Below are 72089 nucleotides of genomic sequence, written 5' to 3' on the forward strand. Positions count from 1 at the left end.
ATATAGTTTCACGACGCTGAAATGTTTGTTTAGTTTGAAATGATTAAGACAATCGCAGTTTAACTTAGAACACGAATAAACCTACAAATGAGATTGATTGGGTTTGTGTTGCTTAGTCTTTAGTTCTCTATGCTGTGTACTATTATTTGTCTGTTTGTCTGTTTTAGTCTTGGCGTTGTCATTTTGTTTTATATATGAGTTAGATGCCTCTGCTGGTGGACTGTTAGTCCCCGAGGGTATCACCAGACCAGTAGCCAGTACTCCGGTACTGGCATGAAAATTCCGATTTTTTTGTGTTATTAAATTTGCTGTTACAAAATGTTAAAAAAAATATTATAAATTAAGGAATGTATCTCCCTCATGCAAAGCTCTGATTCCTTTCACGGATTTGGCTATACTTTTTGGAACTTTTTGGATTATAGCTCTACATCTTTTATACAAGCTTTGGATTTTACATATTTTGGCCACGAGCATCACTGAAGAGACATTATTTGTCGAAATGCGCATCTGGTGCAGAAAAATGGTACCGTTAATGTTATTAGACTGTCCCTCTGGAACTGTGGAATCTATCGTCCCTCTTTTCAGACACAAAAGAAATAAATGTAACATAAACGTACTTAATACAGTATTACTAATATTTAAGTTTCAAATGAAGGTATAAAATATAGTTTCGTTTAGAACACGAGTTATCATAATCATACAGGATAAACATCAATCGAATGTTTATAAATGTTGTATATATTCAAAGCTGTAATCTTCAAATGAAATTTATGTAAGAATTTTGGAATAATTTAGTAGTTGACAAATAAAAAAAAAGGACACAATGATTCAATGAATATACCCATTTCTACATTAATATTAACCACTTACAAATTCCAGCAGACACATAGAGGTAAATCAACGAATAATTGATAATGAAAAAGTGAAAACTAACAAAGAAATTCCTTTAATAAAAAAAAATTAACATCAACATTAAAATATGAAAAATTTTGGCCAGATTATTTTTTTTCGATTACTTTTTTTTAAGTTGAAATGGTCCAAACTAATAGTCAAATTAAAAAAAATCAATAAAAAAAATCTGTATAGTCTGGTTGCCATGGAAACAACATGACATCATATGTATATATTAGAAGAAATGGCTAATATCGTATTTTATGGTAAAAATGAGATAAAGCATAACATTTTTTGTTACTTTCATGGGTATAAGAGAAGAATTCAATCATTTAAACTGCTAACTGACAAATGTTTCGAATAAAAACAGTTTGTTGGTTCAAAAGGGGGTCCACCTAACACAAAAATCGGCATGATTTTTCACGATTTTTGTCATTTTTTACATCTGATTTTACCGAAAACGCAGAAATCCTCACATAAAGGACTATTAAATATAAAATTATGGATGTTTTGTCAACAAAATGCTGCCAAAAAAAATCTTGGGTAAATGTTGCAGAAAGTGGCCAAAAGAGGAATACTAGTCATTGTAATTTGCCCTGAAATTCCCCTTTTTTACGTCCTATTTTAAAATAAATATTTTTCATATGAATATTTTCATGATAAAATAGTCCTTTCTTATGAAAAACACCATTTTTAGATGTATTGAGGGTAAATATATCATTTAACATATTCCAGCAAATGTCATGCTCAAACTAATTTGGATGTAATTTCGAAAAATGAGTTATTTCCCCTTTTTGAAAATCTTCGTCCGTCATCGTGAACTTTTACAAAAATCTTTTTCTCTGAAACTATTTGGCAAAACTAAACCAAACTTGGCAACAATCAATATTGGGGTATCTAGTTTAAAAAATATGTCCGGTAACCCGGCCAACAAACTAAAATGGCCGCCATGGCGAAAAATAGAACATAGGGGTAAAATGCAGTTTTTGGCTCATAACACAACAACCAAAGCATTTAAAGCAACTCTGACATGGGGTAAAATTGTTTATCAGGTCAAGATCTATTTGCTCTGAAATTTTCAGATGATTCTGAGAACCTGTTGTTGGGTTGATGCCCCTGAATTGGTAATTTTAAGGAAATTTGCTGTTTTTGGTTATTATCTTGAATAGTATTATAGATAGAGATAAACTGTAAACAGCAATAATGTTCAGCAAAGTAAGATTTACAAATAAGTCAACATGACCGAAATGGGCAGTTGACCCTTTAGGAGTTATTGCCCTTTATTGTCAATTTTTAACATATTTTCGTAAATCTTAGTAATCTTTTACAAAAATCTTCTCCTTTGAAATTACTAGCCAAAATTAATCTAAACTTGGCCTTAATCATCTTTGGGGTATTTAGTTTAAACTAGAGGCTCTCAAGAGCCTGTGTCGCTCACCTGTTACTGTATTTACTGATGTCGGCCATCTTGGTTAGTAGGCGAGGTCATTAGACACTTTTTAAAAATAGATACCCTAGTAATGATTGTGGCCAAGTTTGGTTAAATTTGGCCCATAGTTATAGAAAAGAAGATTTTTGCACAAGTTACAAAAGTTACGAAAAGTTGTTCAATATTGACTATAAAGGACAATAACTCCTTAAGGGGTTCTCTGACAATTTTGGTCATGTTGACTTATTTGTAGATCTTACTTTGTTGAACATTATTGTTGTTTACAGTTTATCTCTATCTATAAAAGTATTCAAGATAATAACCAAAAACTGCCAAATTTCCTTAAAACTACCAATTCAGGGGCAGCAACCAACAGGAGCAGATAGATCTTGACCTGATCAACAATTTTACCCTTTGTCAGATTTGCTCTAAATGCTTTGGTTTTAAAGATATAAGCCAAAATATACATTTTACCCCTGTGTTCAATTTTTAGCCATGGCGGCCATCTTGGTTTGATGGCCAGGTCATCGGACACATTTTTTAAACTACATACACCAAGGATGATGATGGCCAAATTTGGTTAAATAAGATTTTTGTAAAAGTTTACGGACGACGGACGCCGGACGAGGGAAGCCAAGTGATGAGAACAGATCACTTGACCTTTCAGGTCAGGTGAGCTAAAAATGTGTCCGGTGACACGGCCTTCTAACTAAGATGACTGCCACGGCTAAAAATTAAACATAAAATGCAGATTTTGGCTTATAACTAAAAAACCAAAGCATTTAGAGCAAATCTGACAGAATAAAATTGTTTATTAGGTTAAGATCTATCTGCCTTGAAATTTTCAGATGAATCAGACAACCCGTTGTTGGGTTGCTGCCCCTGAATTGGTAATTTTAATGTAATTTTGCTGTTTTTGGTTATTATCTTGAATATTATTATAGATAGAGATAAACTGTAAACAGTAATAATGTAGAGCAAAGTAAGATCTAAAACAAGTCAAAATGACCAAAATGGTCAATTGACCTCATAAGGAGTTATTGTCCTTTATAGTCAATTTTTAACAATTTTCATAAAATTTGTAAATTTTTACTAACATTATATTCCACTGAAACTACTAGGCAAAGTTCATTATAGAAAGAAATAATTGTAAGCAGTAAGAATGTTTAGTAAAGAAAGATGTAAAAACACATCATCATCGATTTATATGTATACTTTATTATGTTTTGACCTCTTGAACACGTTTGTGTCTGAGGAAATAAAATATTTTGTCTTGTCTTGCCATCACCAAAACACAATTTTGTCATGAATCAATCTGCTTCCTTTGTTTAATATTCACATAGACCAAGGTGAGCGACACAGGCTCTTTAGAAACTCTAGTTCTGAAACAATACCATAACATCATAACATAAAAAAAGTGATACTTATTAAAATTAGAATCTGCCTAAAGTACACTTCATTCCAAAATTACGGTTTTTCAGCAAAGATGTAGTATTTTGTCCTCCAACCTTTACTTTAAATTGAATCGAAGAAACAAATTACCAAGTTATATGTTCAGTTTTGATTCAAAAGAGTTTTTACTTAATTACTCATAGTGAACCCTGTAAAAATAAATTGATTCTCAAAATCCCCAATTTTTAACATAAAACCCAAATTTTCTTTAAGTATAATGAACCTAGTGATGAACCCATTTTGTTATCTCTGTATTTAAAGAAAATTTATGTCACTACCCCCCCCCCCCCCCCCTCCTCTTTTTTTAAGGTTTGCATTAAATATCATTATTCACTGTATACATATAGCAAACAAAAATTAACCAGCTTATTTTAATGTATTAAATAAATACAATAACGGCTGCAAGGTTAATTTATCATATTGTCATATGACACGACAAGCAAATAGTTTATCGACATTTAGATTTAGAGTATGAAGCCAGGGAGTCTTTAGAGATAGATGGTGGTTTACGAAAGAGAGTGTGTAATACCTACCAATACTTTTTGATAGTACCAGGATTGTGAACTTCATGAACAATACTTTTGAGCCTGACTTATACAGACCAGCATGATAAATGTCGTATGCTATACCTGCAGAAATCAAAACTCAGTTGGCTTTGCAGTATTATGCAACTAATAGGCCAATGAAAATTGATACATTGGGATACCATATATCTGGTTGTCTAAGGCAGTAAACGATGTTTTCAGCCCTGTTTGTCAAATTACTAACAATTACACAAAACTGACTTCTCCTGGCGGGTAGAAATGAAGAATCAAAGAGAGGTTTTCCGAGGTTGCACTTCTTTCAGATGTTATAGGTGCAGTTGATGGCACGCATAGAAAAGTCCAACCATCAACCGGTGAAAATAATTATGTCAATGTCAATAGAAAAACTAAAAGGGGCCATTTCATCAATGTTCAATAAAAGCAACAGTAGTATACCGCTGTTCAAAACTCATCAATCTATGGACAAAAAACAAAATCGGGGTAACAAAATAAAACTGAGGGAAACGCATTAAATAATAGAGGAGAACAACGACACAACATTAAAATGTAACACACACAGCAACGGACTAAGCATTAGACAAAATCCGATGAGAATAACCAATATAACATCAAAACCAAATACATAAATATGGGATAGAAAAGTACCGTGACACGTCTTATAGTAATGTGTATTCACACTCAAATACAGGAGAAAACAAACGACACAACGGAAACACAACGTAAAAATGTTACACACACAGAAATTAACTATGATATAACAATGGCCATTTTCCTGACTTGGTACAGGACATTTTAAAAGAACAAAATGGTGGGTTGAACCTGGTTTTGTGGCATGCCAAACCTCGCACTTTGATGCCATTGTTAAATATAACATTAAAATGACAACATAATAATATAGGACTACAATACAAAATAAATAGGAGAACGTATTACGCAAAGAAACACATGAATAATAGATAATAAAAGGCATCAGGGGTTTAAAATTCAATACGTCAAAAACGCGCCTCGTCAACACAAGACTTACCAGTGACGCCCAGATATACGAAAAAGTACGAAAGTCAAAAAAAGGGTACAAAGCTGTACAGCTCTGAGGATCAAAAGTTGAAAAAGGTTGTGCCAAATACGGCTAGGGTTTTCTGCTTGTGATAAGAACACCCTTACTATGTAGAACAATTTATGCTATTGCAAACAGTAAATTTTATCAAATGAATATAAAAGATTTACATGATAAATCTGACGTCTTAACTAATTACAGAAAACAAAACCCGAATACATAATACATTGAAGACCAACTCAGAAAATAGACACACCCGACTCAGTCAAGGCCTGAACGCAAAAAGTCATAACAATGACGTCACATACGAAGTGTTGAAAAGCTATTTGTGATAAAACTGGTACATTTAATAATGTTTTTTTTTGTATTAACAATTGACAGTTGGTTGGTCCCTATATGTATATCTATATTCATACATTAAAGTTTATGTAAGCGTTTATTCCTTGCAGATGCCATTTGTGTACTTTTATTAATTCATCTTGACTTATTTGGAATTCTGAGAATTGTTTGACTGCACTTTTGTATAGACTATTTTGTTTGATATAACAGACATTTCAATCTCAAGTTACTTCTCCAAAACATTGTCTAGGGCAAATCGGAAAGTCAGATAATTTGCAGTTGTATTTTTTTTGTATTGATTTTATTTCAATGTAATAACAATATTTGCAATTTTTGGTAATGGCTTCAAAAAACAAAAATCCACTACCGTTGTCGATTCAAAATTGCAATAAAATAATAACACAGAGGATATGTGAATTCGTATCTTCCTACCCTTCCGGAGCACATGCGATCATCCCCAGTTTTTGTGGGGTTCCTGTTGCTTAGTCTTCAGTTTTGTATGTTGTGTCTCGGGTACTATTATTTGTCTTTTCCATTTTAAGCAATGACATTGTCAGTTTATTTTCGATCTATGAGCTTTTGCTATAAAACAAAAAGGGAATCGTAGATTTCTTTTATCGCTGAATGCCGTATGTTGACTTATAATAGCTTACTTTTATACTCGGTCTCTGGGAGAGAGCTGTCTCATTGGAAGTATACGATATCTTCGTAATCTATATTGATAAAACGTAGACATTAAATATGAGTTTTATCTACTCTAAAGCATATCATTTTTTTTACATTCGACATTGGAAGCAACCCATGTTCGATTGTAACGTGTGGTCGATACGAACCACGAAATCAAACCTATGAGAGTGGTTTGAATGATATGGAACTTTTCTATATATCAACGGAGTAGTACATTTTTCTTGTTACAGGAGTAGAAAATATATTTGTAAATCAGAGTATATTCCAGATTTCAGTATATTTATTTTCCGTTAAATGATTCAGAGCCAAACCCCTTTCTCTTAATCGAAGAGAAAGTAAACATGAACATAAGCTTTTTGTAGACAGGACCATATATCATGTGTCTTATCAGTAGCGGATACAGGATTTTCAAAAAACATAAGACGACCCCAAGCAAGTCAATATTTGAAGTAATTTTTGTAACAAGTAATGCATTTATCAAATATTTAACTCCATATAAGGGGTCCTGCAACCCTAATCCACATCTGCTTATTAATTTCCAATGTTAAGTTCATTGAAGGCAAACCATCGACTAACAAACCAGATTAAAACGTTTAACTTGGCTGTGATGACAAGTAAATGATGAAAAGAACAATATTATATATTTGATATGGATTTAATATTTCATCACATATTGGAAATATTTCAGTTCTTTTGGTATTTTGGATTGAGAAAGATACTGCTCACATATCACATGTCTTAAACAAATCTGTTGTTGTCGAATAAATCCTTAAAAAACTATAATACCAAAGCACCAATAGAATTCCGTATTGAAGCGTTGTGTGCATACTAACCAAATAAATATAATTATATATCTCAAATAAATCACCTTAGTTAGCAATCGTCTGTTTGGTAGTATTGACAAAATCAATTATAAATGATGTACTGAAATAAAAACAAATAATACGGTTTAATCAAGTTTATTCTTGCCAATTTACCATTTTTACGATGAAAGCAAGCATTTAATTAATTGTTTTTTGGATTGAGAGTTGGCTCATTGACACTCACACCACATCTTCCTATATCTATTTAATAAAATTGAGAATGGAAATGGGGAATGTGTCAAAGAGACAACAACCCGACCATAGAACAGACAACAGCAGAAGGTTACAAACATGTCTTCAATGCAGCGAGAAATTCCCGCACCCGGAGTCGTCCTTCAGCTTGCCCTTAAGCAAATATATATACCAGTTCAGTGATAATGAACGCCATACTAAACTCCAAATTGTACACAAGAAACTAAAATCAAAAATAATACAAGATTAACAAATGTCTTTTTTGCCATGTTTCCACTTAAATTCAGTTTGAGCACAGCGTTAACATTGTTATAAGATTTAAAAAAATCCATAATTCTGAACGTCAAGTGTAAACAAACATTGCTTTATGATGTCATGCATTAATATGTCATTCCTAAAATTAGATATCTTTAGCACAAATGTTTAGATATTCACATTAGAACTCGTAGACTTTAAAAACTTAAAGAAAACTGAGAACAAGATAATTCATTCGAGGGCCTTCTCCTGTAAACTTGATTTGGCATTGTTATTCGGCTGATTCGAGTGTCATATGCGTCTGATTTCCTCAATTATTCATAAATACTTGATAAGAAACATTTTTTTTTACTGAGGTGACAGAGTAAAATTTCTGTTATTTATTCCCATTGTGTAATCTCTGTTCTTTTATCCCAATAAATTTAACAAATGTTACATGTTGTTAGTTGTTAATAAAACAATTATATATTGTGATACGTTTTTACAATTTTACAAACCACTTTATGAATCTTCCAATCATTTTTTTGACATTGTTTGGAACAATACGTGGATATTTTGCAGTTGCTACATTTTTTAAAGTTTTTTTTCTTTGCTGAATAGCAATGAAAACAGAATATGTTGCTCGAGGTATTCATTACAAACCACGTTTTATACAACACAACCAAAGCATGAAGCTTTGCAGCATTGAATTGGAACTGTTTCCGTTTCATTTCCTCTGTTATTATACATAGACATAAATCCAGGGAATTCATGTAGTTCCATGACAATGTTAAAAAATATAATGCTGCTGGAGTTTCAAGAATGGACATATGTATCCAAGCCATCAAGTTAAGAGCTACATCGCGATGCCTGACTTGCTGTCTTGATAACAATAGATTTAACTCGTCATAGATATATGAACACTTTTCGATCCTCCTGCGTTTTTGTTTAATTAAAAATTTGAGAAATAAAAAATAAAAATTGCAGTCAACAACGGCCCTGTAATGCCATTGGCAAAATGTGTGAGCTCTTTCTTCTTTCGTGACAGATATACCGAAATACCTGAACATCTCATATTTCAATGCATCTGGGGTTATTTGGAGTTCCGCCGACAAAAACGACACACATGTAGACACATATTTCTGTGGTGTTATATTCATACTAGTCTCTAGTACATTATCGTTTAAGATTCTACAACCACAAAAAGATGGAGCATTTTTTATATGTCCCTCATCAAGTTGGTCTATGTACCATTCACATTCTTCATATAACCCTAAAGAGTACAGTACGGATATAAATTTCAGTTTTCCAGGTAAATTACCTTTCAAAAAGTATGTAAACGATCCGAGTAACAGAAAATCTCTAACCTTGATATTAGTATTCTGAATAGCTATCGCAGCAATGCTACTAGCTAAACACGTGTAGATGTGGGGTAACAAAGATGACAGCGATTTTTTTGTTTCTTTTGTTGTGTGTTCAGTAATGGGGGGGGGGGGAGTATCGATAATACGCTTTAACATGCTCCACAGGTCCTGAATGAAAATTAAAACGTCATTGTGAGCATGATATATATATCGGTCAAGTATTTTGTGATTGAAAATTTCCAATGATATAACAATGCTATCCCTCCAGCTCTTGTATAGGGCTTTTTTAAAGTCATGCTCACTATTTGACTGTAGCAGTTTAAAATCTTTAAGCGAATCTCGTGTCAAATAATATTCGCATATGTTGCCTGCTTTGATTTTTACCAAACAATTTAATCCGTCTCTTAAAAGTTCCTTTAGTTTGCTTTCTAATTTTAATTTCTGACTTTCAATAAGCGTTCCAACAAATAAATTGTCCTCAGGAATAAAATAATTTGGACAATACTCACTGTTGACCCATGTCAACATTAACAAGATACAAATATTCATACATACAAATAGCTTTTCCTTTTTCCAAATAATGCTGCTATTCTGTTCAATCACATAAAAAAGACATGTCTTCCAATGGTATGAGGTTATACAGTCAGATTTTATAATTTCTCGATTGAACATCTTAAGTACAGTGTAACATTTGTGTTGTACATCTGTAAGACTAAACATGAGTTGTCGTTCTTGCAAAGAAAACGATGCTCTCCATTCTAAATCCTTTTCCGGTGATAGAGGATGACCTTTTTTGACAACGAAAAATCAAAGTAAAGACAGCTGTTGAACCATACTATTCGTCGGCCATCCAAAAAATCTGTTGCGGGAAATCCATTCCTTTGCAAAAGTAGGCCATGTTTTGAATCGACAAGCTATATTATTATCAAAAGATGGACCATAATAGTTTTTCGTCTTTATAGCGGGTTTATTTTCTGTTGAATACATAAACGGGGATTCATCTGGCAAATTGAAAATTTCATGAAGAAAAATTCTTCCACATTTGTCAATTTTACAATTTTTATGAATAAATTTTTTCATATCTGAATTTAACGACAACTTGCCTTGCATATCATCTAGTACGAGCTGCAGTTTGACTTATCCAGCAGGGGTGGTTAATTCTCTAATAATTAAAATAATCGTGTCACTGCCTATTGTATCTCCTCCTATTTTTTCGAAGACAGGATAACTTTTATGATATTGCATTACATCATAGTCATGTTTCTCACCTGTCAATTTAAACATGCTATATTTTAAATATGTTCGACTTAAAACTACAGTCACAACTAATTATGTCAATTAAAGTAAAATCACCTATTGTTCGAAATAAAAAAAAAAATTTAATAGACAATTTCTAGTATGTAAGTTAAGTGTTTAACGAAAGGCAAATATTTTTGATATCGTTGGTAAGGGTAATACAAGAATTTTAAAGAGGGACGAAAGATACCAGAGGGACAGTCAAACTCACAAATCGAAAACAAACTGACAACGCCATGGCTAAAAATGACAAAGAAAAAAACAATAGTACACATGACACAACATAGAAAACTAAAGAATAAGTAACACGAACCCCACAAAAAACTAGGGGTTTCCATGTTCCATGAAGTATCAGTATTCTGCTAGCATACGTTGACAACACCTCGAAATCAAATATCCTCAGTAATATATTTTCTTCAATGCACTATAATAAGCACTCACGTTAACAGATGACTCCACAGTAGTTTTTAATACAACATTTACTAATGAACTTTAAATTCAATTTATACTGCACTCGTTCTATTTGAGCAGTCAAAATCCGTTGACTATATATTTCTATGTCATAAACAGTCACTGACCCGATATCATTTTCCTCATGAATATTTAAATAGAAGTTGCCGAATTAACATTTAATTATTCATACGACCTCTTCAACCTGTTCTTGTTTCCTATGCACATAACGATGCGTGGAACGACTTAACCTTGTTTCTTTTGCAATTATTGGAAAAACATATTTCATATATTAATATTTTTTGTTTGCAGCCTATAAATCATTAATTTTATGCTTATGTTTGATATTTAAGTCGATACTCAAATGATTTCGTTCACCATCAAGTGTGGGTTTTAACATGCAGGTAAATGTACATTTCATGGTGTGGAAAATTTTCCCGTGAGCATGATATGAGGTCTTTTTAAAGGGGATTTCCCCAAATATTTAAATCAAATAAATAACCTTAACGCATTAAACAACAATTGAAAATGTTTTTTTAGATTGCAGTATAAAGACAATATTAGTGCATTGACTTGACATATCAACGATATAAGGATTCGGCCCGAAACGGGGAAATAGCTCAGCACAGCCTCGCATTTCCCCGTTTCTAAGCCTCATCCTTATATCGTTGATATGTCAAGTCAATGCACTATTATTGTCTATGTATATATATTTCGATTGCATGAACACCTTGATATAAATATATAATTTATAGGTTGGGTTGATTAAGATTTCACGTAATGCATATTTTGAAGGTAAACAAAAGCAATATAACTTGGTAAAATATACATCAAAGTATTACAGTTATGATCCAGTAATGAATACACAAATAGAGAAAACATTAACCGTTAGGGAAAAACTTTATTTGAATCCGATAAATTCTGATGAGGTCTCACCTGTTGCAAATGTACCTTCAATTGAGCTTCCAATAAAGTAGTAGGTATTTTTAAGGAGGAAAGTCAACAGAATCTCATGCATTATCCATGCTTGTTGACATGCCTTTCTATGTTCCGCGTTAATGCCAATAATATCAACGACGTCATAAAACCAAATGCCTAATTTCTGGTCGTCTAACAGGTTTGAAACTAATTTTTCTGTTGTTTCTGAAATATGGTTAAATATATCATATACACATACTAGTGGTAAACAGAACTTTGATTGTGTTTCACTCTCTTTAGTTTGTTCATTAAATTGCAGTAAACATGTGGTAAAATTCAAGAATAGTAAAGTAGAAGTGAGAAATGTTTTGTAGTGCTTCATACAATAGATCAATTAACGAATCTTCGATCTTATAAAACAAAGCACAAATAAAAGTATGAATATAACCAGTATGAGTATTATGTCGACTGTAAACAAAATGTTAAGCAAAAGAAAAAGATTTGAAGAATAATTTCTTAATTATCTGGCATTATACAATGTAGGTTTCATTTATTATATACACAGCAGGAGACAACAGAATATTAAAAACAGTATTATAAACGTGTACGTGAATATCTTAAAATTATCTTATGATCAATTTTGGTTAGAAAATGTTTTTGAGAAGTTTAAATTACAAGGTCTTTAAATGATCAACTGCAAATGATAAAGTCAAGTTTATTGTGCTTGATTTAAATTATATTAAATTTTATCTGCATATCAATACGACTCCTGAATACAATGGCGTCTAAACATTCCAGAGATTTATTATTTCTGTTCTTTATAAATTTATGTATTTTTCATTTACAAATTTCAAATACTAAGACATATTAATAGTATCAAATATTCAGTGACATAAATGTTACTGTCATATATGAGTAGGATGTCTTTTATATCATTAGATAAACGAATACAAAGAAAGAATTAAGTTCGTGTTTGTTTTGAAAAGTATACAAGTTTAAAGTAGATAAATTAAACAGATTACGGCAGTTGCCTTAATTAATATGTTCAATCGTTAAAACATATTCGCATATTGAAAAATCTAATTACGTCTTTACCTTCACACTTACAAACTAAAGAATGGAGAGTATATCTTCATTTTCACTTTTTTCAATGTAATTGAGTCGGGATTCTGTTATCGGAGTCGTTTTACAACTAAGGAACACATTATTTTCACATTGTTTACCAAAACGTAACCACACTGGAAAATGACACGAGCTTCTATATTCGTGGATAGAACAAAATCGCCAAAAAAATCCAATTTGAAACGGCACATGCAAAGATCTTGATAAAAGTTTTGAATCCGTCAATATAAACACTGCCAAATATTTCGCATACCTTCTTCAATAAAATCGCTATATTTTACACCCGCTATACGGTACGTGCTCAGGTTAACCAGTGGACAAAGGGTTGGGTGCAAAAGCAACCGTTTCCAATTAAATAATAATTGAACCAACTCGTAAATAATGAGAGCTACCCAACCAATTAGTAATTTATTCAGAACACAATGCCTTGCGGAATGAGCATCACACCTTAACTTAATATAATCACTCTATGTGTACAATTCATATGTTTTATGTATAACCACAACCTGTAAAGTATGTACATACCTTCATCGAAATGTTGTATTAACCATTTGTATAATTGCTGTCCTAAAGGTAAACTTGTACTGTTTCCAGGGGAAAACATTACTTCTGTTATTCTTTCTGATTGAACAGATGACGGTTGGCTGACCTCTGCTTGGGGCATCACACCAAGTCTGCAGTATAAAAAGGTATATGTAGTTTCCGTTAATCTGGGTGCCTTTGTGTGATCAACTGATCCGTGTTGGGTGAGATAGTTTTTATCCTTCTGCCTAATAATTAGCAGAATTTGTTATTAACAAACGGCTCAGTTTATACAGGAAAAATCTATAACCTTGTACATTATCTTGTGTATGTTTTATTTGCAAGTGAATTTCAACTAATTCGATATGCGTTTCAGAGAATGCAGAAATAATTTAGATTTCTTAGTAATCAACACTGCAGTTGAGCATAACTACATGATGGTATAAGCATCTGAATATAACGTTTTTGCTATGAATGTTGAGGCTGTCTTACAAAATGACATTATCCCATGTAGAGTTGGTTTTACGTTCAGACTTCCATATTAAAAAAAACCTGGCAAATAACGATGAGATATTGCGAGTATAAGGCCAATATTGGTCAAATTCCTATAAGACTACATAGTTCTGACACAGTCAGGATTCTACTTTGTCAAAATTATCTCTCCATTACGCCAGTTCATTTTCACAATCGTAGAAATGGAAGCCATTGAAGGGATGACGCGTTGCTAATTTTTCTCTTGAAAACCGATAAATTTATCCACATTGCACCATTACGATCCTTATATGTCAGTTGTATTTTAGAAGACAAATGTATCAATTAGCTAATGAGCATCAGTTAATGATCGTGTCTTCATTGATTCAACTTAAAACTATTGTCTGATCGGTTGTCAGGTGGAATTTTTGAAAAATTTATAAACATCTAAAAAAAATCTAATGAAATATTTCGTGGAAGGGCAGACTAGTTTTGTTTAGTGGTTGATGATTTTAAACCCTAGTTATCACAGACAAAAAAGTTAAAATTTTTCGAAGATATGCATTTTCATCATCCAACTTGAAAAGAATGTCGTCAAGTACCTTTAGTAAAAAAATAGCTATTCGAACACACCTACTCTGTTTTTGTGATTCATTAGATAGGTATTTCACTTGACCCATATATTTCATCTTTTAGTACTTTGATTTTTTTATGTTATAAAGTCAACCTGTAGCTTTGATATATAAATATGATAGAATCTGAAGCGAGACGATGTATGAAATATTCTTTCTTTGTACGATATCAAGACAAAATATACCACTCAAACACGCCCTAACATAAAAAGGGGCACTCGATTTTCTCTTTTCGATACAATTGTTACCCATTTTTTGGAATTTGTTCTTGAGTCACATAATGGAAGGGCAGACACGAAAATTACTCAACTAATAGATTGATATGTCTTCCGTCCGTTGTAAAAAAAAAAAATTAAATCGGAGGTTATGCATTTTCTACATCCAACTTGGAAGATACCCAATGGCATGTCGTCGACTTTATATCTTATTTTTCTGCTTAACTATGTACTAGATCAATTGAAAACTTATGCAAATGGTGTTTTTAAAATAAAACACTTCGTAATTGAGAAAAAAATTGTCATTTTATTTGTTTTTATTACCTTTTAAAATTTGTGTCACTATAGTAAACATTACAGTGAGCATTTATCGCCTTCACTAACAAAGAGCTTCGATTCTTTTGTTCTATTTCAACCTGGTTTCCGACTGGACAGTCGTTGACGATAGTTATATTTAATGTGACAATTTTTGCCGTTGCGTGCAATATTATGAAGATTCCACCATTTAGACGAAACTCTTCGAAAATAAGTGAAGTTCCAAATTTTGTAAAGTTACATAAAATAATCTCAATACTTAGGTAGAGATATTTGTGAGATCTATAGTCATGGGGTACTTCATAAGAAATTTTAATTTGCCTTTTGATTACGGACTTTCCGTTTTGAATTTTCTACGGAATTCAATATTTTTGTGATTTTACTTTTTGCTGTAGTAACTTTAATTTTTTTAAAGGAGTGCATTGTTATATATTTACTCAGTTAAAGGTTAATGAAAATAATTATTCACTTACATTAATAAAACAAGAATAATTAAACGATTCTAAAATATTTCAGGTCAGACAAATTCTGATCATTACTTGAGAATATATTTGCACTTGGGTCCACTACGTATTCAGTCATTTAAACAATTTTCTAGCGATGTATTGTGTCAAAGTCTTTTGATCGTTTTATTAATTTTATGCCTTTGTGTGTAGTTAAATCTAACCAAATAAGACAATTGAGTGTACATATACAATTGAATCAATTCCCAATTAAGTCATAGTAGGTTAACTTAACAATACAAACACGTCAAACGAATTGATAACATTTTATAATGATATGTAAATGATACCAGATATTCATACACACAAAAAGATGTCTATGTGTCGAAGCAAACAACACAGAACACATCCTTTTTTATCTGCATCGTCTCGAAATATACAAACATGACATCAATACCACATGTTATTATGTTTGAGAACTATTTGCAATTATAATTAGGTTAAATGTGCGCAAACGCTTGGGTAAATATATATTTCAAGTTTTTGAAATATCACAGCTATTATAGACTTCCTTCATAATGAATTTTCTGGGTGAAATGAACCAAGCTATTTTTTCATACTCAAAAGAAAGATGTAGTATGTTTTTCACCTTTATGAATTAATAAGCATACAAAAATATTAACAATTAATGTATGTTGCAAAAGATAGAAATAAAGATCAAAACTGCTACAGTACCTTCTTTTGTTTTAAGAGCTTTTTCTTGAGTGACTAATTCTGAATTTTCTAAGTATCACAACTTAATACTACTCCTTATCATAAAACGTTAAAGGATTGTAGATTCTTCATTTTGGCGGTCTATTGAAAATAACAATTATTTTGTAGTTCCTCCAAATGAAAGTTAAGTTATAACACATTTCAACATGAACTCAGTGTACAGGTAACTTGTTGAAAGTCACGTCACAGTCAATTTATATGTGTATTTGTATTACATTGCTTTGGATGGGCTTTAAATTTTTACCCACGTTTAATGGATACATTTTACTAAAGGATATTCGTTTAGGTATACAAACTCTATTCATAAAACATATTGTAAATACACTCAGCATTTATAAGATCTAATCGTTAAGCATTAAATGAATTTTATAAATTAAGATTATCGTCTGCTAAACTAGAGTTATCTTTTCTTTAATTTTGAAGAACTTGAGCGTCTTTCTTTTATCTACATAATTTCGTAAGCGGTTTTCCCGCTTTTATTTGGTATAAAATTGCATGCTTTTCGTGATTTGTTCATTGCGTGATTTGAACTGAAGGAACACAAAAAAGATGGGCTGATTCAGACATAAGATAAGTACATATGTTTTAGTGATAAGTAGATATAGTTGTTGCAGTTGAATTTTCCGAATGATTTTATTTCTGTAATTTATAAAAGAATAATTTTATTTTATTAGAAAGTTGTTCTTGCAAATAGTTTGATTCTTAATTCTTTGTATCGCTTACTTGGATAGCATTTATACTGACTAGACTATTAATCAATAGTTACATTTGTGCACACATTAATTAATCATTGAAAAGCATTAAATTTAAAATGCTTAAACACAGGTGATATATTTGTTTTGATTGTAATGTCTGAGCGATATTCTTTAAAGATGTAATTACATGTTTGTAGTGTAAGCCGTGTTAACATTTACATGCCCGCTAACGTTTAATTTGAATGAATGAATTCTTTATTTGCAAAGCAGTAGTTACATGCTATAGCAACACAAACATATTTACATTGTGACACACAATAAACAACAGAGAACAATATAATAAGATATTCCAATAGAAAAACTATCAACTTATTAGATGTGATCTAATCTGCCAGGCAGATTTCAAATAACTACATAATTTTCCAACTAAAGATCTAGATTTTGTTTGATACAGATACATAAGTTTTGTCACATTTGGCCACGAACAGTAATAATTTGGTAAAAACTGCAGCCGTACATGTCTATACACAGGACACACTAACGTAAAATGGTACTCATCTTCAACACTTTTCATATTACAGCAAGTACATAATCTGTTTTCTCTTAGTATATTTGTATAACGCCCCACCTCAACATTTAACTTCATAGTACCACTACGTAGCTTTGTGAAAAAATGTGAATTATAGTTATAATCTACGTAATCTTCAAAACAAAAATCTAATTTTAAAATTCTGTACATAGCAAGTTTCTCACAATCCTGTATAGATGCAGACCAGCTTTGAATATATTGATCTTTTATCCTAGTTTTTATTACATCTAATGATATATTTATACCAGACTGCTGGTACCGTACAAAATTTAAACCAATACTAAACAATAGGTCACGAACATTAGAAACCCAATTAGTTTTACCAGTATTTGCATCTCTGAGTAACAATATATAAATATCATACACAATAAGTGGCTTATGAGTTACAATTTTTAACCAGTATTTTAAAACTTTTTGTTTTCTAATTACATTCATTGGCAAACGCCCTAGTTCGCCATATAAAAATACATTTGGCGTACTTTTACCCAGTTTCAAAATAGATCGACAAAAACGGTTATGGATAATTTCAACATCATTTCCACGATGGAAACCCCAAATTTCCGAAGCATAATTTATCACAGACGCAACCATACTATCGAACAAATCACATTTCTTTTTCTTCGTCAAGTATAAACCATTTGTAGAATTATTCAGAGCTGCCAAAGATCGTGAACCTTGTAAGGCTAGTCGCTTCTGTGTTTTTAAAAATTTTCCATTACAGTGTATCAACATACCAAGATATATATACGAATCGACAATTTCTAGTTCTTCGTTGTTGTAGAAAAATTTTGCCATTTTTGAATACAACAACTTTCGTTTTGTTAATATTCACTTCTATATTCCATTTATTACAATAAATAAGTAGTTTATCAAGTAGTTTCTGTAGAATTTCAGGAGATTTCCCAAATAATATAGTGTCGTCTGCAAATAGTATTAAGTATATCAGAACTTCATTAATATTAACTATGTCAGCTGAAGGACTAATATTCATGTCTTCAATCAAGTCATTTATAAAAAATAAAAACAGTAGAGGTGATAAGGGCTCCCCTTGTTTTACACCAAGAAAATTTTCGAATGAGTCGGACAGTAAATCGGCAGTTTTGACACGCATTTGTACAGATGAATATACTGATCTAACCATAGTTACAAACTTTGAGCTAACACCACTCCGTAATAGTTTATAAATGAGAATCCTCCTGCTAATTTTTTCGAACGCTTTACGGAAATCCACAAACGAACAATAAAGTTTTTGTTTATTTTGAAGTGTATGCGAAATTATTCCAAATAAAATAAATATAGCGTCTACATTTGACTTGCCTGGTCTAAATCCAAATTGGTTATCGATCAATATGTCTTCTTCTTCGGACCAACTGAGTAAACGATTTGTCAAAATAGTTGTATAAAGCTTCGATAAAACACTGATCAATACAATCGGACGATAATTATTAGGATCGGATAGATCACCACTCTTTGGGAGAGCAACTACTAGACATTCTGACCATGAATCTGGGTATATTCCCGAACTATAAATGTAATTAAATAGAGTCTTTAATATTGGCGCAAATACGTCAGGACAGGCAGAAAACATTTCACTTATTAGTCCATCGTTACCTGAACTTTTACCGGACTTCATTTTTTTATTGATGCCACTACTTCGTCTTCAGTTATATCAGAGTCTAATTGGGTAACATTTATATCGCCAAATACCGTATTGTCTATGAGATTACGAACTTCTTCACATAGATCCTGCGAATTATCTCCTAATATTGACTCAAAATGTTTCATCATGGTTTCGTTATCAATTTTACACTTGTTGTTCACTTTTCGTTTTAACGACGACCAGAACTTTCGCGGTTCGGTACTAGCTAAGTCGCAGAGTTCGATACCTGTTTGACGTTTGTATTTAAATTGTGCTTTTCGTTTCATTTTATTATAGTTGTTTCGTGAAATAACGTATGCCTTTCGGTTGACGTCTGACGGGTGATGTTGGAAAAAGTTTCTAGCCACATGAAAATCTTTACGAGCAATTGCACAATTGTTATCAAACCACTCGTTGTTCGGCCTAACTTTAATTTCATCTTGGTGTATTAACAAGGATCTACCAAAAACTTTATGAGCACTATCAAATAAGATGTTTGTAAATTCCTTAACAGCATGATTTAAGTTATTTGTATTGGTAATGTTATTCACTAAAGACAATAAATTATTTTGTTCTTGTTGTATAATATCTATATATTCATTAGATCTTTTTATATCCCACTTTATGTAATTGCGAATCTTTGGAAACGATAACTCCGGTCTGAAATTTCGGAATTCAAGTTCAAATAATAATGGTGTGTGATCAGAAAAATTTGTTGAAATTCAGCACATCAAAATTCTTAATAAGTTTATAATCGCTAGGTGAAACAAGTAGGTAGTCGTTGACACTCCTGCCATTCATTGTACAGAATGTAAATTTTCCAACACAATTTCCGAGTCTTCCATTAGCAATAGTAAGTTCAGTATTATAACATAACTGTAAAAGTTTTCGACCAAATGCGTTAACGGTTTTGTCTACGGAGTGCCTTTTCGGAACAATCGGGGTTTCCACGTGGTCTACACTTTCTAAATACAGATCTAAGTTATCATTTGATAAAACATCATCAATGTCACCAATACGACTATTTAGGTCGCCACACACTAAAAATGAACTTTTTTTCTTTATACTCTAATCAAACACGTTCTATAATATCATAAAAATCAACATCACATTTGTTATAAAAGTTTGATTTTTCATGTGGAATATAAGAAAAACATATGTAGATATCATTTGCAGTATTAAAAAATTCATGATTTAGTTTAATTATAACAATACCACAGTCTATCTCTCTATTTATAGAAATACCATCTGATAACTTTGTTTTACAAAAAATAGCTAATCCACCTTCACTTCGAGTACCAATTTTAACATTTCTATTTAAATATATAAGTGTCACAAAACCTTTTATTTCTATAATATTTTTCTCTTGTAACCAAGTTTCACATAAAAACTAAATTTCGTAAGTATTTACAAAATTCAAAAAACCATTGTCTTCATAACAAGAATTTAAACCATGTACATTCCAAATTAAACATTTTAAATTATTCAATTGTTCCCTGTGCTGCCCCTATGGGTCATACTCTTTACCACCCACAAAAAGTTTGTCCTTCACAAAATATGCCTTGATATCCCTGGAGCGCAGTTCCTTCAGTAGTGGTAATTTTTCTTTTCTACGTTTTTGTATTTCTAATGGTAATTGTTCAGAAATTCCCAAAGGTGTTACCAGGATTGGTATCTTTTTTCAGCTTTTTTCCCCAATCTGAACGAATCAAGTATTGTTATTTTATCTGTAGGGTTTTCAATTTTTAAGTATTTACCACAAAATTCCAAAACCACATCCGAACACAGGTCTGTTTCATTTTCCGGAATATTGTAAAATATAAGATTATTTCTCATTGAACTCATATGGACATCAGTTAACTCAGTTTGTAACCTGTCATTTTCCTTTTTTACTTGGTCTATTGTTTTGCTCAACTTTTCATCATTCACATGGTTGTTTTTTAACTGCTTTGCTAATTTGTCAACTTCAGTTTTAATATTTGATATAGAGGTTTTTTGCGTTTCAAATTCGTTACTGATATACTGTGTACTGGACTCTATCTGACAAAAACGGTCGTCTAATGCCTTTGTTGTGTTTTCTAATTTTGTCACTTTTGAATTCAAATGGTCTAACTTATTTTCAAATCTATCTATTCTACTAAATAGTTCTCTTACCCATTGTGGTCTTTGTTGCATAGTGGAAAGCATTTGGGGCGAGACGTGTTGCATAGGCATGGGAATCATTCCAGTGTTTGGCGTTGAACACATCTGTTGACTTTGACTATGACTTGGAAACATATTATTTGGATTGGGACAGTAAAAGTTAGTGTCTTGTGAAAAGCTAGACTGATTCATATTGTTCATCATATTTTCTTGCAATAAACTTTTTAAATCGCCGTTATCCAAGTGAGTACTGATTAACTGATTGTTTACATTTGTAATGTCACCTGTTTTGTCGCCTTCCTTAGTACATTTTGATTGAGGTTTACTTTTTTTTTGTTTCGCCTTCTTTTTCTTTGGTTTCATTCCATCGGGATCATTTGTAGCACTATTGTCACTTGTGTTACTTATATTGTTTCTTTTCTTCCCCTTATTGGGCATATTTCACATATAAAATCATATTTTAGTCTCTCGACTAAAAACCTCGACTGTCCATTACATGTAACATGTTACACGTACATCTTTTATAAGTTTTTTAATTTGCGGATAATTAAATGAGCTTGGTAATTTAACTTACCGTTTATAACGACGTTATATTTGGTTTGAAGGAACATTGCACTTGTTTTAATTGTGTTTTGTTACCAACTTCAGTTGTTTAATGCTTTCAAATGTATTAATTTTAACAACGTAGTGAGTTATATGTGGTATTTCATTTATCTAAATCGAATGATTGAATAAGAAGTTGAATTTATATTTTGAAAGATGAATGGGCTTTTAAGACTTGATGTGTGTAGCTAATCTGTTTTTATAATTATAATAGTTTATAACAATGCCAAGAGATAGAGGCAGGCGTCGTCGGCAGGACCCGGTTGGAGACTTCGTCTTAGAATGGCTCCCAGGGAACAACTTCAACCACCATGTAGGAATGAGAGAAGGCGTCCCGAAGATGATATTGATGAAGATGCTCCTGTAGTAAGAAGACGGAGTGCTGATGGACCTCAACTAGTTGCCTTGCAACCAGATGTAGAATTCAAGAGATTGAACCTGAATTAGCTGCCTTAGGTGAGGTTATTGAAGTTTTTGATAAACATCTAATGTTGCCTGGTTTTAATGAGGTTGTTTATTGATAAGTCAAAAGCTTAAGGAAAAAAACTGGAATTTTGAATATATTGATTTGTCCCTTATGCATCACATCAATTTCAACAGTCAAACAAATGAAAACACCATTGGCATTAATGACGGTATGCTGGTTATACAAAACAAAGTTAAAAAAAATATACTGTTAATTCTGTTGAGGATTGGACTGATTGTTTTATTGCTTATGTCCAGGTCCTTATTGAAAGGTATCCTGGAAAAGCAAGTGCACTTTTCTCATATATGTCAATAATAAGGGGTGCAGCGGCTGATCATCCTGTTGAAAAATGGTATTCTTATGACCAACAATTTCGTTTGAGAGAGTATCAAGGGATCATACTAAAAATGATCATCCATAGATGGTTTTTTGTGGTTGCGTATTTTAACTAACAGTACTCAAAAACAACAGCAGGCTAATGTTGGTTATAAATGTTGAGATTTTAATTTTAAAGGTTTTTGCAATAAACGCAATTGCCAATACAGGCATGCATGTCTCAAATGTGGTTTTAATCATCCTGTTTTACGATGTCGTTGCTTTATGGACAATGAAGGTAATACTGGTCCATCTAGGTTTAAGAGAAATAACATTTCACCTTTTGTTAACAACTCTGCTAATAGACAAATCCCAAAAGGAGGTTTTCAGCAAAGATAATTTATAATTATTCAGAACTACATCCAGACCAGTTTAATATTTGGGCCCTTGGAACATCTTCGGTTAATGTAAATGAACTCTCTAAGCTTCTGGAACTATTTCATTATAAGCAAAGCGCTGTTGAACTTTTGAATGGATTTAAATATGGTTTTAAAATTCATTAGGTCCTAGACTTTCATGTGAATATAGAAATTTGTTGTCTGTTTTGAAAAACCCTATTGAAGCTCAAAAGAAGTTGAATAATGAGATATCATTAGGTCGAATGGAAGGCCCATTCAAACATAAACCTATTTCAAATCTTCGGTGCTCTCCTATTGGTTTAGTTCCTAAGAAAACTGGTGGACTTATATTGATAACTTATTTGTCTTACTTCCGAAGGAAAGTATCAATGATTTTATTGATACTCAGTTTACCAAGGTCACTTATTCATCATTTGACAATGCAGTCAAAATTGTTAAACAAATGGGGAATTCGGCTTTAATGGCAAAAATGAATATTAAATCGGCATTTCCTTTACTTAAATGTTATCCTGGTGATTTTGATTTTCTAGGCATCAAACTAAATGGTCTTTACTATATCCAAAAATTAATGCCCATGGGATGTTCTATTAGTTGTGCTACATTAAAAAAATTTCAGATAAATTGGGTATTGGAAAAAAGAAAAGTTACTCTGAAAGAAATGCGTCTTTAACAGGTTCGTTGGCTTTTTGTGCAAGGGCTTTTCACTCCAGAAGGGCATTTAGAGGCGTCTATATGGCTCTTTTAAAAATGTTAAAAAATCTCATCATTTTATAAGATTGACCAAAGGAATACGAGATCATTTGCATATGTGGCAATATTTTTATAAAGAATTTAATGGCTATACATATATCCAAGATTTAGATTGGGTTTCAAATGCTGATTTACATTTGTATACTGACAGTGCAGGTGGTCATTCACTGGTTTGTGCAGCTTATTTAAATAGTCCATGGGCAATTTTACAATGGCCATAATTGGGGCAAGTTTTATTAAGTGACATTACTTATTTGGAAATTATACCTATTGCTTTGGCCATCTATTTATGGAAAGAAAGGTTTACGAATAAGAAAATAATTTTTCATTGGGATAATATGGCTGTTGTTACAATTTAAATTCAAAATCTTAAAAAAAAAAGACAGGGTTATGTTTTTGTTAAGAAAAATAGTTTTGTGGACATTGTTATTTAATTTTCAATTTAAAGCGTTGCATATTTTTTCAAAATACAATTTTATTGCTGATGCTTTATCTCGTGGACAGATGAAGAAGCTCCAGAGAAGTAACGAGCAATGCCGACTAGACGCCACAGACTATTCCACACGAATTCCTAGATCTTTTGTTATAGAAGCTTCAAAATTGGTGAATTATTCAATTTCTCAAAGTACCAGAAATGTTTATGAAAATGCATTGCATTCGTTCAATATGTTCAGGATGGAATATTCTATTCCCCTTAGTTGGCCACCAAGTTACAGACAAATTATTGGTTATATTGGGTTTTTTTTGTCACTAAATCATTATTCATCATTACAATTATATCATATATATCTGGAATAAGTTGCAGATTAAAAATTCAAGGGAATAAGGATTTAACTAAATCTTTTATCATACAGAAACTTTTGGGTGGTTGTGATAGACTTTACAACTCTTAAGATCTTCGGGAACCTTTGACTATTGATATTCTGATTAGATTAAATGTGGCTTTGAGGCACGTGTGCTCTTTTTATTAAGAAACAATATTGTTTCAAACAGCATTTAACTTAGCTTGCTGCATTTTTACGTGTGAGTGAATTTGCCACTACAACGAATGTTATGCAAGAGCATGTTTTACATAGGCGGGATGTTTATATTGTCCCTCTTAAATCAGCTGTTTATTACGATAATTTTTTTTTCAAAAACTGATCAAAAAGGGAGATCCACTACTTTAGTTGTAAAAAATAAATAAAAATGATTCAAATGAGATTTGTCCTCTACAAAGTTTGAAAGCCTTTTTTGCAAATAAGACCTGGAAATGATGGTCCTCATTTTTGCCATATAAATTGGAAATCATTGACAAGAATTCAGTTTCAGACTGTTTTAAACAAAGGGGGGTTAGATCTTACCCACACAACGTTTGGGGCAAGGCTATTAAACATACTGATTTTGATGATATCCATCCAACACTTTTCGCTGATGATGGCGAATCTGTCATATATTGGCAATGACATTTTTATTAATGCTATTCAGTCAGCATTAGAGTTGTTTACTAAGTATCCAAACAGGTTTTTATATCCAGATGAATTTAAACTGTTTAAAGTTACAAGCCATCGTGCATGGACACATGAAGTTGTATGTCAGTTGAATAATTCATTTCAGTTGTTAAACGCATGTATCAAGTTGAACAGCTCTGTTGAATATACAACAGTTTTGTTGTTAGTTGTAAATACATAGTTAAATAAATTTTTGTTGTGCACGTTGTTTATATTTGTACTGTTGTATAGTAAAGTTGATTACTTCGTTTATCCTTTGTATAGTAAAGTTGATTACTTCGTTTATCTGTTGTATAGTAAAGTTGATTACCTCGTTGATCTATTGTATAGTAAAGTTTATTACTTCGTTGATCTGTTGTATAGTTTAAGTGATATTCTTCGTTGAACTGTTGTATAGAATAGTTGATATACTTCGTTGAACTGTTCGTTGAACTGTTGTATAGTATAGTGTATATACTTTGTTGAACTATTGTATAGTATAGTTGATATACTTCGTTGAACTGTTGTATAGTATAGTTGATATACTACGTTGAACTGTTGTATAGTATAGTTAATATACTTCGTTGAACTAATGTCTAGTATAGTTGATATACTTCGTTGAACTAATGTTTAGTTGTTAAACTCCGTTCAATTAATATGTTTGTTCAAAACCTAGGTTTTTTCATTTGTTTTGTGTGTTAAAGTTAATTTTTGTCATGGATTGATAAATTTTGTTTGGCGATGCTTACAAACAAGTTTGCTAGCATTTGGCTAAATTTATTACAGTTGGCGTCTGGTAGCCCAGTTGCCATTTGGAGAAAATATATCGTCGCTAGGCTTCTAAAATGTCGTATATGACTTTTTTGGCTAAAAATACCTTTTGACACCAATGGTCTGGGCGGGAGGAAATCTCTGGTATTACAAAATAGCATACAGTTAGACCAATCAAAATGTGTGAAATAAGACATATTACAAAATTGCCAATGTCAGGTTTTTGTAAAGTTTGCTTCCAAAATGTTGTATGAAAACTTGAAAATCGTTGTAGAATGGCTTTGGGAAAAAATTAATTGTACATTTCTTTATTTCTGTGAAAATAATTTAAGTTCTTGGATAATCCAGAAATGTCAAAGTTTTTATTTCACTGCTACTTACAAAAATGTTCAAGTTCACATACGACATTTTGGAGGCATGCATTTTGCCAAAATTTTCAAAGCCTGTTTGTGAGATATTTTTTTCTTGAAAAATTTGTAATTTACAACATTTTAGAAGCCCAGCGACGTTATGATGGTTGCCCTTCTATGTATTTTACTATTTTTGTTTTTTTTCTTTCTCATGATCAACAGTAAGATTTTTGAGGATAACACACAAAAGAAGGAAAAGGAAATTGAAAAAAAAGACAACAACCCGATTAATTAGCAAAACAAGTAGTCCAACACAGCGATACAATCCCGCACAGGGTTTGTGCTTCAGCTGCACGCCACATAAAACCCCAACACACATCGCTGAACCAAAAGAAAAACAAACAGACGAGGATATTCTTTAAAATACAATTTAAAAACTCTTCTACTGCAAGTCTGTGCAATCGACAGAGAATCATAAATTAAACAATCATATCATAACCATATCAGACCTTAATGCCTCATCTAACTATTTGAAGGTTCTTACTATGTATTGGTTACCTAAACTATACAAAAACCAGTACAATATCGGTTCATTTAAACCTCTAGTAAATTGTATACAGATAATAGTTCAGTGCTTTTAAAAAAGTACCTTTACTATTGTCGAAGAATGTTTCATTAACTTTTCAATAACACATATTAAAAAAGCGGAGTTAACAATTGTTCGGAGCGTAAACAACTTGTTGATGTTCCTTTTGATACAAGTAACAATTTTGGCAATTCTTCACACTGCACTTTCGGACATTTGATTAAATGGTCGTTTGGAAAATCTAAACACAAATATATTTGCTGCAAGTCATTTGGAGCCTTTTTCTGTAATGAGAGAGGTAAATGTGCGAGATATACTTCTCAGAGGTGCACTAAGATGATTTAAGCTGTTGCTTTTCTGCTTGATTATATACATGTACGTTAGGGACATAAACTTTATCAATATGTTATAGGTATTCCTTTTGGCACCAATTGTAGATCTTTTATAGCAGACTTGATCCTTTTTTGGAACTCGGAAGGGACCTTTAATTTACGACTGCATGGCTTTCTTTCTGGTAAATGACATCTTAAAGACGCGCATTTTTTTCATAAACATGCCAACAAAAACCTACTGAAAGAACCACTTATTATCAAAGAAAGCAAGACATTCTACTTCAACAATGAACCATCTACCTGCTGGGCATGTGCCACAGTGTGAATCAATGAAGACAAATTTCAATCATGTTACAAAAGCAAGCTTACTGTCAACTATCCTTCATATGAGGTATTTGGTTCTTTTTTTAATAAAGTATCTGGTCAGAAAAAGACAAAAAATCAGGTGACTACGTAACTATCTGCATTATAATGTACATTAAATTCGTCTGTTACCAGTTATTAACCTTTATTTTCTGATTTTGATAAATGAGCTAATCTCAGAACAGAAACACTCGCTAAAAATTGCCGAATTAAGTCTCGATCCGACAGACTGAATGGCTCAAATGCTTAAAGAAAAGAAAATATTCAAACTCACATGAGTACGTCATCGATAATTAATCGCTCAAAGGATCGCACAGTTTTATATTTCAGTTATTTGAAAGTTCAGTTGAAAGAATTGCAACATGTGCAAATTGCCACTTGCAGTTATAGTACCATAAATGAAGCAATTAGTTGTTATCATTATGAACTGCTATTTTTTTTTATTTTTTTTTATTTCTGCATCATTCCATTTGTTTTATTGTTTAATGTAAGTCCTTGTAATGCTTTAAGATTTTTTTTCACAGAAGACCGCTTTTTTTTTATGAAAAAGACTACTAGAACGAGCTGTTAGTTAAATGCATTTATAACTTTTCTTTTGTTTGTTTAAAATAGTATTTTGTTTTAGTTCCTGTTTTAATTTTGAGTGAATTTCATGGTTTCATTTTCAGCAATAAACACATTTAGATACCTGTTATATGCATAATATAAACACACATTTTGGTTTAGGATAAATAACTTGTCTAAGGTTTATTGATACGCGAAAGTCGAAGAAGAGCCTGTTCAAATTATAATCGGAAAAAACACATTTTGTTCCTTTAACATATTTTATATATTATTTTTAGATTGCATACTATTTGAAATTCTTATCATGTACAACCACTACATATCATTTCTTTTTGAAATCATTCTGTGTCATATAGATAAACAATAGCACGTTTGTCTGTATTATTGATTTCTTAATTATTGCTGCGATTTCTACATCAGGGCATCAATGTCCATTTATTCTCAAGACTGATCAAAGCAATTGTTAAAAAGATGATCGCAAAAAGAACAGTCTGTTCCTTTTTTATATTAATCGTTTATATTATTCTCCCTACGATAACCACGACATATTATATGTAAGAAAAGATTCACAAAATAGTCAAATCACATCAACGACTTCATACAATACTAAAATTTTACTTCATTTATTATTAAAGTTTCATCAGCATTTTCTCTTTTATAAGTATTTTCTCTTTTGTTAGGATTATTTCTTATAAGATTGATGGCAATTGTAAAATGACACATAAACATATTAATAAATCTGATAACTATATAAACCAGCAGATCTTTTAGTGCTATGTTACTGTAACGAAACGGTCCTCTTGGACAAACGCAAAACTGGAATACATGCAGAGCGTGAACACACGGAAATCCTTAACACATACAAAGCTTGTACAAAAGCAAACATTAAACACAGATAAAGCTATTTGACAAAGGAAGTATCATCATAACTTTCAATGTGTGTGAATTGAAACACAATGTTTCGTTTGTCCTTTTTGCTAGTTGTTCTTTTCGTGTTGACATTATGTGAAATCATCGTTATCAGAAAACAAAAAGACAAAATATATAGTGGCCACGTGTTGTTTGAGGTATCTATGCCGATGTGGTCATTATGTGCACAACTTTGCTCAAGAATTAAAATATGTAAATCGATCAACTTTGTAGCACGGTCTTACACTTGTCAGATAAATGATGCTGAACCCGTAGGAAATAAGGATGAACTCATTAAGAGTGTTGGAAATAGCTTTGTTGCGGCCTCGAGTCTTCAAAAGGTAAATACGATAAAATAGTTGTTCAACACTATCAAGTAAAAAAATTCACTTACTATCAATATTTGTCAGTTGAAGTTATGCTATACACATAGCAACACCAGATATATTTTGAATTGGCCTTTTATTTATTTCTGTTATTCGAAATGCAGTTTTCCGTAAGTTGTTTAGGTATTTAGGATTTTTCTAACCAAATATATATGTATTTCGCAAAACCAACGTTTTATCATTTTACACACTACATCATTTAATACGTTGAGAAAATTTAAAATTAAAACTGATACAGCATGTATTCGTTTTTATCTATACATGCTACATATAGCAATCAAATATGAATGTACAAAATTGGCTACGTTTTAAATTGGTCGCTGTTATAATTATTTGTTGATTTTTTTAATGTGACTGACTTTTTACAAGCTATGACTAGTCAAGTTTTAACACCTTAGACTAATTTCAGTGTAAAGGCATTTAGTTTATTACAAGCTCCGTGAAAACCACCTACCGGTCCCATGAGAAGCAAATTCCTCTGTACTATATCCAAATACATATTGTGATTGTTATATAACTAGAACTGTTATTGTATTATCTTTGAAAATTTCAATCTGTTTGGCTTCAAAATTGTCTTAAGGTGGTACCCAACACTTTCACTAATATTAATTTGGCTCGTTTAATTTTCATAAAATTTTGTCAAAGTATTTACTTTGAGACTTTAATAAAAATATATAAATTTAAAATTTTTTGAACCAACCGTTTTGTCAGAAAAATTACACTGGTTATATAGCAATTTGACAAACACCAATTTTGATCATTGAGAAGCTTAATATTCCTTTTACAACACATCGTAATTAAAACATTTAGCTGACTTTACAGAGTTATCTCCCTGTATTGTTAGGTACCACCTTAAGCTTCTCTAAAAAAAGGGAATAACGACAAATGTTTCATGGGCACCCTAGTCGGTATCTCACATTTATATCATTCAATGTATTTTATTTAGACAAAAAAAAAATTAAATAAAGTATCTATATAATGACAATAAGGCGTCATTTGCTTAATCCACCATTTTCTACATTTGAAAATGCCTGTACCAAGTCAGGAATATGACAGTTTGTGTCCATTCGTTTTTGATGCGTTTTGTTATTTGATTTTGCCATGTGATTATGGACTTTCCCAATTGATCTTCCTCTAAGTTCAGTATTTTTGTGATTTTACTTTTTGCTATTAATACACCTAATCAATATAAAATAAACCCAATGTCATTATTGTTTTTATCGTTTAACGATCGAATTACAAATTTAAAAGGAATATGGGAATATCAGCTGTGTTTCAATAACATTACCAGAATGGTGACATTATTAATATACATGTATGTCTTTTTTGGTATATATGTGTCTAGAGACAATCAATACCATTTATTGTTCGACCAATTAAAATTTACTGTGATTCTCAAACATATATCCATTGTGTCTTCATAAAAACTGTTTTTGTGAAAGATATAGTCATAATATTACTACAGAGTCAAAACAGTTCACCAGTGCTGAAACAATATTAATTTGGTTGAAATTATAAAAATACAAGATAGAAAATGTAAGCATTTATGTAATTTTTTTCTTATCATTTTTCAGGACCTAGCTGGTTCGTGCAAAGGCCATGTCTGTACCGTCAGTGAAATATGTATTCCACAAAGTCAGACTTACACATGCGTTCTATTGTTAGAAGTCTTTGCTGAATGGAGAACACGTAGGTTTCATATAAAACTACATATGCACTCAGACAAATATATCAGATTATGTGATAAACATTTACCATAATTCCTTTAAACAACACCTTTTAGATCATCTTTTAATTTCGATGACACCATTTTGTTATTATTTTTTTCAAATCATGTTATAAAACCTATCTTCTCATATTTTATTTTTATTTTCATGAACAATCTATACAAATTCGGGCAATTTTGTACGACTTCTAGCTTGATAAATAGCACGGCGACAAATACTTTTATTATATTTAAAAAAAAAACATTGAAAATTCTTCATTTTGGCAAAGTATAAAAAAACTCTATATGAGGGAATATATACTGATGATCCACTATAATACACTGAACAAGATAGTTACTGTCATATGAATACAGTTAAACGCCGTTAAAAGTGATTCAACCCTCTACTGTCCTTGGAGCAGTGTTTGTTAACGTTCAGGACTTTAGCAGCTAATCACAAACCTTTTTTAACTGGTGATCATTTAAATATACTTCTCCCGAAAGGAGGCAAAATATATGTTATTTACTAAAAAAGTGAAAGACAATAATTATGGAGATTGTTGATATACGTCAATTGGAAAGCAACCAGAAAACAAGAACATTATCTACAGGTTAAATTATGGAAACAACCAATAAACTAATTCGTGTGTTGTATGTCATGGTTTTAATCGTTATGTGCACTAAATTAAAAGAGTAGATCGGAGATATGCTATCTACAACACATGTATTGAAGTACGAAAGATTTCGAACTCACTAAATACAAATAACAACCTCTGATTGTTTGCATATTCTAAAGTGTGGTATAATATGTTTGTCTCGTCAATCATCTGTACCGAGTTGAATATTTCCACGACCGATGTATTGCTGCGCCTGCTATTCATTTCATCCATATTTTACAAAATAGACACTACATTATACGTTTAAATCGTGCAGCATGCTCGCACAACTGTTATTCAATGTACAAGACAACATTTTATGTGTGTGTCGCTAATCATTTTGGTAAATGGTTTATATGTGAATCTTTAATCAACGCAGTCTTTTTCATAACAATAATGTGCATCTAATTTAGGCTCAGATCGATTAAAAACTTTCCGTGTTGTTTTTGAGTTTACACATAATTGCTCGACATACGATGATATACTTTCTTCGTTGAAGACATCACCGAATTAATTGTATCACCAAGGGAGTTTTACTTGTCCTTAGCCATACGACGGATGCCACTAGTGGGGTAAGAACTACCTTTCCTTCCTGAACACATGATTGTATCCCTGATTAAGAATTGAATCTCGTATTGCAGTGGTTGATGACTTTTATGGTCTGTCTTTTTATCGATTTTGTTTTATATTTATGTTATTCATCCACTTAGGATTTTTGATTGGTCCATGGCATTATCTTCCCTTTGTTTGATAAATATATGTTTATATGTTTAATTTGACGATGTAGTATATTTTTAATCATTTTTTATTGCAAACGGTATAGCCTGTTTTCAGAACAAAAATCATTATCATAGGCGATATCATATAACCAGAAATATACGACTATTTCAATATACACCTTATTGCATAAATTTATAATTACAAATGAAATTGAAATAATTATCCAATTAGACAGGCTTATAGTATAACATTTCGAACTTTTTTATTGGTAATTCAATTTGATTGAAATATTTTCAATTTAGTTCGATATCAAGTAAAATCGATATAAAATCTATAAATCAATTTTGTAAGATCATTAACATGTACTCAGATGTCGAGTAGTCAATCGTACAATGTAGCTCTGTCAAAATTCAATCAGATAATTGTTATTTTAGTATTTGTAAATGATGCGTAATCATATTTATCCTGATTTAGAGTAATTTCTCGCAATTTGATTGGCTGATATTCGCCTCACCCGATATGAATTTTATTGACCCGATAAATTCTCGTATTAGGACAATTACACACTGTCTAACTAATAGTATTGACTATTAATATAGGAAAAGGATATCTGGTGTCTCAAAACAAGGGAACTGGTCAAAGCACTCCATTTGACTGTCACAACGTTGTCGTGTGCAAAGCTGGAGCAGGGGTTGACGGAATTAAAGAATATAACAACATGTTTCATACAAATTACGAACTAGAACCTTTCTGGTGGGTCAATCTCGGACAAGTGTACAAGGTACAGAAAGTGGTCAGCACAAATCGGATAAATTGTTGTGGTAAGTAAAACTATTATGTTATAAGACAGTTGTATAAAATAAATATACGTACAATGAGTACAAATAAGTACACACAGAAAGCAATCGCGAACCTTTTTGGCGGGTCAGTCTGGAACAAGTATACACGGTACAAATCGGATAGATGCATACAGTTAGTAAAAATATCATGACATAAGACAGGTGTATAAATATAAATATACGTACAATAATTTGCAAATGAAAATATTAGGGATGTCAACGAGTACTCGTGTACTCGAGTATTGCTCGGTAGTACCGAGTATCGAATACCAAAATTGATACTCGACTAATCGGTTTCCTGTTAGAATGTTGTTGTCTTCTTACAGAAATAGTATTTTATTAAGAGCACCTCCCGGGAAATGAAATATTAATCAAAATTAATCAAAATTAAAATACGTTTCGAATGTTTGCGTTTAATTGTCATTTAAAATTCCTGCGACTTAGGTAGGCTATGAACAAGAGCATCTTACCAAGGCTTACACTTTTAACTTATCGTGTCTTAGTCTTTCCAGTATATATGTACCGTCAGAGTTAATTATACAAAATTCCTGGGATTATTATTTAGTCCTGGGTAATAATGTTAAGGGTTTTACGTCCATAAGATAGCGTCCCACAATACGTAAAATGGGTATAATTTTGTGTTTTCATTTTAAAGATGCTTTTCCGAGCTAGTACTCGAGTATCGCTCGATCAATCCAACGAGTTCTCGATAACCAAATCTTCAACAAGTTGACATCCCTTGAAAATATAAATACTATATCAGATGTGTGCGTCGATACCGCTTTCCTGTTTTTCTCTTCATCAGAAACACTCAAACTGAATGAAAACGAGGACATCCAACTACTCGATTACAACTAGATATAACCAAAATAACCTAAAAATAATAACCGAATCAATTTTAGGTCAATTTTGCCAGAGGAAGCTGTAACTTTAGATTTTTTATAATTTCTAAATTTGTCAACGATGTATTTGAAAAAAGGAAGAAATGTGTGCTAAAAATTATGTCAGGATCGATTAACTGACTACTGAGCTGATATCTGAAATGTGAAATTAATTTCAATTACAACATTTTCGCTGACATATTTAATAATGCAAATCGTGGTTACCCCTCTATCGATAAGTGTCATGCATAACATATCCTGCTGAACTGAATTTACATACAGCTAATACTAACAATGGACACTGTGCTTTCCAAAATTTATGATAAAAGAGATGATTTTTCATTTCCTATTGTTAATTATCCATTTTAGATGGTGACGTTCCATTGTCACCATCTTATGGTGTTTATATATCTCAACTTGTTCGATTCGTTCGTGTATGAAACAACGTATTTGATTTAAGCGAAAGAAATTTCTGTAATACTGAAAATTTATTACAGCAGGGTTTTCGATATCACAAACTAGTCAAAACATTTACTAAATTTAATCATAGATACCAGGACATTATTCATAAAAACAAATCAACATGCAGACTCCTTATACGTTCAAATATTTCACATCCAATCTGTTATGGTATTATTCTATACAAAGCAAAAATGTCGAAATGTCGGCATTCACCTCAAAATCTAACCAAACCTTTAAACAGACTTATTAAAAAGTAATATAGTTACGATACTGTTGTCATGTCATTGAAGATGGCATATACTGGTATTAATATTGATTCACTCATAGGGTCTTTGCATCTGAAATAAACACATTTGTTCTAAAACCAGTTGTTGGCATGATACGGGTTATGTTTTTGACTTCTGCTATGTTTTATAATGGTATGATACTAAACGCCTAACGGGAAGGATTGTGCTTGCTTTTCATATGATGAAGACATAATCTTACAATCAGTTTGATTGAAGTCTGGAGCTGGCATGTCAGTAAGTAGTCCTTTGTTAATGAATGTACCATTGTCATTTTGCTTAGTTTCTTTTGTTACCATATTTGTCTCTTTGACACATTCCTCATTTCCATTTTCCATTTTATATTTTGAATAGCTTCATGCATATTATATTTATGAACAGTTTTGTGAATACGTTTTTTTAAGAGATAGAGAAAATAAGTTGTGTAAAAAATCATAATGTTTATACTAAATGAACAGCTTTTAATGATTATAAGATACACCAAATTAGCTAAGTCAGTACCTAAAGTTCCGTCCAAGGTGTTATTAGTTCTCTTCAAATATCAATTTACAATGATTCAAAATGTGTGAGGTTGAAATGCCAATTACATTTTAAGTATTTTGATAGAGTTATTTTATATATATACTTGAACAGAAGAAAACATTAGTTTTTAAATCAGTATCAATTTTCATTCTTTGTTTTAGGTTATCGGCTCACAAAAATGCTCATTCATGTGGGCACCAGCTTAAGTACTTCTCAAATGGAACTATGTGGTCAGTTCATTGGTCCAGCCGTTACTGGACAGGTCATAGTTATACTATGCAACACACTACCAGAAGGACACGTAGTAAAGTTAACGAGTGTAAATACCGCATCAGAGGTCTTTCATCTTTCTGAAGTTGAAGTGTATGCTGTTTAGTGCCATTGTTGACATAGAATGAATTTTGTTTGAATTACACTTAATAAAAACTGTAAAATAAATAGACATAGATCATTTTGTACATATACTAACAGAATCTCAATTAAACAAAAAAGGTTATATTGTTTTAAAATTATGCAATATTAAAAAGTGCTCACACATATATTTATTGATTTCAACTTAAAACTGTATTTAAAGCTACCGTTAGTCCCAGGTGAATTTCAAATAGATGTTTCTCCGACACCCCAGTCAGTGGATATCTAACCTGGTCGATGTCAATTATTTTTATTCCGTCAGCGACGTCATTTTGAATTAAGATAAATCTTGTGTAAAACTGGATTGGCTCAAAAGATTTTTTTATTGGCGAATAAAAGGGTCATGCATCGCTTATTATTGATTTTTATGGTAGTTCGACATTCCTTGCATTAAAACGATAATGAATAGTCTTCCTTCAGTCATTCTTATCCTCAGTCATCTTCTGGTGAGTATTTGAAGTCGTTGGTTGATAAAGGTGTCATAACATGGGTGTTTAAATTGTTATCTTGTAGTATGTCCTTGTACGGTCGTGTTGGGTCTCGATCAGCTGTATTCGAAACAATACAGCTCACCTCGACCCGGTACGACTTTACTTGTTTATAATACAGGAATAATATGAAAAAAATCCCTATAATAATTCGTCTAAAAATTCCAGTTTTGTTCAATTATGCGTTCTGATTTCTGTTCTTGTAAATATTTCATCAGCCAATGGAATCTCAGCTGTCAAATTTCAAAGCTGTGTCACTATGAGAAAATGAGAAAATCTTCAAGTGTCTTTAACACAGAAAGTAGAACATAGGTGTGCAAAACCTTATAGGCGAAGCATGGCCACCAGTCAGGGGCATTACCTAAACTAGGTACTTTTAAAATTACCCATACAAGTAATGTTGAAAACAAGGCTATTATAAATATTACTGATATAAGTAACTTTTCGAAACATTACTTTTATAGGTGTCAATTATACAGATTTTACTAGCTTTAACAAATGTTCACAGTCATCTGGTTATTTTTTCCATGAAATATAAAAGCTTATCCTTCTAAAACACTAATTGCCTTTGTGACTCACTTATCTTTCATATCGACGCCCTTTGTCAAAGATTGGTCTCTTGGGACTATTAAAATATCATTTTGCTTGAAAATCTTGAAGGTAGACATATATAAATAGATAGAAACTTTGATTTAATTAAGACTTGAAGTTATTTATAATTTGTAACTCAAAACAATTACATATGTTCCTTTTATAAAATAAGTGTTATTACTGATTCTGTCAAAGATGTGTAAAATAACTTATTCAAGTAATATTTTTGTCGTTATTTTCAAAGTAACCCGTAACCTCTATACTCCTCTCAAATTTAATAAATTCTTAATTTTATGATATAAAATGATGCAAAAATTCATGAAAACTACATTAAGTCCATGATTCTAAAAAAAGTACCTATATAAGTAACTAAAAAAAACTAACTTGTTAAGGTAACACCCCTGACTGGCCACAGGTTCTTTATTTTAATCAGATTTTAAAACAGAAATTGTATAAGCAAACATGACCACATGCTAGGACTAACATACACAATTATTAAGATGCAAAAAGCTTAGACTTTTCAAAATTGGATTATATTTTATTCTTATTTATATTTCACCTTTCGGTCTCAAGTAATGAATTAGCTTAACTTCTCTGTGAGAGGTGAAGTTAACATGTAATAACTCTGTCCAAAATTAAAGAAACACATTTAGGTATATGTTTTATAACATTTTTGAATTGAAAAGATGAGAATATCTTGTATGTAACTTGTTGTCCTAAAAATACAGTTTGATGAACACTTAATCGTATGCCCTTATAATAAATCTCAATGTTACTAATAACGTCTTGAACCTGCAATATGAACCTGCAATATACACACTTCTAGAAAAGAAAACCAAACTGAAGACTAATAGTATACAGAAACAAAAAAGTTATTAAAAAAAACTGTGTTTGCATAAGATATTTTGAATTGTTTACCACATTTAATGTATTTTTGACATTCAGTGTCAAGAATAAGATAAATAGCTCATATATCAAGCACGTCAAACAAACAACAAAACATTTACTTGATTTTGACGACATTTCATCGTAAAACTAGCAGTTAACTTTGAAGCATATTACTAGCTTGAATAATACAAAATTCTGTCGCCGATTCAGCACCACAGTGAAAAATGAAACCTATACAGACTGATGTGTTATGAAAAGTGCTTTTAAATGTAAGCAACCACAGAGTGTTTCTTGTTGCAGATATATTATAAATTATTACAGAGAGATTAACAGTTTAAATGATGAAAAATTCAAAAATGGAAATACGTTCGATGTGATTGACTGTCTTATGTGATATGAATAGGCAAACAGGTTGTTTTGGACTTACCTCATATCAATGAATTCATTCAGGGTTTTGTACTAGAATAATGACCATGCACAAACATGCCTATATTTAATCAGTACAAAGAATGATTACACTCTATAATTGTTAAGAGACAACAACACTCATATATTTCCTACTAGAAACCTTTTGCTTTCCATGTTTTTGACTTACAACAATATATATGCAGACTATACATGATTATAATTATTGTATTTCTCATGATTGATCTAAATATTTAAAACATTAACTTTTATCATATATTCATTTTGCTATTATTTTTTCAGGTCATTTTATATCATTGATAACACAATTATAGTATTACAAACAATTATTCGGTTTTAGATTAACGGTTGTGGAATATATATATACTGCATAATGACAATAACAGGGACTTTATTATCGGAATGGGGAACACTTATTTACAGTGTAGAAAAATCACATGTTTTAACTTTGAAATATCTTTAAATTACTTTAGTATCCACGTCTGATTCACGCAACCTCTAGAATATATAGTTTCACAATTACTTTGAAGCCCGGCTTTAATTGCAGATAACATTGCTGTTAATAATTTAGAAAGAGTTTTTGTGGAGCATTTGGCAGGCCAGCAATAGGCATTTGTTTACAAGGACACTTATGTAGTTTTGGTATCCAATACAGTAATGGAAGATCCAGTTCTTCATATTTTATTAAAATTCTAAAAGAACGTTCAACAGACCTATACTTATCCATGATTCCGATTCGGTAAGTGTCGTGGGGATGTATGTTGAGTTAACAAGTGCAGTATCAATACCCATTTCAGTTATTAAAAACAGTGTATGTAATGTAATTTATACACAATTAATTTTTTTTTGTTGGGGAGGGGGGGGAGGGCTTTATCTTTGGAGACACCAAAATATTTTTCATGGCGGTCGGACAAGTGTTTTGCGACATTTGAGTCTTTAAAGATTGATTTGACATTGGTATTCACAGATCCATTTAGTACCTTAAATCTGATTTGTATCAACGACCTCGCATCCAATATGGAACAAGTATCTACGTCGACTTTCTTGCGTTGAATCCATTGCCTGGTATAAACCTCGACTGAATCCATCAGTATTTTGAAGTTATGTTTCCAATTGATGGCTTTAGGCTTACGATGTGTCGGGCCTTTGGATAACATTTTAAAGAAAAGTGTTATTGTTATTGCTGGTGTACGTTTTGTCCCCGAGGGTATCACCATTCCAGTAGTCAGCACTTCGGTGTTGACATAAATATCAATTACGTGGTCATTTTTAAAAATTTCCTGTTTACAAAACTTTATATTTTTCGAAAATCTAAGGATTCTATTCTCCCAGGCGTAGATTACCTTAGCCGTATTCGGCACAACTTTTTGGAATTTTGGATCCTCAATGCTCTTCACTTTGTACTTGGTTGGCTTTATAACTATTTCGATATGAGCGTCACTGGTAAGTCTGGCGTACTAAATTAAAATCCTGGTACTTTTGATAACTTTTTACACCACTGGATCGATGCCACTGCTGGTGAACGTTTCGTCTCCGAGGATATCACCAGCCCAGTAGTCAGCACTTCGGTGTTGACATGAATATCAATTACTTGGTCATTTTTAAAAATTTCCTGTTTACAAAACTTTATACTTTTCGAAAAACTAAGGATTTTCTTCTCCCAGGCGTAGATTACCTTAGCCGTATCTGGCACAACTTTTTGGAATTTTGGATCCTCAATGCTCTTCATTTTGTACTTGTTTGGTTTTATAATTATTTCGATATGAGCGTCACTGATGAGTCTTATGTAGACGAAACGCGTGTCTGGCGTACTAAATTAAAATCCTGGTACTTTTGATAACTTTTTACACCACTGGATCGATGCCACTGCTGGTGGACGTTTCGTCCCCGAGGATATCATCAGCCCAGTAGTCAGCACTTCGGTGTTGACATGAATATCAATTATGTGGTCATTTTTATAAATTTCCTGTTTATTATTTCGATATGAGCGTCACTGATGAGTCTTATGTAGACGAAACGCGCGTCTGGCGTACTAAATTAAAATCCTGGTACTTTTTATAACTTTTTACACCACTGGATCGATGCCACTGCTGGTGGACGTTTCGTCCCCGAGGATATCATCAGCCCAGTAGTCAGCACTTCGGTGTTGACATGAATATCAATTATGTGGTCATTTTTATAAATTTCCTGTTTACAAAACTTAATTTTTCGAAAAACTAAGGATTTTCTTATCCCAGGCGTAGACTACCTAAGCCGTATTTGGCACAACTTTTTGGAATTTTGGATCCTCAATGCTCTTCACTTTGTACTTGTTTGGTTTTATAACCATTTCGATATGAGCGTCACTGAAGAGTCTTATGTAGACGAAACGCGCCTCTGGCGTACTAAATTATAATCCTGGTACTTTTGATCACCCTTTTACACCACTGGATCGATGCCACTGCGTGAAATTTTCGTCCCCGATGATATCACCAGCCCAGTAGTCAGCACGTCGGTGTTGACATGAATATCAATTATGTGGTCATCTTTATAAATTTCCTATTTACAAAACTTGAAATTTTTCGAAAAACTAAGGATTTTCTTATCCCAGGCGTAGATTACCTTAGCTGTATTTGGCACAACTTTTTGGAATTTTGGATCCTCAATGCTCTTCAACTTTGTACTTGTTGTTTGGCTTTATAACTATTTTGACATGAGCGTCACTGATGAGTCTTATGTAGACGAAACGCGCGTCTGGCGAACTAAATTATAATCCTGGTACCTTTAATAACTTTAAATCACCAGTAATAACGCGGGCAGCTGGGTTATACATGAAAGGGGAGCTAACACAGATGCACTCTTGAATGCTTGAGGTGACATGAGGTCGCCACTATTGAGATCCGGAAACACGTGTTTATGGTTGAAAATTAAAGTCGCAATTGGTTTGACATAGGTATAACAAAACATGATACACTCCGTTCTCCGTCAGTTATGAACATTGTACGATTGGCTCATATCTATTAGTCCTAATACTGTTAGGATTCAAATATCAATGTACCATATACGAGCGACTAAAGTAGATTGGGATAAACCTTCATCGTTGGACGTCGTCTAACATTGTTGAAAAATAGGAAAAGAAACACATGAACGTTTCGAGATTGTCCGTTATAACCAAAACATCACCTTGAAAACAAGTAACGTGCATTTCAGTATTTTTACAGATTCGCGCTTAAAAGATTATGGATCATGTGTATACATCGCGAAAAAAGATGAAAATCAAAATACGCTAGTGATGGCAAAGAATAAATTAGCGTCGCTGAAAAAATGTCCATTCCGAAACTTTAAACTTTACATCAAGCAATTCACGATCAAGTGCAAACGGAAATGCATGTATTGCCAGCCGACGTACTCAACAACGGACGACTTATTAACTTCAGGATATATAGTGTCAAAAGATTCAGTGGACATAAGATACTTAATTTACTATCAAAAATGTCTCAGCTAGCTTCTTTCGTCTTGGTATGTATGTAATATAGTTGTGTATCGTCTAAATAATATATAAATTATAGCACTTTCTAACATTTTATTCAAAATTCTACGGAACGACACAAGTTAAACTTTCTTATAAAAAAACATATGGTTAGTATGATTGTCAGCTAAAGACTAAATGATGCATATCACTATAAGAAAAACATGTATTGTTATTAAATGAAAACCATAAAGCATGCATGCACACTATGCTATGTATTACTTCAATCATAATATGTTTGATCTTAAATGTAAAATTTTTTAAAGAAAAACTGTGACAACTTCTTAGACCAAAATAAAATGTGTTAACGACGCACATAGGTTTGGTAACGTATCATGATTATTGTTATTAATGCTGTATGTTTGCATGACATCACTTGACGCAAATGATACACTTCGTAGACTAAACGTTTAAAGTTATATCACTGAATATCACCGTAGGTAAAATTGGTTATCTTATGCATTAGAAACTAAAAATAATAACGTCACCGACTTTAGCATCCACGACCACGGGCACTATAATACATTTTACTACGATATTAATTGGAATGTCCATAGTAAAACAACAAAATTAATGGTTTGTGTTATTCTAAGGCATTATATATTTAAAACATTGCAGATGCATTATGATTTTAATTCCTTTTTTCTCGAATGTAATAATAATAAGATATATTATTTGGTTTTCCCATCGTTTGAACTCAATCGGAAATGTATCTTTAAATTGGTATCCAAGAACTCTTAATGTATTAAACATATGTCCCTTACATTTTTTGTGTTTTAATTTAATTTAATTTTTTTTGTTTAGAAATTCCTAGCATATATAAATGAATCATAATAGTCTTTCATAATTGTTTGCTTTATTCAATCATTACATTTCTGTCAAGTTACATTACTTCAAGATTGTTTTTATCCAAAGCTTGTGAATCATCATGTTCATGTTTAAAAGTCAAGGGGCTTGGAGATAATTTTATTGTTGTGCTTATGAAACTTTAATTAAAACACTTATACATTAACCTTTTGGTTTTTCGGAGTCTTATTTATTCAGTATTATTCGTTCTGGAGAAAAAGAGAAATAAAACGAACAAGTCGCATTCCCCGGAAGTACACATATCAAATAATGTCGTATTTTGGCATCTTTGTGAATTTGATTTTCTTTTTGAAAACCTGGACTAAGGTTTTACCTCATATATAGAGATTTGCTTTTATGGTACTGTTCATCAATTTAATATATGTCACGTTTATATTTTCATTTATGATTAGTATTTCTTGATCAACTTTTACTAAAACATTCCTATTGTCAAATAATTTTAATAGGTTCTTGGTGTTTGTTATCGACTTACATATGCTCTTGATGAATTTGATGAATTTGATCTTTACAGGATATCAGTCAAGCAGACATACGTTAAAACTAACAATGGGAACAATGCGTCATGTATGTTCACCAATGGGATCAAATTATATAACCAGGTTTAGAACTTCCAATAGCTTTAATGTGGTATAACACTATGTATGTTCACCAATGGGATCAAATCATATAATCAGGTTGATAACAATACGCTATGTATGTTCATCAATGATATCAAAACGTATAAGCATGTTTAGAACAATGCGTCATGTATGTTCACCAATGGGATCAAATCATATAATCAGGTTTATAACAATACGCTATGTATGTTCATCAATGATATCAAAACGTATAACCATGTTTAGAACAATGCGTCATGTATGTTCACCAATGGGATCAAATCATATAATCAGGTTTAGAACTTCCAATACGTGTAATGTGTTATAACACTATGTGCACGTTATGTCAAAGGACATTGTGTTTATTTGAAGAAAATTATTATAGGATTAAACGCCTTTTTAAAGGAATTTATTGGTGTATAAACTCGACCAATTCACTCACTAACAAATAAAAGTCCGAAGGACTTTTATAAAATGTTAGTGAGTGACTTGGTCCAGTTTATACACCAATACATTTTTTTAAAAAGGCGTTTAATCCTTATAATTCGTTAAAATTGAAGATATAGAATATATTTTTCAAAATCGTTACCTCTGTCGCACGTAAATTGTATATTTATGTCATCGAATAGGCCTGGCGCATGAATATAATTGTTGGTAAGCGCGAAAATATGTACTCAATGAAATTACCTTCTGATAAAAATTTAACTGCAAAAACTCTTATTATCATTCAAATGAAAAACAAAACTACTGACTCCAAGGAAAATTCAAAACGGAAAGTCCCTTATCAAATGGTAAAATCAAAAGCTAAAACACATCATGTGTGTATTTTTTATGTGAACTTTTTCAAAGAAACTATAAATCAACCAAATGTTACACAGAGTAGAACATGGCTTTAGTTAGACTAAAGTATTTATCTTTAAAAGTTTGTGTTGATTGTTTTTTTTTCTTTCCAAATTCAAAAAGATTTGGAATGTATCTCTCTCTGGACTCCAGAGATGGGTCCGATTACTTTCAATGTAATTGATTAAATTACAATTACTTTGTCATTTGTACGATTAAATTAAATTAATGATTACATCATTTCTGAAAGTATCTGATTAAATTAATGATTACATTGGCAAAGTAATCATGATTACATCTGATTACAATGAATTTTAAAACAAAATTTGAATGCATAAACGTTCAATATAACTATAGTATTTTTGAGAAAGTATTTAATTTGATACATTATAAAATGATAACTTCAAACTTCATCTATTTGATAAACACCAAATTTCACTACATATATATACACTAAAATTGTGTCACTGGTTATTATACATTACACTTTATCACCAATGATCTCTGAATTATTTTGAATTAAATCTAATGAAGATTTATAAAGAGTTTTTTGTTTGTCTTCTCACCTCTTTCATAATTTATATGTATTCCAAGGTGCAGTTTATGGAAGTTAAAATATGGATGAAATAAAGTTACCAGTTAAAACTATGTTAAATTTTAATAGAAATGGTTAATCAAATTGTAAACAATATATAAAAGTAATAAAAATCATTGCATTTTACATGTCCAGTCCAAATACATTCTTATAAATTTAAACAACATATTTGTCCAACTTTTTTAATTTAGTTTGTGCTAATTAGATAAATTTTCTTGTCTGATCTATCTTTTATCATATATATTTCCCTATAGCTATACTCAATTGGTAATTGCAATAAAAACAAACCTTAATTAGTCTTTTACCTGTCAATTCAAAGTTGACAAAAATCACAAAAATTAACAAAGATTATAATTCAGGGTTAAAGACTATACAATTGTATGCTCATTAAACCTTTTGTCTTTTTTGTTTTCATAACTAATAGATAATTGGTAGAATTAAAAGTGGGCAAACCAGGAGTAAACCAAGAAAAGTATTACTTGAACATATAACAGTTATTATCAAAAATTAATATGAAAATCATTAAATGATGAATATATTATTTGCAATATATTTTACTATGGCAAAAGGTATATAAGTGTATTATATGTCTCTGCTTAAGGCTAATGATGACTTTTCAGTACTGTAACAGTTTATTTTTTACTGAAGTAGACATGCTTAAAGTAAACAAAACCATTTTAGCATGTTAAATATTTATCAAATATGAATAATAAAGAGGTTAATTTAATGACCAAAAACACAATTTTAGATTTTTTTCATTGTAATCAGAATGTAATCAAAAAGTAATCAGGATTACAGGGCATTTTGGAAAGTAATTGATTAAATTAAATTACATGTAATCAGATTTTTGGCTGATTAATGATTACAGTGATTACTTGAAAAATTGTAATCAATTACAGCTGATTAATGATTACAATTACAATTACCCCAAGTCTGCTGGACTCTAGTATTTCATTTAGCTATACGTATGGTTCTTTTTGGATAACAAAAATACTAAATTTAAAGAAAAATTGGAGACGGAAAGTCTCTTAACAAATGGCAAATTATGTGGATTTTTAACGTTCTAGTCTACAGATAGACATGTCAACCTATTTGGTCATATAATTCTGACTTTAAGCTGACTTTTTTTGTTTTTACTCTGCGGAGAAACAGTTAATATCAATTTGGATTTTAACATCATAGAATTCGAGTCCTCAACATATCACTTGAAGCGTGCAGTATACCACGAACCAAACAATACAGATGGTTAATATTGAAACGTTGATATTCAACTGTATGATTTTGAAAATTATCCTTTGTCATAGTGTTGTTTTTTTCAGAATTTTCAGGATATGACTGATTATATTATTTCATTTGATCAATTTCAGTAATTTCTTTTTGGATCATATGTCTTACTCGTAGATGAATGATCAATGTTAACAGCAGTAGTTATAATATCATAGTAGTGTCACCATATAAAACTTCACGAGCCATTGAGATCCAGACTGTATGTGAATTGACATTGGAATTCAATCTATAATTAAGATACCCTGACATTTGATAGTTTTTGCTATTGTAACTGCATCATCATTTTAATCACAGAAAGTGGATTCAAACGCTTAAACTTTTGTTTAATCTGAACGGTTCTTTTGACTATATTGAAGAATTTAATCGTGACCAATTCATACAAAAACGATGATGTGTCGTTTTGATGCCCAATGAAATGACACAAATTAATTGATGGTCCCCACACAGCATTGGTTTGACAATAATACTATTTTGATTTGTTCTTGGTTATTGGTGTAGCTAAACTTACAAGATGATGTGAATAAGTAAAAAAAATATATTCGAGACAACTTAACCCTAAGTTGTCTTAATATTGCACATTATTTTTGATGATATTACAATGTGGTTGTTTTTTAAGATTCTGTATATACATCTTGCATCACTGAACATTTTATGTTTCTTATTCAGTATCATGTTGATTTTTTTATGAAAACAAAATTAATTGTATATTGATCATTCAACAATGTCACTAAAAACCATACACTTCAACTTCAGCAAGATGAAACTTCTCTGGTGCGGTATTTACACTCGTTAATTTGACTATTTGTCCTTCCGGTAGTGTGTTGCACGTCGTGTCTATGACCTGTCCTCTAACGGCTGGACCAATGAACTGACCACATAGCTCCATTTGAGATGTATCTAAGCTCGTGCCGACATGAATGAGCATTTTTGTGAGCCGACCACCTAAAACAAAGAATGATAATTGATACTGTGGATTTATTATTATTCGTGAGATTCCAATTTTCGTTGATTTCGTGGGTATAAGTGAACCACGAATTTAAATGTTCAACAAATAACAAATTCTCTATAGGTTTGTATGCGGACTTTGACAAAACCACGAAAGAGCAAGTATTCCTAAATCCACGATAACTGGTACCAACAAAAATAAATCAATCCACAGTACTGATTGAAATAAAAATATTCTGTTTCAATACAGATTTATCACTAAAAAAAATGCAACTGGCATGTCAACATCACACATTATGTACCATTGTAAATGAATAATTGAAAATAACTATTAACACTTTGGCAAGGACTTTAGCTACTGACTTAGCTGATATTGGTGTATTAATCAATCATGAAAAGGTGGTCATTAAATGTTTTTGTATATAGAAGTTCTTACTCAATCCGAAAAAAAAATGTTTGTCAAAAATAGAAATCAACATTAATACTTTGTGTGTCAATCTTTTTATGTATCCCTTAAACAAACTAATTCACATAAATTTAATAAATATGGTATGCATGGGGACGATTCAAAAGATTGCAATTTGAATTAATTTAATTTTTCCGATTCTAGCGCAGTAGTCAGTGATTCGATTCTGACATGATTATTAGCATACATTTGTTCTTTTTTTTGTAATACAACATTGATACATTTAGAAATTATCAAAAATTTACGGTTAAAACGCCTTCTGAAAAAAGTTGACTTGAAATGGATTCGGCTATTATTATAAGGTTCATGTTGGTCTTAAGCTCTTAGTGTATCTGAATAGTTATACGTTTTCAGTGTTCCTGATAAAGGTTAATTCGGAAAAGCGCCTTAAACGCACATTATTATAAAGTGATTTTTATTGATTTGCAATAGCTATAAAGAAAGTATAACTATGCATAAACCTATCATATGTCATAATTATTTTACTAACCATAATTATCTAACCGATTTGTACTGACCACTTTCTGTACCGTGAACACTTGTCCGAGATTGACCCACCAGAAAGGTTTGAGTTCTGCTTGTGTATGAAACATGTTTGTAAGTTCTTTAATTCCGTCAACCCCTGCTCCAGCTTCGCATACGTACTTTTTTATACAGTCATATGGAGTGCTCTGGCCTGTTTCCTTAAATTGAGAGACAAGACATCCTTCTCCTATATTAATAATCATTATATATAATAACACTGCGTTTACAAATACTTAAATTCAATTATCTTATTGAATTATGACAGCACTATATTTTAGGATTGACTTCTATCTATCTGTGTACATGTTAATGATCTTGGAACATTGATGAATAGGTGTTATATATATTTGAAGTGAAATCGAGCTAGATTGAACATATTTCAATCAAATTGAACTCTTTTCGTCTAACCAATGAAAAGTGTGCAAAATTTAAAATCATTTAGATGTTTGATATCAAATAACAAAAATACTAAATTTAAAGAAAAATTGGAGACGGAAAGTCTCTTAACAAATGGCAAATTAAAAAATTTAAACACACCAAATTAATAAAAAAAAAACTGCTATATGTTTGACTTGTTACAGGCATTTTTTTAATGTAGAAATAATGGGTTAAACCTATTATAAAGCTAGCTAAACATATCCCTTGTATATGACAGTCGCATATACATATATTATATTGACATATATTTCACGTTACATGAAAGCGCAAATTACAATGCATTGTGCTGAAAACGAGACTTGTAACATTATCCTTAAATTTTCTTTTTCTTGTGTTGCGTTCATGATAGATTTGAAAGTTATACTGTAATCCGGGTATTAATTTGTTTTACTTATCATAGCATTGATTGTCAGTATACCTTACATGTAAAATTGATGTAAAGATAGTTTATTACCGCCACCTTAGCACGTAAGGCTATACAGTAACGAGTACAATTTCATATATACAGACATATCATTAACTTATAAACACAAAAAAGCAAAGAAAATACTGGATAAAATTCCAGTTGGCAATTAACATGTTCAAAAAATATACTCCAACGCCGAATTACACATATAAACAAATGTTTGTGGAAGGGAAAAGAATACTAAAGTGTTATAGATAGCTATCGTTGTCACCAATGAGTAAACAAACAAAAACAGGACTACATTGTTATAGGTTAAAATGTCAAACATATGAGTACAGCAGTCAACATTGTTTTATAATCTTAATCACAATAAACATATAAAATCAAACAAAAGCTACTAAACAATGTAGCACCATGTTTTCTCTTATGTTCGTTCAATTAATTCACGATGAATAAGTGTTCATTTAATTGAAAAATCGATTAAAGTCCTAATCATTTTAAGTTTTTTTTTTTAAATCAATCATAGAAGTTGTATTGTGAAACAATCCAGTGAAACTAGCAGTGAATTATAAAAAACTATGACATGATAATAATCAACAATTAAAACAAAATGCTTTCACATTAAAAGCCGATGTAGAAGGTCTAACTAAATGAAATAATGGTAAATTATTCTCCCATAATCGGAAATGTTTGTTTTAGTACATAGGTAAGTTATATTAAACCTACTGGTTCTCCTTTCAGCAAAGACTACTTGCAATGGAATGCATGTGTAAGTCGGACTTTGTGGAGTACACACTTCATTGATCTTACAATCATGACCTAGGCACGGTCCAGCAAGCTCCTGAAAATTGATACAACAAAATCATTTTCATGTTAAAATATTTAATGTTGTATTTCAACAAATTACTATTGATTTGGTGCTTGTGAATTTACTTGGATCTGTAGTAATATAAATGCACTCATATCTTCGAGTTGAATGCTCATGATTGGTTTTCGCAGGAACGGTTCTTATGAAGAGTAATGTCTGTATCTTTGACAATAAACAGTACATTTTATTTGGTCGAAAAATAAAAGCATTTCTTTAACGAGTATATAGCAATAGTACATAGATATTAAAGAAAGAGCATTGATAATCCCAATTTCCATTTTAACTTTTAGTTCGACCTTTAACATGTTTCACATACATTATCACCAATGACATTGTGTTTATTCTACATGAATACATGAAGAACTGAGCATAAGATTATTTCACATTTTCTTCTTTTCAATATAACCATTAAAATATATTAAGTGTGTGTGTCCTTATACATTGTTTTGGTTTATCTTCACTAGGGACACTGAATTCCAACATTTGAAGGCCAAGAACTATTATCAATTGAACACTTGAGAATATATACGTTGTATATCAATCCTCAACCTAATATTCTAGATGTAGACTTGACGCTTATTCGCCTATATTGGTGTGTACCTGTCCTAAGAACTTTATGTTCACTTGTTGTCGTTTGTTGGTGTGGTTCATAAGTGTTTCGCGTTTCTCGTTTTTATGTCGTTGGTTTTTCTGTTTGAATGGTTTCACACTAGTAATTTTTGGGGTACTTTATAGCTTTCTGTTCGGTGTAAGACACATCTTCTAATGTCTATTGATATCATCCTTCTGTACACAAAATGTTACTTAGACAAAAAACAGAAGTGACCCTTAAATTTAAAGAAATAACTATGGTAACAAAGTACCTCATCAAAAAAGATGTAGTGCTATATTTAATTATCTAATGTTATCTATTGTTAAATTTAGCACTTTAAAAAAGCAAAATAAGGAACCACTGTGTTTGCATTGATTCAAATCCATTCAGATTATGATACCAACACTAATCAGTGGGCACGTTATAGCTTGCTGTTTGGTGTAAGCCAAGGCTCCGTACTTTGACCTACATGTATACTGGTTTACTTACTGTGACTGGGATGGAGAGTCGTCTCATTGACACTAATACCACAACTTCTTATATCTATTCTGTATTTGTCCGTTCCAACCTTTTATAGCGTATTATGCGGTATATAGTGTGCTCCTTATTGAAGGCCGTACTTTGAACTATAGTTTTAAACTTCAACGACAACGACATTTGGTTCTGCGGAAGAGTTGTTTCAAAAACAACATCTTAAAAATATATTTTGATCTACGTGAAAAGCAATGTTTCACCGTTAATACCAAAGATATGACTAACTACATTGATTACAAGTACATCCACATAACTGGCATAAAACAGCGAAAATGGCAAACATCTCGGAGCAAATACAATTGAAAGATTCAAATGTTGAAATGTGACTTCTTTCATACAGATTGAGTATTTAAATATTGATGAAAAAAACAAAATATCACAGAACAGTTAAAAAATGTAAGGTCAACTGAGGAAGTCTCCACCTCAGTTTTAGCAAAACGACGATCACAATATAGTTTTGAATTTTGCTGGTACAGATAAATTTGTTTCCTACGGGTCCAGAAAGGGGTTTGATTTTTGTGTAGATGAAACGCGCTTCTGGCGTACCAAATCATAAGATTGATGTCATTTTAGGGAAAGTTGTTTGTAAATAGTGTCGAATGAACGAACATAATGTCTTTATACTTATAACAGTTTAATGTGTTATAGGACATGAGTAATCATAGCTAGTAAAACTTCAGTCACACCAAACAGTCAACTAATAATAACAACAATCAATTATAAGCACAGCTGATTTTAAATGGTGAAATTTGATTGCTATACATAGATAAAATCTAATATAATGAGATGAACGTTTTAACTTTAATTTTCTTGGTTAACATGTGTTTTTTTTCTGTTTAATTCGACATCAGCGTGTAGAAAAATGGAAAGTTGATTTCCAGAAGTACCTAAATTTGATCCGAAACATAAACAATACTTGAACAATTTAGGGGAAATTGCCTTCCGAGTAATAGAAAGATGCATCTATTATTACAAATAATACGCTCATGCAAAGTATATCTGGAGTTTGGATATGCATAGTATAACTAAAACTATTAATACTTTTTGAACATTTTGACATAATAAGACATTATAATTGTGTTTAACAGATATTTTATTGTATATACCTTTGGCCAAGACGAGGCCGCTACAAAGCTGTTACCAACACTTTCAATGAGTCCAAACTTATTTCCAACAGGTTCGCAGTCATTTATCTTCGTTTTATTCCATGCTATAAAGTTAATAGATTTGCATACTTGCACTCTCGAGCAAAACTGGGAACACAATGACCACATCGGTGTTGATACCTCAAACAACATGTGGCCACTATATATTGTATCTTTTTGTTTTTGGATAACGACTATTTCACTTAATGCCCACACACATAGAAAAACTATCGAAACGGTAAAACGAAACATTTTGTTCCAAATCAACATTATTAATGTTTTCCCTCTCTCGAAAAGCTGTGTGTGTGTTCAAGCGGTCCGTTGAGTTACACAACACTTATACAGTCTGCTTGTTTATTTTGTTATGAGCCTTAGATATGCCTTTAGTTGCCAGGGATTCTATTACAATGATGAATAATTTTTAATCTGGATACCTTCAATTTTCGAAAATAATATTATGCGATTTGAGAAGGGATGATATTTCGAATTCATATTTATAACAAAAGCTTCCTACAGTTTAAATGAACTTCTACTGTAAATTTCATCGACAGAATCAAATGAAGCGACGTGTTAAATTTCACATTGCGGTTACTAATGCATACACGTGTATTATTAATGTGATGACGCAATCAAATTGAAGTGGTTTTTATTTTTACATACTAAATGTTGACCTGGTAAAGACATCATTAATTATATTATTCAAAGTAAGAACATGTTTTTTCAAAGATGAAAATATCAAATTCATCAAGCAACAGCTACTAGTAATATTTAAAACTGCAATCTGTTTCCTTGTATATACGGACTAAATAAAACAAAAACATATTATATACTTTATTTTTATAATTTTGTGCTGAGGGAACTCGCGTTTGTTTGTGTTTTATTCCTATTGTATTATAATGTTCATGTATTTTTAACATGTTACTATAACCAAGTCATACCAGCGAGAAGAATGGCTAGCATTACTACCAAGTTCAACCAATTATTTTGTCTTTCTTAAAATTTCTTTAGCAAGTCAGGAATATTAAACAGTTATTTGTGTTTCAAGATGATCTGGTGTATGGTTTGGAAAATTGAAAAAAAGTTATATCATATGTTTTTTTTACATACACTGTATTATATTGGGGTGCCATAATGCTTACTTCGAACGTCTAATGTGCTCTGTAAAACACATACTCACTAGGTGTTATAGTATTTAGAAGATTGCAAACAAAATCGAAATGTTCGTGCACCAACACGATCCGGACCCAAGTCAATACGGCCCCATGTCGATCCGTCCCAAGTCGATCCGACCCACGTCGATCCGGCCCCATAATAAGGAATAAACTATATCGACTTTTAATTAGTAAAAATGGAATTTGTAAAACGTATGAATGATGGATGACAACTGGTAAATGTGAATATATTTGGAGTAACAGTAAGATGAAATATCTTAAGTCGATACGAAAATTGTTGTGATTGTATTTTTTTCAGGTAACATCAGAGGCTTCTATAACACTTGTTGGTGTTGTTTTTTTTGTAATATCGAATATAGTCAATATATTTTTTTAAAGTTGAAAATATTTTGAATAGTTGTGAGTAGATATGAGTATCCATTATTCTTTATTGCAAGATAATAACAAAACAATTACCCTGAATGCACATTTTCAGAAAGGATTCGGCAAATCAAACATTATTTCTCAATTTGAGGAATTTTGAGAACTTCAAAACAAAGATAGTTGTTAATGTCTGTGTCATTTTGGTCATTTGTGGATAGTTGTCTCATTGACCATCATACCACATCTTCTTTTTTATATTTGTATGTATCAGCTTGGGGATCGGCTTGTACCGTTGTGTATGTAACTATTTGTTATTACACAGAATGAATGACTTGTTAAGTTCACAGTCAATTGAAAGAAATTGATAATTAATTTAGTACTGCTCATTAATGTTGATGTCTGTTGATACTAAATTCTGTTATATTTTTTTTTATATAATTATTATACCCAATAATCTAGAAAACTTGTAGTGAAAACATTTTTTTTTACCATACACCTTTTACATTATAATAAAATTCATAAACATTTAGGAATTACAATTAATTAATATCTTTATTTTTATTTCTTATAAATATATTTTTCATTTGGGCCGGATCGACTTTAAATATGGGCCGGATCGACGTTGGGCCGGATCGACGTGGGGCCGGATCGACATGAAAGCACATACAATTTCATAGAGGTAGTCGTCCGAATATTTAAATTGAAGGACATGTAATGAATGTTTTTCAAAATGTATCGCGGATTCTGTTGATAAAAGGGTACGGTACTCATATAGTAAATGTTTATGTTAATGAACAATTCGGTTTTAAAATAAGAGAACTCATTTTGTTCAAAACGACATCTTTTATACTTAATTAATACATAACTAGATGAGACATTTGCAGAATTCAGGGCATAACTTCCATTTTGTTCATCAGAAGAATGAAGAAAAAATTCCTAATTCTTGCTGAATATTCCAGGTTTGAGAAAGTTTTATGACCTGCAAATTTCACACATTACTCAATTGGGAAACACATATTATGATTTATATTCAAACAAATCGTATATCATCACCTTTCTGGAATAACTTCTGTAGACGAAACGTGCGTCCGGCGTATCACGTTATACTCATTGTACCTGTGATAACTATATAGATGTAAGCAACAACAGATCAAAGCACGGCCTTCGACAATGATAAAATACCATCCGTATTAATGTATTTTATAATAATTTAAAAAATTAAAAAACTGAAATTAATTGATTGTTGGTCACTTAACTTCCAGTGCCAAATAGTTCATGCATGTTCAGGGCGAGTAAAAACACAACATGTTATAAATGCAAGCGCATTTCTGAAGTTAACTTAGATGTTATATTTTGTTAAAAAAGTTTACCTCATGTACAGGTTTATAAACCAATGCAAAGGTGTGCTATGCTTTGCAAAATTTTAAAGTCTAATTAAAATACTGTAAATTTGAAAAAAAAAATGACAAGAATATTTATGCCAAGTAAAGGACAGGAGACATTATATAAGAAATATGCTATTGTGAATTAATACATTAATTTATTTCAATTTGGAATTTAGTTTTATTATGGAATTTTGTTTTTTATTAATGTTTGTTGTGAAATGATTAAAAATGTAGCCAAATTTATAAAGAAAGTACTTTGCCCCGCACATAATACTATTAAATTACGAGAACTTTCTCTATAGATTCTGTTCAAATTGTTAAATAAATTATAATTTCCTGCAATTTTTATGCATAATTAGCTTTTCAAAATGTTGAACACATTGTTAAAATATTAACTAATTCAAAGATTAAATAAAATGTTTTAAAATTCATTAAGCACAAAGTATTAAACAATTCATTATGTATAATTATAATTTATTTTCTCAACTTGAAAAACATGTAAATTTTTTTAAATTGCTAAATTATGAAATCATTTCTTATTCAGAAAATCAACAGCAGAATCTGGAACAACTGTTAAAATAACTAGATAAGAAGACTTGTCTGTAATTTATGTGTAATTAGTATATGTCATTGAAAGTGTGCCTGGTTATATATAATTTACTTCTTATCTGATGACATGCTGTGTTAAGATTTCTCAGATTTTGAGTAAAATGACCCTTGTGTGTTTGACTGTTAAAACAAGTCGAAGTTTTAAACATTCTTTGAGACATGTTAGAAAACTAACTTTCAGTAATCTACGGCGTGTAGCGTAGCGATAACATTGACCATACATTACCTCCCCTCGATTTGAGATTTGCGAATGTTGACATTTGATATCATCACCGTCACAAACATCATTTCTATGAATGATTGTTATCGATTTTTGTTTTTACACCTTAATCATACCGCAGTGAAGTATTCGCAGTGCATAACTATCTTATATCAGCTCTATTGTGATACTTCGACACTAAAATTATTCAGAAGTTTTGCTTCCATCCGTTAAAAAATATAATCAAGTATCTGATGACAATGTAATAACTTATGAAATCATTTTTTTAATATTGTTCAAAGTTAGCTGGTAATGGTTTTGTCGATATGTTTTTTTGTTTTATTCACAATTTTACATTTTTACACATAAGTTTTAATTATTTAGTTATTTTCTGTTCTTTTCTAACGAATCAATATAATTTTGAAAGGAAAGGAAATACGGAGTGAATACATGAATAAAGAAATGAATAATATGATCAAGGAAAAGTTCGATTGTTTCTAATCAAAATTTACAAAACTGTTATCCTCTTTGGGGACCGACTAACTTCACAAATAATTGATACTCATGTATACTGTTATATTTAGCTTTACAAAACCAATCATTTATTGTCTTACAAATTTCATTTGTATGTATTTATAGATTTTTTTACCCAGACTTATGTGTCCGTTTTGAATGACATGTTTTCGGCTTAGTTATCGTATGTTTGCGCCAATATTCCTAAATTTTTTTTTACAAAAAAATGACATTGATGAGATGTTATCTGATGGGGAATAATACAAAAAACCAGCACACTTCAAATGTACGGTGTGTGACCAATGGGCCATTCCAATTAATTTCTGACAGGTTGGGATGGATGGGGAGTTTTTTGTTAGAGGTATCAAAATTCTGACCTATCAGATGAAGAGTTTCTGTTCATATTTGGTGGATGGGCTATCATGTAGAAAATTGACCTATCAGAATTTTTCACTGCAAGGGTTGTACCAATCAGAATCGTGTATCAATATCCATTCAATGTGTTGTGGACAACGTTCAATTCTGTCATAACTATAATACCAGATGATGGATGATACGAAACAGTCTAGATACATAAGTAGCACCCCTAAGATCTGACATAGACATTTTTGTTAACCCTAAGATGTAATTAGTTTTACCTTGCAAACTATTTACTGCTGCAAGACCCTTAGAGGCTTTTTGCGTATATTTGAATGTGTCAGATGAAAAACTCCCAAACTAGATCCCATTCGATGTATACATATCACACCCCTCAGAAAGGACCATCCATTCCCATTTATCAGATATTAACCGGAATGGCCCAATTATAGGCAATAGTATGGACTTCAAGAATGATAAAAACCAAGATAGTTGGCTATAGACATTATTGAAGGCCCCGACATACAAACTAGGAAACAATTCAATTATGAAATAACGACTACTAAAAATAACAGACTTCTGACTTGAGTCTCACATATAAAAAGTAAAATCACAAAAATACTTAACTCCGAGAAAAAAAAAATGAAAAGTCACTAATCAAATGGCATTACCAAATATCGATAGAGAAAAACCAAATCCGGGTTGCAAACTAAAACTGAGGGAAACGTATCAAATATAAAAGAACTACGACACATCAGAGACACAACACTGAAATGTAACACACAGAGAAACTATAATGTAACAATGGCTATTTTCCTGACATGGTACAGGGCATTTTATGAAAAAAAATGGGGGTTGAACCTGGTTTTGTGGTATGTTAAACCTCCCACTTTAATGGCAGTGTTAATTATAACAATACAATGACAACATAACACAACAGGGCTACAATGAATAAATAGATAAACGGGAGAAAATATAGGACAGAGAAACAAATAATAGCCATTAAAATGCATTATGTCGTCCTTTTATAAGAATTCTCTGTTTGCAATTATTCTAAAAAATATTAAGGAGGTTCATATCCAAGGGTAAAAATTGTTGCCGTTTTAGACACAACGTTTAGGAACTGTTTTAAATGTTTTGGCTTTCGAAATTTTGTCATCTGAGCATAAGTGGTTATTCTTGTGTCTGACGTATTAAATTGTAAACCTGGTACCTTTCGTTACCTATTATGCGTGTGTTTCTCTGTTTTAAATGTTCCTCGACTTATCTTTATAAGTTGTGGCATATGATTTTGTTATATATAACAAAATCATATGCCACAACTTATAAAGATAAGTCGGAGAATATTTAACATTGGCATACAAGTGGGAGTTTTGGCATGCCACAAAACCCGGTTCAAACCCACCATTGTTTTCCCTTAAAATTTCCTGTACCAAGGCAGGAACATAGCTTTTGTTATATTATAGTTTATGTGTATGTGTTACATTTTGAAGTGTTTCTGTTGTGTCGTAGTTCTTCTCTTATATTTGATGTGTTTCCCACAGCTTTAGTTTTTAATCCGGTTTTGTTTTTTTTTTCTCAATCTGGTTATGAATTTTAAACAGCAGTTTACTTTTGTTGCGTTATATATATCCCCGATTCGGTACAGGTATTTCCTTATGCCCGAGTCACACTGTCCAGATTTTTACGCCGATGGCAACACGATTATGGAAATGTTCAAAATCGGGACTGATCGTATCCGGATCGGGCTATTCGTAGTGCCATTTTTAACCATCGTAGAACTATCGGCCACTTTTTCTAGCCTTCGGGGACAACTTCGGGAAGGGTTCTAAATTTTTTAACATGTTAAAAAATCCCCGAAGGTGCGTCCGATATTGAGGGTTCGTATTGAGTTTGTATCACCATCCTCATCATTGTAATGTCACCGGGAATGCATCTTTGAACATCGTATTGCATTCGTGTTTCCATCGTTTCCATCGGGCAGTTTTGACATTACGATGTCTACATGAATGAATCACGAAGCTATCTGAAGGTCTTACGATGGCAACACGACTTCGTGAAGACCTCGTAATCCCGTCGTGTTGCCATCGAATATAAATACGAAGGCGACAAGATGGAACTACGACGGCAATAAATCCAGCTAAATGTAAGTTAATTTTCGCGCAAAAAATACATTTAAAGTGCCATGCGCGATATGCACTGGTCAGTCTAATACGACAGTTAAGACAGACGTTCACAAAACATGGAGCTCAAATCATATGATTCTATGAGAACAAGAAAGGCGACAGCGTTGTTTCTATTAATTCAAATGGAACAAGAAGAGCAGCTATTACAGGCTCAGGATTTACTTTTACAAGTAAAATATTATTTTTTGTCAATTTTTCATCAAGTAACATAATGAAAATCATAAACGCGCCTCGTACACCAACACTGCAGGTACACGTATATAGGGAAACCAACTTTTTCTTCATTATTCTGATTTTTTATGTATCGTCTGAGTTGTTGTCACACGAATGTTTACTCCATAAGCATTTTGTTTTCTATATGTCGTATTTTTCTGCATTTGTTGCTTTCCCCACATCCTTCCTTTTGTCTTTATTATTATGATATTCTCCTGGAAAGAGCTCTTTTTGAATAAAAGGGATCAACGAACCCATTACCCTACCTTTAAGATAGTAAGATCAGTAAACATGGGCATAATTAAGGGTGACATATTGGGGACAAATATGGACACTATATTTGTATATGACACATGCAGAAAATGGTAAGTTGAATATGCATATTTGATACATGATAAACTATTAGAAATAGAATTTTAGAAATCAACCAAAACATTTAGTAACTGGAAATACCTTTAATATTGTCTTTAGAACCAGCAGGTAAAAAAAATAGCAACCAATTTCCTGTGTATTATGCTATTTCAAGGAGAAAAAACAAGTCCAACTGCATGACCTTGACCTTTGGCCTTGAGCGTAAAAAATGTTAGATCATTACAAGGAGGAACAATATACCAAATGTGGTTAAAATCTTTTGAAGCATACGGGTTTTAGAGTGTCCACAAGGGTGATATTGCCTTGTATTACAACTGCCACTGTGTATTCAATATTGATCAAACAATTTAAAACGCGTGATGCCTTCGGCATATAATTTAAATGTATCGTAAGTTGTACACGACGTCTTTTAGACATCGTATGGCCATCGCGCCATCATCGTAATCCATCGCGTAGCCTTCGTAATCCTTCGTGTAGCCTTCGTGATCCATCGTGTAGGCTTCGGCTGAGATATGAAGCTTAAATACCCGTCTTCGGTTAACCTTCGTATGTCCATCTTTTGCTATCATATATAATTTCGGCACCATCGTATAGACTTCGTTATTCATCGTACTTGCTTCGGTCATTTTTTGGTATTTTAACGAGATCGGGACCAACTTCGTACGAACTTACAATTTTCGCATTCGGATTTCCATCGTATATAAAAATCGGGACAGTGTGACGCGGGCATTATAAAGAACACGGTGGACTAAATCTGGTTTTATTGTTCGCTTAACACTTTTTTGATAAGAACGGGGAGGAGTGTGACATTTTTTTAGCACTACACCTTCCCTTTAAACTGCTTGATGTCACTGTCTGTGTATGTAATACTATCATATTACAAATAACGTTTTCTGCTTGAAATGTTAGATTTATTGCTTCTAAAAGGGGATTTTTATATATTTCATTTTGTTGTGTCCATAATGACTATACATTTTGTACTTTTGATATTGACTTTATTCGGGGTTTTTTTTTCAAAGACAAAGCTCATGCTGAAATACTGGAACTATTATCTTCAAATCTGAAATCTTACATAAGTCTAGGCACTTAAGTTTAGTTGTTATCGTTTGTTTTTGTATCATATATTTTCAGGTTTTTAGTTAACTTTGCTGTAAAAATTAAAACAAAAGAAGAAAATGTGGTATGATTAAATATTGCCAATGAAACAACTCTCCACAAGAAACTAAACGACACCGAAATTAACAACAATAGGTCACCGTAGGGCATTAAATAATTAGCAAAGCCCATATCGCATAGTCAGCTATAAAAGTCAAACTAGCCATTTGTTTAATGATTTTCATGTTATTGCCTTTTGAAGCCGTCTATACGGTACGGGTTTGAATCAGTGTTGAAGGCCGTAATGTACGGTTACATGTAATAACTTACATCTACTTAGTGGTTTGCCTTTGTTGCTGTTATACATAATTGTTTAACGTTCATTATTTTGTACATCCTTTATAGGATGCTGTGATCGTTTGGAACTCTTCCGTTTTGAAATGTTGAGAATCAGTCCCGTCTTTCTTCGGTCTAATTAGAATATGGGTTGAAAAATTTGCTAGAATCTAAATTAATTATATTTTCTATAGCCCCTTTCTCATCATGTCTATTGTTCCGCCCCCAGTGAAGTGCGTGCTGTTTTTCGAAAAGAATGGAGTATCTGACCGGTTTTTTTTTGTGCGGGTCAGGAAATCATGCAAATCATCCATATATGATTTTCTCTTTGCACTTTGCGCCAATTAGACGAAATTATTTGCGTTAGAATATGTTTGCAATCATTGATGTTGATGGATTAAAATTTTGATTTTAAAAAGTCGTCTATCATAAATGAAAGCCAATTAAGAGAATGGTGAATGCGTCATGGGAAAAAAATGAATGCCAAAGAAAGTCACTGATCAAATAACAAAATCAAAAGTTCAAACACATCAAACGAATGGATAACATCTGTCATATTCCTGACTTGGTACAGGCGTTTTCTAATGTTGAAAATGGTAGATTGAACCTGGTTTTCTAGCTAGCTAAACCTCTCACTTTTATGACAGTCTCATCTGACAACGATGCGTGAACAAAACGAACATACATAATAGGCAAACATGTCAAAAATACAGCAGTCACCATTGTGCTTTAATCCTAAGAACTTAAAAATGCAAACAAACATTTAACAAAGATGGGCATACAGACCAATATAAACAAAAATGTGGTATGATTGCCAATGAGACAACTATCCACAAAAGACCAAAATGACAAAGACATTAACAAGCATATTACAGGTACAAATGTATCAGTAAAAATTAATTACAAGAATACAAAAATTTACCTTAGTACAATAACACAATGACATCATATTTGTAACGAAGAAACATAAAGACAAAGAGCATAGCAAAAGAAGAAAGACGAGCATCAAACTAATTTTCGAAGTAAAAGCAAAAGGCATATAGACAAAGAAAACAGTTTATAAACAATTCTTTAATTTATCATGAACAGCCCTCACCTAAACCTCGTCCTTCAGAAAAATATATTAGCTCCATATGAGAGACGCCACCAAATAGATGCAGTTTTATACTGGCACGAGTTCATTGGTACGTCTGTTGAATATCAGTTAATCAGATGGATTTGTTAAAAAAAATAAAAATTCTAAGGTTCAATTAATATTGTAACTATTCACTTATATACATATTCAAAGATGTCTTGAGAAATAACGGAATTAGAGAAATCCTCACCATTCGTTTGGTGTGTTTGGTAATTTAATTGTGCCATTTGATTAGGGACTTTCCTCGGAGTTCAGTACTTAAGTGATTTTACCTTTTTCATGTTAATCGAGATGATACCTTTTCCAATTATTGTTTGTTAAGTGTTAAATAGAAATATTCAACAGTGCCATGCCATTTATAAACAAGCAGAAAAAATAATGATACAGAGCTGGGCATCATTTTTTATTTTAAAAATGTTTAGCTATAAATGTATTCCTTACATTACATAGGATAAATGATGCTATTCTGACAAATGTTCACCGTCGATGTAAACAAGGATATACATACACATCAGATATTATTACATGTACCAACTGTGTCTTGCACATTGTCAGTGATATCCTGTATAAAATTACATAAACTTCAGGAACTATTATATTTTATTGTCATGTTATATGAAAACAAGGATCAAAATAAGTTAATTAAGTGAAATAATATATTCACATTTTATTGTTATAAAACACCTTAACGGGAATTAAACACTGGCAAATATGACGTTTTCGATTGGGAACTGTCTTTTAAGGTCAGAATAGTTTTATAAAAAGTTAGGTTAGCAAAACCTAAAGTTGTTGAACCAATCTTATTTAATGTCAAACCTCAAAATAGTCGGTGACGTTTATCATGTTAAATATATGTTTACGCGCGTTTGTCTTTAAAACTTATAAACCTATAATTTACGTCTGTTGTTAAATTGGAAAAAATAAACGTTGTTCACTCAACACTTCATGTATTGAGAAACCTGCAAAAACGACACTCGTCCGAAAAAAAACTTGTTATCTTCAATACTAAGGTCAATTAAACTAATCTTATTTATTTACCAACATAATGTGTATTGTTGTAACCTCTCTTTAAATATCGTCATATTCGACCTGAATCAGTATAAAAGATATGTCATGTGTTTATTTATGTATCATTGTCATTTTGCTTAGTTTATTTTTACGCCCGTCTGGCGTATATACAAAATTTAGTCCTGGGTATCTATGATGAGTTTATTGTTACCTATTCTGACATCGGACTCGGATTACTTTTAAATTAAACCGTGGTGTAGTTGTAACTGCCTCTGACTACTAACACAAAGGTTCCTGGTTCGATTCCCGTTCCAAGATGAAAATTTCAGGGACTGAATTGTCGGCTCTCCCTTGACACCATTTGCGAGTATAGTCTTGAGGAAACGATTATAGTCCATCGGAAGGGGACGATAAATGACTGACCCGTGTTAAGAGAGAGCCACATCTCAAGCACGTTAAAGACACCCTTGTAGATTTCGAAAAAGAGCAAACTAATGCCGTTACAAGGCAGCACTCGCACCCCAAAGTAGAAAGGGATTAATACAAGTTGCAAAACTTGTTTCCCAATCTACTATGAATAAATATGTTTAAATTACTTTTAAACTTTGTTTTAATGTGCGTGTCGCTAAGTGTTTATTGGTTCTACATTGACCTTTGTTAGTCTTATATGTTCTTTTTCTAATTTTATTTCATTTATTTATTTTGAAGTTTACTAGTAGTATGACGTTCATTTGCACAGATCACGTACACTTTTTTTAATAAGAGGCCAGTTGAGGCCTGACCCTAGGTATGGGATTCCTTCCCTGCATTAAATACCCATTGGTGGCTTCCGGCTGTTATCTACTCTTTAGTCGAAACGTTGTCTCTTTTTCTTTTTCTTTTTCAATTTTCATAAATATTATATAAAGAGAAATACTCTTAGTCTTTTGTGAATTTTTCATGTACTATCAAAATGTAACAAGCAAAATACTAAAAACTATTGTGTTTAATAATTTATACTGAACAAATTATAACACAATGCTAATGTTTTTTGGAACTGATTAATAAACTTGATCTATACATATATCGAACTGTTTTTGATTATTTATCTGTTGTTTATTGAGCCACTGTTGGTTTAGGTGTAGAACCTGGAAAAGTAACACAAACTAATCAAATATACAATGGTTATGATATATTGATATGAAATTATGTTATCTCTCTTGCATTTCTCTTTTTTCATTCTGGTCTCTTTCACGGATATTTGACCTGGTAAAATGAAAATAAATAAACTAATCAAAGATTCTTAGCCTACGAAATATTGATGTGAAATTGTGTTATCTCTCGTGTATTTTACTTTCGTCGAAAATTTCATTCTGTTATTTTTTTAACCAGAATATCTTAAACTAAACATTTAGAAGCACCTGATATCATCCCCACTTTTAGTTAAGTCCGTGTTATTTAGTCTTTTTTTCTGTCGATCGTTTTTTTCTTTTTAACCCAGTGCGTTGTTAATCTAGTACGTGTTTCCCTCTTTTCTTCCAAAACAAACTTATAAACGACAAGATAAATGCTTCATTTTATGGGATTTAAGTAACTTTACATTAACATTTAAATCCTAATATTGTTACATCTAATCTGGACGATTATTTTTATTGAATGTTGTAGCTTTGCGTATAAACAGAAACTGGTAAGTGACAAAGTAGAGCTCTGTTGTTCAAATATGTAAATACAATTCCAGAAATCCAATGGAAACAAACTAGCAAAGCATGATTTAAAATGTGTTTAGCGCACATTTTCTATAACAGCTACCAATATGTTTTTTTTTCAGATTGTCGGATGTCGTATAGAAGAAAAAAACAGGAAGTAAATGGAACGATTACAATTAATATGCTATAACAAAGTTAAAGATGTAAATTTCGTGACATATATCTCGAGAAATAGAATTACAATTTGTACATGTTGTGATATATTAATTATTAGGTATGCAAAGAATATTCAAATCGTGCAACGTGTTCCGGTGATATCAGAATCGGGAAAAAGAGGCTTTTCTTGTTTCGTCTATTGGCACATATATGTAGTTCATTTTAACATAATCATATCATAACAGTAAACCAACTCATGATAATGTCAGTCAAAAGGGATGACTTCAAATTTTCTACTAGAACAAATTGGCAGACGAGACATATAACAAGAAAATGGTATTATTTGGTAATACACATTATGGCTGTGTTCACCTGCTCATTTGCGCTTCTTTTTGGAGATCATGCGATGACCTACGCATTTGTTCGTTAACTAAATTAACTTTTAGAATTTATAATATAATGCCTAAACATATTAACATACAATTGGTATACCATGACTCCAAAATCATTAAATACCAAAGTAAGATTTATAAGTTTAGCAATGATAAAAGTGCATTGGACATTTAAAAAAAATTGCGTTACCTTTACTGCATGGAATGATTTTAGGTGGTCCATAGCATTTCACTTTTCCTACATAAAATGTATTAGGCTGACCGGTACAGAGCCCTGGTTCAGGTGATGCATATTGTGGACACGAATCTGAAATTAATGATGACGTCATATATTGAAATACTGCTCCTGTAGTATCATTCAGATTATAACAGAAACATTAGATATTTTATGAGTGTTTTACAGTTAAATCTAAATACGTAAACTTTTCTTTATCGAACTGATCACAATAGCTTTCTGACGTAGCATAATACACTATGATTTAAATTATTTGATCAACCTAAGAACAAGGTTTAACCCACCATTTTTTACTTAAAATGTCCTGTACCAAGTCAGGAAAAATGCCATTTTAATATTATAGTTCGTTAGTTTGTGTGTTATATTTTAGTGGTGTGTTTTTGTTGTGTAGCAGTTCTCCTCTTATATTTGATGTGTTTCCATCAGTTTTATTGTGTTACCCGGATTTGCTTTTTCTTACTCGATTAATGTATTGCTAACAACAGTATACTACTGTTGCCTTTATTGAAACAATCGTTGTGTAATTTTTTATCACTTATAAGTTTTTTTAATTTTATTTTGGATTCAGATTGTTTACAGTGAGTCCGATCGAGTATCATGCCATGCTTTTTGAAGCTATAAAAATTGACCTAGATGCTGTTCATTAGGTTATGATCTTATAATATTTATTAGTGCTAAATGACTGGCCCTTTTATCAAGTCTCAAGTCTACAAACCTGTCGAAAAGCGATCGTTACATCATTTAGTTTCCAGATAACACAAGGATGATAAAATTATATTCATATGTTTGCAAACAACAAGAGACGCGGCCACTGTATACGAGTATCGAATTCATGCTTGTGGACAGTTGTCTCATTGGCAATCATACCATATCTTCTTTTTTATATTGTAAATTTGACTACTTCAAATTAATTTCCTCTGAAACACCTTCTTTTTCAAACTTAGAACATTGATATGCTTTTTTTGTACAGAATATGAACAACCATACTTTTTTCCACTGTTATTGTCTAATTAAATTTCATTGCAACTTACTTTCGTTGCATGTACACCTTCGACAGCCATTTACGTAATAAATGTAAGAGCTTCCTAGTGGACAAAAACATGCCATTTTAAGACATGCTAAAATAGAAAAACATATACAACCAATATTCACTTAAACAGCAACTACCTATTGTGACATTTGCAAACAAAAAATATTTATATATATTGTTCGTCACAGTAATATAAAAAAAATATATTTTTGTTATTTTACGCTGTGCAGTAATCTTTTATACAGCCAATACGTATCAAGTTGATATCACTCATTTGTATTTTAAACAACCTCTTTTATCGGTATGCATTCTACCTGTTCATGAGGGTATTGAAATAACATTAAAAATAAACTCTATCGAACACATAAGCGCATGCTGTTTCTGCAAATCGTCGACAAATTGAACTACCCTTTGAGCATCAATTCAAAAAAAAAAAAAATGAAAACTATCAGCTTGCAATAAATTTCATATGAATAAAAATTGGTTGCAAATTATTATACGAATGTGTTCTGTCTTTCATCTTAATTATTGTCTTCTAAAAAGAATTGCAAATACACTAAAATAATCTTTAAGATGTATTCTTACGTGTTGTGGATCTTGCTTGCTGAAATAGAAAAAACATATATTGATGATTGACCGTAGCAATATCCAATAGGTGGGAAAATGGCTATTAAGTCTCAGAAAAATTTAGCAAGTCTCACACATATAATTTCTTTTGTAATAATCAAGTCAGGTTTTATACAGAACAACTCAAACTGGTATTTCAATAAATATATAAACTAACCTGTGCATAACTAGCTATAAAAAGGATCAAAATTCCAACTTGCCACATTTTAGTACGAACAGGTAAATGTAAATGGATGATCCGTCAAGAAAATTTTAAAGTTATACTCTGCTTAAGGAAACAGTTTAAGATGTCCTAAAAGTATGTGCATGTGATAAATGTTAAGCTTTCAGGAAACACATTGAAAAAACAAAAGTGTATGTTAAATTATCACAATGCAACTTGACTCACATTTTGAAATGAATAAAGGGTCGAAAAAACTTTAGTCGAATCAAGTATCAGATTCAATTATAAATGAATTAGTATTTCATTTAACAACAAATTTTGCATAATGAAACAAAAGTTTATAAACAACGAGTCGTCTAAGCGATTTATCAGTTAAAACAACAACGAGTAGTCTCAAATGAATGATGAGTTTAAACAACAATGAGTCGTCTACAATGAGTATGTAGTCCATACAGCAACAAGTCGTCTACAATGAGTACGTAGTCCATACAGCAACGAGTCGTCTACAATGAGTATGTAGTCCATACAGCAACGAGTCGTCTACAATGAGTACGTAGTTTATACAGCAACGAGTCGTCTACAATGAGTACGTAGTCCATACAGCAACGAGTCGTCTACAATGAGCACGTAGTCCATACAGCAACGAGTCGTCTACAACGAGTACGTAGTCCATACAGCAATGAGTCGTCTACAATGAGTACGTAGTCCATACAGCAACGAGTCGTCTACAATGAGTACGAAGTTCATACAGCAACGAGTCGTCTACAATGAGTACGTAGTCCATACAGCAACGAGTCGTCTACAATGAGTACGTAGTTAATACAGCAACGAGTCGTCTACAATGAGTACGAATTCCATACAGTAACGAGTCGTCTACAATGAGTACGTAGTCCATACAGCAACGAGTCGTCTACAATGAGTACAAAGTTCATACAGCAACGAGTCGTCTACAATGAGTACGAAGTTCATACAGCAACGAGTCGTCTACAATGAGTACGTAGTCCATACAGCAACGAGTCGTCTACAATGAGTACGTAGTTCATACAGCAACGAGTCGTCTACAATGAGTACGAAGTTCATACAGCAACGAGTCGTCTACAATGAGTACGTAGTCCATACAGCAACGAGTCGTCTACAATGAGTACGTAGTTAATACAGCAACGAGTCGTCTACAATGAGTACGAATTCCATACAGTAACGAGTCGTCTACAATGAGTACGTAGTCCATACAGCAACGAGTCGTCTACAATGAGTACAAAGTTAATACAGCAACTACAATGAGTACGAAGTTCATACAGCAACGAGTCGTCTACAATGAGTACGTAGTTCATACAGAAACGAGTCGTCTAAAATGAGTATGTAGTCCATACAGCAACAAGTCGTCTACAATGAGTACGTAGTCCATAAAGCAACGAGTCGTCTACAATGAGTACGTAGTCCATACAGCAGCGAGTCGTCTACAATGAGTACGTAGTCCATACAGCAACGAGTCGTCTACAATGTGTACGAAGTTCATACAGCAACTACAATGAGTACGAAGTTCATACAACAACGAGTCGTCTACAATGAGTACGTAGTTCATACAGCAACGAGTCGTCTACAATGAGTACGTAGTCCATACAGCAACGAGTTGTCTACAATGAGCACGTAGTCCATACAGCAACGAGTCGTCTACAATGAGTACGAAGTCCATACAGCAACGAGTCGTCTACAATGAGTACGTAGTCCATACAGCAACGAGTCGTCTACAATGAGTACGTAGTCCATACAGCAACGAGTCGTCTACAATGAGTACGAAGTCCATACAGCAACGAGTCGTCTACAATGAGTACGTAGTCCATACAGCAACGAGTCGTCTACAATGAGTACGTAGTCCATACAGCAACGAGTCGTCTACAATGAGTACGTAGTTCATACAGCAACGAGTCGTCTACAATGAGTACGTAGTTCATACAGCAACGAGTCGTCTACAATGAGTACGTAGTTCATACAGCAACGAGTCGTCTACAATCAGTACGTAGTTCATACAGCAACGAGTCGTCTACAATCAGTACAAAGTTCATACAGCAACGAGTCGTCTACAATGAGTACGTAGTTCATACAGCAACGAGTCGTCTACAATGAGTACGAAGTTCATACAGCAACGAGTCGTCTACAATGAGTACGTAGTCCATACAGTAACGAGTCGTCAACAATGAGTACGTAGTTCATACAGCAACGATTCGTCTACAATGAGTACGTAGTCCATACAGCAACGAGTCGTCTGCAATGAGTATGTAGTCCATACAGCAACGAGTCGTCTACAATGAGTACGTAGTTTATACAGCAACTACAATGAGTACGAAGTTCATACAGCAACGAGTCGTCTACAATGAGTACGTAGTTCATACAGCAACGAGTCGTCTACAATGAGTACGTAGTCCATACAGCAACGAGTCGTCTACAATGAGTACGAAGTTCATACAGCAACTACAATGAGTACGAAGTTCATACAGCAACGAGTCGTCTACAATGAGTACGTAGTTCATACAGCAACGAGTCGTCTACAATGAGTACGAAGTTCATACAGCAACGAGTCGTCTACAATGAGTACGTAGTCCATACAGCAACGAGTCGTCTACAATGAGTACGTAGTCCATACAGCAACGAGTCGTCTACAATGAGTACGTAGTCCATACAGCAACGAGTCGTCTACAATGAGTACGAAGTTCATACAGCAACTAAAATGAGTACGAAGTTCATACAGCAACGAGTCGTCTACAATGAGTACGAAGTTCATACAGCAACGAGTCGTCTACAATGAGTATGTAGTCCATACAGCAACAAGTCGTCTACAATGAGTACGTTGTCCATACAGCAACGAGTCGTCTACAATGAGTACGTAGTCCATACAGCAACGAGTCGTCTACAATGAGTACGTAGTCCATACAGCAACGAGTTGTCTACAATGTGTACGAAGTTTATACAGCAACTACAATGAGTACGAAATTCATACAGCAACGAGTCGTCTACAATGAGTACGTAGCCATACAGCAACGAGTCGTCTACAATGAGTACGAAGTTCATACAGCAACTACAATGAGTACAAAGTTCATACAGCAACGAGTCGTCTACAATGAGTACGTAGTCCATACAGCAACGAGTCGTCTACAATGAGTACGTAGTCCATACAGCAACGAGTCGTCTACAATGAGTACGAAGTCCATACAGCAACGAGTCGTCTACAATGAGTACGTAGTCCATACAGCAACGAGTCGTCTACAATGAGTAACTAGTCCATACAGCAACGAGTCGTCTACAATGAGTACGTAGTTCATACAGCAACGAGTCGTCTACAATGAGTACGTAGTTCATACAGCAACGAGTCGTCTACAATGAGTACGTAGTTCATACAGCAACGAGTCGTCTACAATGAGTACGTAGTTCATACAGCAACGAGTCGTCTACAATCAGTACGAAGTTCATACAGCAACGAGTCGTCTGCAATGAGTACGTAGTTCATACAGCAACGAGTCGTCTACAATGAGTACGAAGTTCATACAGCAACGAGTCGTCTACAATGAGTACGTAGTCCATACAGTAACGAGTCGTCAACAATGAGTACGTAGTTCATACAGCAACGATTCGTCTACAATGAGTACGTAGTCCATATAGCAACGAGTCGTCTGCAATGAGTATGTAGTCCATACAGCAACGAGTCGTCTACAATGAGTACGTAGTTTATACAGCAACTACAATGAGTACGAAGTTCATACAGCAACGAGTCGTCTACAATGAGTACGTAGTTCATACAGCAACGAGTCGTCTACAATGAGTACGTAGTCCATACAGCAACGAGTCGTCTACAATGAGTACGAAGTTCATACAGCAACTACAATGAGTACGAAGTTCATACAGCAACGAGTCGTCTACAATGAAGACGTAGTTCATACAGCAACGAGTCGTCTACAATGAGTATGTAGTCCATACAGCAACAAGTCGTCTACAATGAGTACGTAGTCCATACAGCAACGAGTCGTCTACAATGAGTACGTAGTCCATACAGCAACGAGTCGTCTACAATGAGTACGTAGTCCATACAGCAACGAGTCGTCTACAATGTGTACGAAGTTGATACAGCAACTACAATGAGTACGAAATTCATACAGCAACGAGTCGTCTACAATCAGTACGTATTTCATACAGCAACGAGTCGTCTACAATGAGTACGAAGTTCATACAGCAACGAGTCGTCTACAATGAGTACGTAGTCCATACAGCAACGAGTCGTCTACAATGAGTACGTAGTCCATACAGCAACGAGTCGTCTACAATGAGTACGAAGTCCATACAGCAACGAGTCGTCTACAATGAGTACGTAGTCCATACAGCAACGAGTCGTCTACAATGAGTACGTAGTCCATACAGCAACGAGTCGTCTACAATGAGTACGTAGTTCATACAGCAACGAGTCGTCTACAATGAGTACGTAGTTCATACAGCAACGAGTCGTCTACAATGAGTACGTAGTTCATACAGCAACGAGTCGTCTACAATGAGTACGTAGTTCATACAGCAACGAGTCGTCTACAATCAGTACGAAATTCATACAGCAACGAGTCGTCTACAATGAGTACGTAGTTCATACAGCAACGAGTCGTCTACAATGAGTACGAAGTTCATACAGCAACGAGTCGTCTACAATGAGTACGAAGTTCATACAGCAACGAGTCGTCTACAATGAGTACGTAGTCCATACAGCAACGAGTCGTCTACAATGAGTACGTAGTCCATACAGCAACGAGTCGTCTACAATGAGTACGTAGTTCATACAGCAA

At 32.3% G+C, this 72089-nt stretch overlaps 1 protein-coding gene and 2 long non-coding RNA genes across 4 annotated transcripts; 1 reads left to right on the forward strand and 2 right to left on the reverse strand.

Moving 5' to 3' along the window:
• Nucleotides 1–7101: 7101 nt before the first annotated feature.
• LOC143051853 (uncharacterized) lies at nt 7102–16796 on the reverse strand. Its single transcript, XR_012970925.1, has 4 exons — nt 16170–16796; nt 13362–13510; nt 11733–11939; nt 7102–10318 (listed from the first exon to the last, which is right to left on the reverse strand). It is a non-coding gene; the product is annotated as an uncharacterized LOC143051853 (long non-coding RNA).
• Nucleotides 16797–21970: 5174 nt separating this feature from the next.
• Nucleotides 21971–36034, forward strand: LOC143051051 (uncharacterized). Of its 2 annotated transcripts, none has more exons than XR_012970563.1 (4): nt 21971–22332; nt 31131–31245; nt 33237–33458; nt 35787–36034. It is a non-coding gene; the product is annotated as an uncharacterized LOC143051051 (long non-coding RNA). The 2 variants fall into 2 exon arrangements; XR_012970562.1 differs by lacking the exon at nt 21971–22332 and adding an exon at nt 29198–29511.
• A 27968-nt stretch (nt 36035–64002) lies between these two features.
• On the reverse strand, nt 64003–67346 carry LOC143051052 (uncharacterized). The gene is made up of 5 exons (XM_076224109.1): nt 67267–67346; nt 67068–67086; nt 66484–66570; nt 65408–65524; nt 64003–64111 (listed from the first exon to the last, which is right to left on the reverse strand). The coding sequence occupies exons 1-5, from the start codon at nt 67312–67314 to the stop codon at nt 64080–64082; spliced, it is 303 nt and encodes a 100-aa protein (XP_076080224.1). The 5' UTR covers nt 67315–67346; the 3' UTR covers nt 64003–64079.
• Nucleotides 67347–72089: the final 4743 nt, after the last annotated feature.

This window comes from Mytilus galloprovincialis, chromosome 11 (genome assembly GCF_965363235.1).
Source record: "Mytilus galloprovincialis chromosome 11, xbMytGall1.hap1.1, whole genome shotgun sequence".
Lineage (NCBI taxonomy): Eukaryota > Metazoa > Mollusca > Bivalvia > Mytilida > Mytilidae > Mytilus > Mytilus galloprovincialis.

Bases quoted from the DNA above. Each gene is read 5' to 3' on its own strand.
- LOC143051052 (XM_076224109.1), bottom strand. From the start codon at position 67,314: ATGTGGCAAGTTGGAATTTTGATCCTTTTTATAGCTAGTTATGCACAG. The intron at 65,525-66,483 runs GTAAGTTGCAAT...CATTAATTTCAG, and splicing joins AAGGTGTACATGCAACGAAA to ATTCGTGTCCACAATATGCA. The intron at 64,112-65,407 runs GTAACGCAATTT...TTACTTTTCCAG, and splicing joins AATCATTCCATGCAGTAAAG to GTTCTACACCTAAACCAACA.